Raw genomic sequence first — 67620 nt, 5'->3', positions numbered from 1 at the left:
ATTTGTGAGAGTGGATTCACGTATTTAATGTGTGATTAAAAAATAATAAATAAATAGAGATAGAACTTATAGTGGTTGGACCCAAAAAAAAATATCTTACATCCACTAAGTTGTTTTTATTGATGTATAAATTTGGAAGCTTTGATTATATTTGCAATTTAAAGCTCTAAGAGCACTCCCAATGGAAGATGTAAAATGTCTAATTTTTTATAAATAGAGAAAAAAATGTTAAATAGTCTTCCAATGAGTGATGTAAAATTATATTTTTTTACCTACATGAATAGTATTTCTTTATATGTAGTGAAACAGTATTCATCAACGTATAAATATTTTATTATTTTTTTATAAACTTTTGTATATATATATATGAGTGTGATACTATTATATTTAATTATTTTATTTCTTAAAATGAATAAAATATTTTTTAAAAATATAATATTTAAATGATGTAGAGAAAAAATAGAGAAGTTGATATATGGTATAATGTAAAAGTTTGAGGTAAATTATAAAAAAAAAAATGTTTTGGTACTGTATTTTGTAATACATTTTCTCTATAATATTTAGCTAAAACTCACAAAAACATATTCCATCAGCTCTTTTATACATATATTTATAATAGTTATGCCCAAACTCCAATTAATCCATATCTACATTTACATAATATTTACATATCTTTTATATAATATTTTAATATTATTATTTTTCTTTATAAGCTTTCTCTCTCCCATTTAGTATATATACTAGATACAAGCAACGTGCAATATGCACGTTTGCTTAGTTTTATTTATAGAATATGTTAATTATTTTTATATTAAATTTATATTAATGTTATATAAATTTCAAATAAATATCATATTTTAATTAAATAATTTATTTATTTTTGTTTAATTTAATATTTGTTCTAGTTTTTTAATTTGGGAGTGACAACAAGAGATTATATATTATATGTTTTATGTAATATTAAATATTATACTTAGATTTTAAATTTAAGTTTCTTGCTAGTTTTAAAAAAAAAAAGTAATTTGTTGCTAATTCACAGTAGATTATACTATATGTTTAATATGATATTATTCTAATAAGTGAGTTTAAGTTTAATTAAATTTTATTTAAGTTATAAAACGTATGATTTTATTATTTTTTAATAATTATCATTGTAAAATATCTCAAAAATATCATATTTTAATTTGTTTAATTATTTATTATTTTAAATAATTATCATTGTAAAATATCTAAAAAATATCCTATTTTAATTTTTAAAATTTTTTATTTTATTTTATTTTATTTTAAGTGTTTACAAACTATAGTTAAATATAAAAATATTCTGTTAAAGTTAACATTAAAAAAATAAAAAACCGTTAAAACCAAGAATTTATGTTATCTACACACTTATTATATAGAAGAGATATTTATTATTTCTTTTTTATTTTTCAATTATTTTATTTTATTTTAATTAATAAAATATGTTTAAAGATATAATATTTAAATGATGTAGAGAAATATATAGAGAATCTGATGTATGGTATAATGTAAAACTTAGAAGTAAAATAGATAAATGTGTATTTTTTGGAGGTATTTTAAATGATGGAGTAGAGCAAATTTTTAGCTACAAAAGTTTTAGCTACCAAATATTTTTGGTAGCAGTTAATTACCATTTGTTACTAAATTTTGGTAGCAAAATGATTTAGTAGTAAATTCTAATCATACAATACCAAATATTACTGCTACCAAATATTTTGGTAGCATATTTATATTTTCAGCTACCAATGTTCTTTGGTAGCTAATATTGTTGGCACCAATGAATAAATTTGCTACTAAATTTTGGTAGCAAAATGATTTAGTGACAAATTATAATTAAATGATACTAAATACGTCTGCTACCAAAACATTTGGTAGCACATTTATATTGTCAGCTACCAATATTTTTTGGTAGCTAAAATTAAATATTAGCACCAAATATAAAATTGATGCATTTTATATGATTTTATCTTTGTTTTTTTCCCATTTAGTGATCAATTATTTGGTAGTAGAAATAAATTTATTGCTACTAAACTATATCATATTTTGGCACTAGTAAATAAAAAATTTCTAGTAGTAGTATTTTTGCTACAAAAGTATTGGTAGAGAAAGTACACAATAAAAATTATAATGTAAAAAATATATAAGAATACCAAACATAAAGTAATTAAATTTAGATTTGTGTTATGGACTCTCAACAAATTAATAATATTTTAATTCGTAAAATAATTTTATTTTTTAAAAAATAAGATCAAGGTAAAAAAAACTAACTAAATGTATATGGACAAAATCAAAAGATAAAATTAAAAATATCATAAGTAGAATAACAAACTCGAAGGAAAATAAAAGTAATAAACAACATAAGTCATGTATAAGGATCATTTCCTAAAACAAAGATATTGCATTGAACCTATGGCAAGCCTCAGTTAAAAAACGCAAAATGGAAAATCCAATGGGAAAAAGCCTCTTGGGGGAACAAAGAGCATAGTGACTATAAAACTATTCAAAATAAATAAAAAACTAGAACCACAAAACTCTTTGGATACAACTTTTGAAAATGAAACAATTGGAGAATGAACTATAGTATTGCTCATTGGAATCAGTCAACCAATTCTATGAATTCATCAGCCCACTCCACTCGAATTTGATCAATATTTTATTTTGTGTAACATTTCATCTTCTCACTGCACTGTAATAAATAAATGTAAGTAATAATGAATATTAGTCAATTGTATAATATAATAACAAAATATTCTATTTCAATAGTATTTATATACATCTTACATGAGTAATTAACCACTTGATAGGTCTAGAATCCATGCAAAAGTCACGCATATATCTCATTACATAATATCCACACTCAATATTCGATGGTTGTTGAGGACACTGCACAAATTCATAAAATGTAAATGACAAGATAAAAAGACATTGATAATTTAAATTTTCAATACAATATTATATTGTAATATTTTAAAGTAACTATCAAATGTAATATATATTATGTGATATTATTTAATAACTTACCTTTATAGATTTCCATGTAATACCAGACTCTTTTGGTTGCCTATTTGTAGAGGTATTGTAGAAATCAAAAGCCCTAATAAACAAATAAAATATTTAATAATAAATTTAAAGTAAAAATTAAATAAGACTAATCCATATCACTATTTAACTTACATTGCCATTAGACTTTTAAGTTCGTTACGTGAGGGTAGTCTAATTGGATCAAGCCAATAACATGTATCACGCAATGGATCAATTATTACTAGCATCCAATGATATATGTTGACCATAAAATACGATATTGTATATAAATTAATATATTGATAATGTAATTAGTTAAATAAATAAATCTTACCCAATATGAATAGGAAGCAACCAAAATTATCCTGTTTCTGTATCTTCCAAGCGATTTGCCATTGATATTGCATTTTGTGTTTGACACGAATCCAAAGCCAAAGTTGGATGAAAGAAACGAAAATATTGTGCTCGATTTGCTTTTTCCAACTTTCGATGTAAGATCCTAAATATTACAATTGAATTTGTAAGACAAATAATGTTATTTTGTGCATGAGAATTATGTGAAAGGTATTTCTTTTTTACCTGATCCAAAATGTTATACAAGGAGCTCCAATCTCTGTCATGGTGCCAAGGTGAATCACATCTTCAGGTGAAATAAATAAGTATTGATCACTATCCAAAATTTCTAGGTCCATGGCAATACGAAATGTGTGTGAAGGTTCATAAAGTCGAACAGCTAGTAATACAACTTTTACACTCTTTGGAGCATCCTTGGGCATCTCAAATTGAATTGGAGATTTTTGCACTTCCTTTAAACTTGTGGAGGATGTACTAAGAATTTGTGAAGAAGAAGGTTGATCTTTTTCTTTACATGGCTCCAGTTGCGATGAAATACTATGTTGTTTATTCTGAAACAAAATATAAAATTAATAATTGATTAGAAAAAAATATCATAAATTATATGTAATATTTGATTTAAAATTTAAAATTTAATGAAACCATTGATGGAGGAGGTGTGATTTGTGACTCTAATGCTCTTTGTTCTAATAATCGACTTTGTTGTGATTCGTAGAACTTCTCCATATTCTCTTGAACAATTATTGCAATGTTGTTATTTTGTTCGTTTTTAAGATCTTCAACGATTTTCTCTAATTTCTTCAAACGTTCATCTTCAATCTCTTCACGTTTGGATGATAACTAGGTTGACATCTTCTTTCGGGGTATAGGACCAAAACCTCGTAACCAACCATATTTTTCTTCGCCTAAAACTTGCATGTATATAGCAGCCTCATCCACTACTAGTAACAATCCATCTTCAAATTGAATGAGTTTCTCTTTTCATAACTCTACCATTTCCTTCTACAATAACAACAAAATAATAGTGTAATAATTTTACAAAATTTAGAAGGTAAAAATTCATAATTTTTAAAAGTCGAACATACATATTTGTCCTCGGCTATTCTGTGGGTCCACTCATTCTTAATTGTACAATGGGTTTTTCGAAACATTTCAATCTCTCAAAACTTCATTGTTTCTTGTTGTACTTTGTCATCCATTATTTGTTTTGATTTCTATAATGCATTTAAATAATTAATAACATTAAATATAATAAAATTACAAAGATATTATGCCAAAAATACGTTTACCTCCTCATGTAAATATTGAATAAATGACTTTGTTTCACCAGAATGCATAAAAGAAACACTTGATCTATTTTTTGACCCTGCAATTGACTTTTTCTACAAAATACTTTTCATGTGAGTTTTAAGAATTAAAAATTATGAAATGTGTACAAATAATTCAAGAAATGTAGGATACCTTCCATTCCTCATTAGATAAACATTTATTGCACATCCATTGCCAATCTTCATCTCTTAGCACCAATTTCACAAGCCGATTTTCTAATGGATTCTTACCTTCTTTGATGATATTCTTGTACTCTCTTTGACAATTATTACGATAATCTTTATAGCGCTTTGAACAATAGTGATTGCAAATAGTTTCAAGATATGGATCTTTTTTAAAATCCATCTTGAATACATCCTGCAAAAAGAATTTCAAAAAATAAATTGTCATGCAAAAAATATTATAAAACAAGTATGGTAACATAAATATACCATGATACGAGCATATATGACTTTCTTATCTTCTGGAGGAACTTTAGCCCAGCCACTATACTGAAGTGAAGCATGATGGCGTACATTTACATCAACAATGTTCGCAAATGCAGTGGCATGCGTCCCATGAACTCGAAGTTCACATTTTTTATAGGAAATCTTTAACTTACTTACATCATCCTTTAATAAGTGTCTGACACCATCCCCATGAGTAGGGCCACAAGTTCTCTTCCTTGATTCTGTCAAATGATTGTTATATTACTTATAATCATAACTATTTTCATAAATTTTTAATATATATATATATATTATCATAAGTTGTACATAAACCATTTATACCTTCTAAGGACTTGTGTGTTTCATCATTTAATGGTGTTATTGAATCATCATTGGAAGAACATGGCAAACGAGGAGGAGATTGTGTAGATGATGAAGAGTTAATATACGTCCTCTTACGGCCAAACAACCTTCTAGTAGTTATTGGTGGATCGAGAGACTTCTCATTTGTCATGATTAAAAATCTAAAAAATATAAAAATTTTATTAGCATATAATAAATTTGCATATTCAAAACTTTACAAAAAATAAAAATAATAACACACTATATACTTAATCAATTTCATCACTCAAAGTTATATCTTCAGAATCATCGAGTAAAGCTTCTTCATCGGTATCGTCACTGTTTATATCACTTTGAACTTGATCATCATGATTTATTTGAAGTTCATTGAACAATTGATGATTATCACATTCTATATCTTCAATATCATCCCGAATAAGATTAGTATCATTTGTCGTTGAATCAAAATTCACGCCAATGTCATTCGAAGATTCTGCTTGATATGCTTCAGAACTGTTGATAGTTGGATCTTCATCATCAACTTCACCATCCATTGACTTTAATGGTATATCCCAGATGTGACGATGATTTACTTTTTGTAACACTTTCCAATCTTTATTATCTTTACTTTTTTTAATGTCATCCAAATAAAAAACCAAACTTACTTGATTGGCAAGAACAAATGGTTCACCTTCAAACCATTCTGAGTTGATGTTGATACTAGTAAAGTTATATTCAGAGTACATTCTATCACTTCCATTGGTATTGTACCAAGAGCATTTGAACAATATAACTTTGTTCAAATAGAGGTAATGTACTTCCCAAATTTCATTGATGACACCATAAAAATCACATATATTTCCATCATATTCTGCTTCAACGTGAACACCATAGTTTTGAGTTAAAAGTCTTTCATCTCGACTTTTTGTATGGTATCGAACTCCATTAACCATACAACCAGCATATGTACAAACCAAAAAACTTGGTTGCATTGCAATTGCATACAAATCTTCCTGTGCTTTACCAGATATTGTTTCATTTATTTTTTTATCTGTGATGGCAGATAAAATTATAAATGTAAGATCAAGACAAATAAAAAATTTAGAATATCAAACATTGATATTTAAACTTACTTTATTTTCAAACCATGTTGAAAATTCATTTTTTTGCACTTGATTGATATCCAGGATTCCTTGAGATTGTAAGAATAATCTATGTTCTCTGTGTTCACAATAAGTCCTATGGAAGATTATTTTTATGCTAAAACATAAATGTTGTTAGAATTTGAAAAATAAAATTATAAACTTGCGTTAAATATGGTTCCAACTCAGGACAATTATTCAAAATGTACCATTGAACTTGGTTTCGTTGATCTTGAGTTAATGTGATAGATGATTGTCTTCCAAATGGTCTTGTAGGCATGTTGAATATTGACAGTGTCAATTGTTTTCTAATTCCAAGGTAATCAGGATTGCGCTCAGGACGATTAACGCGTGTTTCCATTCCATGAAGATACATTGAACAAAAGTTTAGTGCCTCAGTAATAATGTATCCTTCAGCAATAGAACCTTCAGGTCAGACTTTGTTTTTCACATATTTTTTCAAATGACCTAATTCCCTTAAATTAATTATGTTTTCAATATATAGTAATAAAGACTTGTATTCAATGATTATTTAATCTTTTTAACTTAAGTTATAAATTTTGTTACCTTTCGATTGAATACATCCATCGCATTTGTACTGGACCACCTAACTTAGCTTCCAATGGCAAGTGAACCACAAGATGAATCATCACATCAAAGAAGGCAGGAGGAAAGATACCTTCTAATTTACAAAGCGTGAGCACAATGCCCTTTTCCAATTCCTCTAAGTCTTTCACATATAATGTCATCGCACATAGCTTTTTGATAACGACAACTCAGCAATAGCATCCATTACTTTCTTTTTCAAATATGGCCTTAAATCAATAGGTAACAACCTCTGTAATAAAATATGACAATCATGACTTTTCAACCCAAATAATTTTCCATATTTCATGTTAACATTCCGAGAAATATTTGCAGCATATCCATCAGGAAATTTTACAGACTTTATGAACGTACAAAATTCTTGTCGTTCCTTCGCTGATAATGTATAGCATGCTACTGGTTTGAACCATTTGTTCCCCTTCTTTTTCATGCGTAGCTGCTTACGAATATTTAAATCTTGTAAATCAAGTCTTGCCTTTTCAGTATCTTTAGACTTCCCATGAATACTAAATATTGTACCAACTACACTATCACATATATTTTTCTCAATATGCATCACATCCAAATTATGTCTTAGTTTTAATTTAGGCCAATATTCTAACTCCCAAAAAATACTTTTTCGCCTCTAGTTCGTGTTATTTTCATAACATGCATCCTTCATTTGTTGCTTATCGTCCTTAATGATCTTATCATTTTTACCTGCCCTGCATTTCCATACACCTTTTAATTTACCTAAGATTTCATCTCCTGTTAAAATTCTTGGAGGTGAACGCCTTTCGATTGTACCATCATACTCCATATCATTGCGCCATTGGTGGTTCGAACACAAATATCGACGATGACCCATGAAACATGTTTTTCCTCTTATTCGAAATGAAGATGTGTCATCTTCACAAACAGGACAAGCTTTATAACCTTGAGTGCTATACCCAGATACAGTACCATATGCTGGAAAATCATGGATCGTCCACAATATTGTCGCACGCATTGTAAAATATTCTTTATCAATAATATCAAAAGTACGTATACCATTTCCCCATCGTTCTTTCAGCTCATCGATCAGAGGTTGTAAATAGACATCTATGTCTTTTCCTGGAGCACGACGTCCCGGAATCAATAATGCCATCATTAAGAATTCTCGTTTCATGCATCTCCATGGTGGCATGTTATATGGCATTAGTAACATTGGCCACATACTTTACGAGTTTGATAAATCACCGAATGGATTGAACCCATCTGTTGCAAATCCAAACCTTACATTTCTAGATTCTTTTGCAAAATCTGGATATTGTCTATCAAAATCCTTCCAAACCTCTGGATCTGCCGGGTGTCTAAGTACACCTTCTGTATCAACACGTTCTTCCTTATGTATAACGTCCCTAAGGTAGGGTACGTCTGCCACATACTCGTAATTCTAGGGTTTACGAGTATGTAAGGCACTTGACCAAAAGGATTAAATAAAATGATACGAAGAAATACAGAAAAATTTAAAACTTTTATATAAACTTATTAGAAGAAATTATTACATGTATGAATACTTTAAATTTAAGGCAGCCATATGAAAACTCTAAACCATTATTGCATTGCTACTGAGTCCGTGCTCCACAAGTTGCTCAACAGCTAAAGCCACACCTGGAAAAATGTTGGAAAATAACATAATGAGCTAACGCTCAGTAAGAAAATCTCATGCATACACATACGCATGAATGTCGTGAGTTTGTAGTGCACATATACTAATATGCTGACTTATATACTTATGCATTTCATTTATTGCTCATGCACTTTCCAACTTTACTTTATGCTCTTTCTTTTAGTTTCACATTTTTATGGGCCCAATATCACTTGTGCACACTGTTTGATTCGGCCAATGCCTGCAGGGCTTGTTACACATATCATATAGAATCTCATGGGTTCTCCTCCGGCTAGCCATCATCTCAGCTAGGCTCATCATAACACTCATTTCATCGTCGCCATAGCTGCCATACTTATTACACATATGGAGGAGAAAGACGGGAACATGGCAAGCATGTCTGAATGGTCAACTCTGACCTAGCCCATACTAGTGGGCAGCCACTATTAGTCTTATAGACCTCCGTCTTCTTTGCTGAACTTACTTAATTGCTTCATCAAAACAGTGGCACCCTTTTTAAACATATTATTATCACTTTGCTTAAGTCTTGTGTCATTAAAATGTTAAATTTTACATAAGACTTTTCAAGGCATTTCATAACTTTTCTCATATTCATATGCATGGTCTTATATCACATAATAATGTATCACATAGCTGTACATGCCATGCATACATGCTAATGCTGAAATGCCAATGTTCATGTTCATGATTCATGTTGATGGTATTCAATCAAGGCATTGTATCACATCTCATATAACTCAAAACACCTTTAGTCATAATACATGAAGCTTTGGGTTGGTGGCGTTGTTATACCTTAACGTAGAGCTATGGCTCAGGTCTAAGGTTTCCAGCCTAAAAACTTAAACGCTTCATATATCATAACATATAACAAATCATGAACATAAAGTAATCCACATATCCATCAACATAAGAACACATACTTGCACATAATTCATATCATTCTTAACCAAGTAAGACATCTTTCACATATCACAGAATTCATCAATTACATATCACACAACACCCTTATGGTGTTCATATAACCATTCTTCACATACTTATCATATGCATCATCATCATACCATACTTAACTCATCAGATGTACACAATCAATGTAGTCATGCATCTTACACTTAAGCACAAAATGTGAGATTTACTTACCTTAGGTCCTTAGCTTATTTTAAAATTGCTCAGCAAGAGTCAATCAATCAAATCCATACAAATCCTATTCAAGGCACATCATTTATTAAATTCTATCAAAATCGTAAATATACACTATTGATAGTGTATATTAACAATACCATAAACTATATGAATGATAATAATAATTATTATCAACTTAATACAAATAACTTTTCATATAAAACCATGCTTTAAACCTTGCTCATAAGATAATGTACTCTTATGATAATAATAACAAGAATAATAATTATCGTCTATAAATAAACTTACTTCAATATTAATAACAAAAATACTTCAATAACAATACATATATGAATGTATATATTCAAATAGTCATTTTATAAAAGAAATCATATTTTTAACATAAAGTTGTAATAATCGATATAATGATAATAATATAAATATAAATATTTATATTATTATTAATTAGTCATAATATCAATTCCAGTGATATAATAAATATACTTTATCCAAAATTTACTGGTCTTACAAATATCAATAACTGTAAGAAACTAATACTGATATTATTTTGATATTCAAATATTAACAAAATATTAATATATAATAATAATTGTTAAATAATAGGTTTACTATAAATCACACTTTTCATATATATATATATATATATGAAACTATATTCTTGATTTACTTAACAAAATAATAACAATAATAATTAAAATTACTTAATCATAAAAATTTCCATATTAATATAAAATCAATTAAATATGTATTTTTATACTTTATTTAATATCTAATATTTTCTAGAAAATTGGACAGCACAACGGCTATAAAGTGGACAATCCCAAAATCAAAACCTGTATAAAAAATACATATAATCCCAGACAGCCAGTAAATTACAGAAAATATTCCATATATCAATAATATATAATTATATACTATAAATACACATAATAACAATTACTCTAATCAATCACAATTAAACCACAATATAGGTCAAAGAAATTATACCACAATGATCGGGTTCCACAACAAGTCAAACGGTGATTTTCTGAAACTCAAAACGTATTTCGGAACCTCGAACACTAAGTTTCGACCGTCGATCTACGGTGGATCGTGGTGGGCCCACCACCCAACTATGGTAGATGTAGGAACAAGTTATTGGGTTTTGAAGCCCACAACACGAGGAGCACGATGGTGGTGACGGATCGGCAAACGGATGCCCGAGGTGGCCGAATCGCAACTTTGAAGTTGCGGGGTGGCCGAACTTAAATCGAGTGGTTGAGGCGTTTAATCGGTGAGTGAGCTCTAGATTCTCGCGTGGGACGATAGTTCGGAGGCCTCTGAATCCAACGGTCCGGCGCGTGGCTAAAAGTGGTGGACGGAAAGTACTCCTGCGTCGTCGGCAACAGTAGCACGCAGAGAGAGAGAGAGAGAGAGAGAGAGAGAGAGAGAGAGAGAGAGAGAGAGAGAGAGAGAGAGAGAGAGAGAGAGAGAGTTTCTGAGGAGAGAGAGAGAGGGGCTCGGGTAAAAAGAAAGGTTGAAGCCTTTTCTTTTCTTTTCTTTTCTTTTTTTTTTAAATTACACTTGGACCCAAAATACTAAAATTCTTTTCAAATAAGCCCTTTAGCAAAACTTTCTTAATTTTATAAAAATTCCCAATTAAAATTATATGACATTTGGGTCCAATACTTGACTACTCAAGTTTCTCTCTCTTTAATCTCATTAAAAATATAAAATTATATTTTAAACACTATTTTTCCATTACTATTTCTTAAATTTGTAAACTTGTACATTTTATGTATTAAAACTCTGATTTATAATAAAAATGTATAATGAAAATGTTGGATATTACATTATGCCACCTCATATCAGATGATGTATGGCGTGACATAAAAAGTCTCTGTAGTCGTGGAGTTATAGGAAAATATTGCATCTTTTTGTGTGGGATCTTCTTGCTTTTAGTTCCTTGGAATTTGTATCGTTCATGACCACATACAGGACATCTTTCAGCATTTTTATTCTCTTTCCAAAATAAAGCACAATCATACTCACATACATGAATAATTTCGTACCCTAAACCAAGATCACGCAACATTTTCTTAGCGTCATAATAAGATCGTGGAATTTTATTGTCTTTGGGAAATGCTTTCGAAAGTAAGTCGAGCAACAAATCAAATGATTTGTTGCTCCAACCACACATCACTTTAATGTGCATTAGATTAACAATAAATGTTAAGATTGAGAACGTTGTACATCCAAAGTATAACTCCTTTTCTGCTTCTGCAAATAAGTCAGGCAATGTATTCCTTTCATCATTGTGCTCATTTGAATCTCCAAGGTTCACAAAATCACTCTTCCAATGATATTGACTAGCTAAATCTTCTAATGCTAGTATCATATCGTCATTGTCTTCATCATCATCACTGTCATATGGTATGTCTTCTTCATTGTTTGATTCTACTTCTTCTTGATCTTCGTTTACTTCTGTGATATATTCCCCATGAAACTCCCACATAACATATTTGGTATAAAATCCTTTTACGAATATATGACGCTCAATTGTCTCTAAGTCATGATAATATAAGTTCATACATGAAACACATGGACGTCGAATCTTATTTTCACCATTTAAATGCAAAGTTGATAACTTAATAAAACTCTTAAGTCCATCAAAATACTCCACTGATAATCTATTCTTTTGGAAAATCCAACTTTTATCCATGATTTCTCTATTATTTTTTGAACAAGTAGACGATGTATTATACTACATTGAGAAAAATAAAATACTTAATTAGCCATTGAATTGTAGTTATAGGGTATGATAGAGTTATGGTACAAAAAACATGTATTTGATGCACGTATAGGGTAGGATATTAGTATAAGTGTTTCTTATCCTACTCGATTACATGCATATTTTTTTTTATAAATGTGTTGTATTTAAGTGCCAAAATAGACACATATGTGGAAGTCTTTAATCGGTACATGCCATTATTTTTTTTATGTTTTATTTAAAAAATCCATTCAATTATTAAAATATAATAAAAAAATTAAAAATCATTTAACAAAAATTTTAAAATTTTCTTTTTTAAGGAATAAATACAAAAATTATTATTCATGAAACAAATTTAATTACAAAAGTAAAATAAAAATAAAAAAACCAAAAAACAAATTTTTTAGGGTTAGAGTATCAATTGTAAAAGGATATTAAATTTTAGTGTATGCAAAAATGCGACCTAATAAATCTCTAAAGAACTTAAGTTTTGCAAGTTCTTATTCCTCAATACAATTAACTCGTGCACTAGGACTAATTAATAACCTAAATCCCGTACATATCATGTGTTTGATTTTTTTTATGCTTTATTGGTTTATTTGTAATTGACAAAAAAATCAGTCAACAAGTATTAAATCTATCTCAATCCCATAATGAGTGACTACTATCTCAGTTTTTGGATACGTGAGTAGTTTCAACGAAAAAAAACCTTGAATACTTAAACTAATAAAAAAATATTGCAATATTTTTCTTACAAAAACTAGAAGATTTCTTAAATTCCAACCTTAATTAAAAAAATGATCAAAAAGAAAGGAAAAATTAATAGAATGTCTCACAATAGTAAAGTTGATAAAGTTTGTACACAATATAAAATACTTTTTTAGAAAAATTAATAATAAAGAAGCTCATTCCACAATCGAAAAAACGTACCACCACATAATTAACTTTTAAATTTTATGAATTCAAACGGGATATTTCTATCAATGGAATATAAAGTGTGTTATGTTATTTGGGGCAAATAAGTAATTTTATTAAATTAATATTAAATCAGTAAGTGGCCATTTTCCTTTCTCTAAGTATTTTATTATTCTTTTTAATTTTATTTCTAAATTAAAATGAAGTAGAAGATAAAATCACTACTAACAATATTTTAAAATTATAATACATTTTTTTAAGCAATATTTTAAAATTTAAATAGTTTCAGTATTTTTCCTTAAATATTTAATTAATATTTTAATTTAATAAGTGTTGGGATTTTTGTTTGTTCTTCTCCGTACTTAATCCCTCTCTCTCTCACCCTTTATCACGGCTTCAATAGCCAATAAACCTGATCTGAAAAGCCCCATTTTATTTTCTTCTTCATATTCCACTATACACTCACAAATCCCTAGCTCCATCTCACTCTAATCTCTCTCTCTCTCTCTCTCTCAGTTGAAATCAAACCCCATACCCCACTATTCTTCCCCTCTCTCTCTTGTATTCTTGTCTCCCTCTCACTCTAGCTCTCTTTGTGTCTCTGATTCAAAGTTTTATTCTTCTCCGTAATCCCTCTCTCTTTCACCCTTTCGCACAGTTTCCATAGCCAATAAACCTGAAAAGAAAAGCCCAATTTCATTTTCTTCTTCATATTCCCCTATACACTCTCAAATCCCTAGCTCCCTATCACTCTAATCTTTTTCACTCAATTGAAATTAAACCCCAGATCCCATTATTCTTCCCCTCTCTCTCGTATTCCTGTCTCCCTCTAACTCTAGCTCTCTTTGTCTCTCTCATTCGAAGTTCACATACCCAGTTCTAACCGAAGGAACTCGAAATCATCCAGCTGAAAGGTAGTGATTCCAAGAAAGGTGGTGGTGGAGGTTCGCAAGATGGGAAGATTAGGTCCATGACTGATTTGATAATGGTGAAATAAAAAGGGTACTTTCAGGTTGTCGAATTTGATGAAGGCTGCGGCGGAGGTGCTTGGTAATGGCGAGTTAGGGTCAGCCTATAAGGTCGTCATGGTCATTTGGGTTGTCTGTGGCGTTCGACGTCGAGATGAGGCGGTTCGGTGGAGAGAGGAGAAACTGTTAGTCTCCGAGTGCATTCCTAAAGGCAGCTTTTATGCAAGGTAAGAGAAATCTCCACATACACACACACAAACACAAAATCATATTATTTCACATAGTCATTAATTTATTAATATACTCGTTCTAAACTAATCCAAGGAATCGCCAGGGGATTGGGATTCCTCTATATATAGTTCTCAAACTACGATGGGGAAATCTCAAGTCCAGCAATGTCCTCTTGAACCACAACCACGAACCAGTGCTCAGTGACTATGCTTTTCACCCTTTGATGAGCCCCAGCAATGCAGCTTCACGATGAGCCCCAGCGATCTTCACACAGGTAAAGCTTGGGTTTTTTTTCTTGTTTTGTTCTTGGATAGGCTTGAATTTGGTTTTAATTTTTTTTTCTGATCTGTTCTAATCACAGAGAACTAAGAAAGCCATAGAAGTGTCTCCACCTTTAAGACATATATGTTCATAGAGACTACATAGCAGTAATAATTGACATTTTATTATATATATATTTATAAACATATATGCTCTACACGAACATATTTAAGAAATGAAGTTTCAATGATTTTTGTATACTATTTTACTATAATTGTGATAATGTACTAGTGTATTGACTAGCTAGTGCACTATTAGTAATATTTGCAACTAACATATTCATGATGATAGAGTGAAATAAAATTATAAATATTTAACTCTTTTTTTTTAAATAAATTCAATTTAGAAAAATAGATATGTCTATGATGCTTGTTATTGAGTAATTGATTTCAATGGATATTGTTTTAGTAAAAAAATATAGTAGGGATTTCAAACCTGATATTGATATTTGGTACTAGTTCCTTCTATATTTGTTGTAATTGAAGCACCAAAAACTCTCTTTCTATCTCTATATCTTAGTTGAAGCACCTGAAATAGAAAGAAAGAAATAAATTTTAAATAAACAAGCATATCATATAAGATAAGTGAACTAGTTACTTGTTCTTTGTATTTTTTTTTTCTTTGATTATAGATTTCCATCAAAGAGTGTTTGATTTGTGTGATCAAAATGTCAGAAAACACCTAATGAATCTTCAAGAAAGTATAACAACATTCATAAGAAAAAAGAGATGTATATGTCTATGATCAATGTTTTTATTTCCAAGTTAATTTCAATGCATATTGTTTTAGTGAAATATGGTAGAGAGAATAAAAACATGTTTGTCAGTACCTTCTCCTTACATCCAGTTGAAGCACCTAAAGAATTTTTTTTAATTAAACAATCTAACCATTATAGCCATGATATTTAATCAGTATTTGACATACATACCTCAACAAAATGTCGATGAACTAGTGAAAAAAAGAGATACTTACTATATATATTAATTTTCTTAGATAGTATCCTCCTTGAAAAACAAAAATTTAAATTTCAAACTAGTTATTTGTAATTTTTTTAATTAATACTTTTATTTCCTATATTTGTGCTTGATTATATGTATATAGAGATATGTATATTTTATGAAATAAAATTTGAAAATATTAAATTGTTTTTTTAGAATTAATTTTTATTATTTCCTACTTTACACTATTATGAAAAATTAAAACTAAATTTACATTTTATAATTAATGGTTGTTGTTTCCTAAATATGTGGTTATAGTTAAGTAAAATATTTTTTAATTATTAAAAAATTGAATATGCATATATATAATAGATTAGTTTTTTAAATTATGTCAAAGATATTTGTATTATTGACCCATACATAGGAATCAGTTTTGTTGAGTCATCAAACCACTTCACACGTATACTTCTCTAATTCTCATTCACAGTAATACTTCAACTATAGTTCTAAACTTCAATTCTTCTTCTTCTTCTTTTCCCAATTGTCATCAACTTTTTTTCACTGAAGTGCAGGTATAGAATAGGATGATAAAAACTTGAGCATACTGTGTTATTCATAGATAGTAAGAGAGTTCATAAAATTGTGGAGAATGAATGAGCGTGTCCAGATTTTATGAATGTCAGTGTTACCGTTATCTTCAAAGTTAATTTGTTTTTAATTTTTACAGAAAATGAAAGGGCAAGAAGACTTGGATATGAAAATCCACATTGAGAAGCTGAGTCGATCATCAATGAGTGGACAAAAAAATATAGGGTAGGTATGTTTTCTCTGTTATGATATTATGCCTTCAATCAAATCATCTATCTATATAGAGAAATATCATCAATATAACTAATTTCATACAATGAACAAGAAGGTGGTATGGCTTTGGGTGATGGCATGAGTGGTCCTGTGTCTGTTCCAGATGAATCATCTCCCAAGGATTGTGAGGTTGTGATGTCATTCTCCTGAAAGTACACATTGAGACAATTTCTAAATCCATCATGTTATTTTTAATTGGCCTTTTGGTAAGCTAGTTTTGCCATTTCATATCTTAAGATTGTTGCCTTCTCGTTTTCAGCAAAGGAAATTAAATTATAGTATATATATGCCTTTTTTTATTCAAAAAATAAAAAATAAAAATCTATTGTAGCAGTCAATATTCCTGATTGGGCTTAGCAACAAAAGCTTATTTTTGGCCAAGACTCCTTACTTGAACACAAACAACGTCAAAACAAAAGAAAAAATAGATGATGCTAGCTATCCATGATTTTCATATTTAATAGTTTTTATGTTGGGGTAGATGAGGAATAAAATTTATCTGAGGTATAGGTTCTAAGTGATTTGCCAATTTGTTGCTTTGTAATAAAATTTTGAAGGGGAAAGTATTTGCATATTGTGTTTGGTCATAGGATTTGGTTTCCAAATCAGGTGGTCAGCTAATTCCAATGATGGTGCTTTAGAGTCTCTTGCGTATAAAGAAATTTATACAGTAGATGTTGATATTAATGCTTTCAGCTAATTCCACTAGTATTTTGTTGTCATTTTCATATTATTGTTGTTGGTGTAGAATAAAAACTACATGGTATAATAATGTCATTTAATTACTAACAATTTTCTTTACAGAGAGCTTTTTGTCACTAATGATGATATTAAATGTACTTTGTTACATCGTATTTGTCGCTCTGATAGAAATTGATCATAATGCACAGTTGATGTATGCATGTGTCTCATCATGCGCTTTTATGTTCAGAATTGTATTTTTGTAGTTTACTATCAACATTTGTCATGGAAGGTGTTGCAATTAACAGGTGGTGGACTCCTTCAAAATTTGACCTTCTTAAATCTCCAATACTTTTTAAGTTCTCAGCCTGTGATTCCTCCACAAATAGAATAATATCAAGGAGCAGGACAAACATAAGGATGCTATTCATGGGGTGGCATGATAATATACAAGAGGATGTACTAAGACAAGGGGAAATGAATGGACATTTCAAATAAGGGCCAAAGGAAAAAGGAGAAGAGGGTTCCAGGCTCTTGAACTGCAACATGAACTTTTGATGTAGTGTGTAGAATTGTATATGTGGTTAGCTTGTATAATGTATTAGATTTTGTATCATAAACACTTAAATTGTAATAATATTGTCCATTCATTTTATAAAATTAGTTTTGATATTTTAATCATATATATTTTTTAAATATAATAAACAAATAATTAGAAATCCTATAATAATAAATTAACAAATTTTTTTAAATAATAATACATTAGATTAAAAAGCATAATTTAATTTATATTAATTTTGCTACCAAGTTAGTAACAAAATTACTATATTTTTAAAGTATTTAGGCATTATTTGCTACTAGTTTAATAATTGTTTGCTACTAAAATTTGGTAGTCAAATCATTTTTGTTGGATTTTAAAATTTTAATGGCAATTTTTTTTGCTACCAATTTAAAAGAAATTTGCTACTAAATTGTAGTAGGAAAAAAATTTTAGTAGTCCCAAAAAGTAATTATTTTGTTACTAGATTTAACATTTTTTGCTACTAAAAATTTAGTAGCAAATAAGAACTATTAGCTACAAAAAAATTTGGTAGTAAAATACTTTTAGCGACGGGGTTTTAGCTACGAGGTCGCTACTAAAAAATTTGGTAGCTAAAAATGTATTAGCTACCAAATATAAATCATTTGCTACCAAATTTTTAGTAGCTAAAAATCTTTTTTCTTGTAGTGGCATCCATTGAGAGTGCTCTAAGAATGAAACTTTTAAGTGTTTGACACTAATGGGTGCCTTTATACATTTGGTTTTGAGTAGTATGAAAAGTCTCTCACTATTCCATTAAGTAAAAAGGATAAGTGAAAATGACGGTGAAAAGTTGTTTCCCAATCCAACCAATTCCCAAAAGTCTCGGAGATGCTTCAAGTTTTTTGTACCCACCAAATATGGCAATGAAGTTCTTTTGTGTTTATTTTTGCCAAGCGTGCCAAAAGTGGCAACCTAGTTGAAGCTTAGAGTTGGCAACTAGAGCTGTAAATGTGGGCCGGCCCACATTTTCGTGCCTCCGGTAAATTCGGGTCGGGCTAGCCCATTTTTAAAAGAGTAGGCCCAGCATGACCCATGGGCCCGGCCCATGTCGTGTTGTGCTCGTGCCGTGCGGGCCGACCCACTTTCCTTATTCGGGCCAGCCCACTTTCTATATTCGGGCCCACTTTATTTTTGCCAAAAAATGTAAGGATGGAGAATTGAACCTTCTACCTCCTCCTTATCCATCAATGGACTTACCACGAAACCAAATACATTTGTTTGTTTAAATTCTAATTTTAGATATTTTTATATAATTTTTAACAATATTTTACACAAAATTATATCAAAGATAATTATTAGAATTTTAATACCTACTAATAAATGCTAAATTTAACTCACAAATCTTAAAATAAATTAATATAATTATAAAAATATAAACATTGAGAAAAATAAGACTTCTATTATCATTTTAATTTATTAATAATTGACAAATAAAAATTTATTATGATTATTAATATCAAAATATCGAGTTTTTTATCGTGTCGTGCTTTCGGGCTAGTTTGTTCGTGCTTTCGTGTCGTGCCTTCGGGCTTGTTGTGCCGTGCCGTGCTCAGGCCCATGTCGTGTCGTGCCTGGCCCAGACCCATATTTTTTCGTGCCGTGTCGTGCTCGTGCCGGTTTCGTGTCGTGCTAGAAAGCCCGGCCCGTGTTTACAGCTCTATTGGCAACTGTCTTCATTTGATGAGTCTCAACCGAGGGAGAGATTATTAAGGACCTCATTGAGTGAGGTGAGTGAGCACCTTATCGAGTGAGATGGGTGAGGTCCTCGAATGAAACGAGCTTAGTCTATTTTGACTCATACTATGTGTTTTTTTGCCATGTCATTTGCCACGCCATTGCAAGAAATGTATATAACATATACTATCTAATTATTTACTTAAAATGGTTTATATGTATTTTAACAAATTATTATTTATATATTATAACAAAGTATTATTTATGAAAATCTTACAAATTAGTTTATTTAAACAAAACATCAAAAATTAAAAACATTAAAAAAAAATAAAAGCTAAATAATTAAAATGATTTCGAATAAATTTTTTATTTCAAAAGATTGAATTATATATATATATTTTAAAAATATTTTAAAGATTTTTATAATATATCATAAAACATAAATTATTCTAAATAATTAGAGAATATGTTATTATTTTATTAACATTAATTGAATAAAAATATACTAAAAAAAAATATATTCTATATTTTTTTTTGCAGTATAAATATTGTATATTTGATATAACACACAAGTACAATTTTATATATACTGTATATATTTTTGACAAAAGTCTGGTTTAATATTATTAAAACCACAAAATTTAGAGAATATTTAAATAAAGAAAAGCCAAAACTTTGTATATCCTCTCCTAAAAAAATTGTATATCGTAAAGCTTATTTTAGTGTGTGACTAGGTAAAAATAATGTGTAATGCAAATTTGTTTAGTTTTAAAGTTGTAAACATTATCTATAATTTTAATAAAAATGGTTCACTGCTTTTTTTTTATTTTGAAAAAAAAAAAATAATAAAATAAATTATAATTTTATAGTATATATAAATATTTATATCAATAATCTCTCTATATATGACATCTAAACATAACGTTGACATAACTATATATTTACATGCTACATGACATAAATATAAAATACAATAATAGACAATAATATGCATGCATCAACTATTTTTAGTTTCTAATGTATCTCATAATGTCTTTTGGTGAATTTGATAAAGAAAAAAACTACAATCACTTGATAAAAAACAAGGTATCACACAACTTTATAAGATAAAAAAAATAATGTATGCTATTATTATTATTAAATAAATATGATTTAATTATTTAAATTATCATAAAATATCTTAAAAATATCATTTTTAATTAATTAATTTATTTTTGTTTAAGTTTATATTTGTTATAGTTTTTTAATTTGGCAGTGACAATAAAAGATTATATATTATATGTTTAATATAATATTAAGTTTAAGTTTAATCAAATTTTATTTGTTATAAAATATATGATTTTATTAATTTTAAATAATTATTATTGTAAAATATCTCAAAAATATTATATTTTAATTTGTTTAATTATTTAATTTTACTTATGTTTACAATATGCAGTTAAATATAATAATATTTTGTTAAATATAATAATATTCCGTTAAAGTTAATAAAAAAAATAAAAAATTATTAAAATAAATTTTTTTCGTTATCATAAATTTGAAAAAAAAAGAATTAAAAAATAAGAAAATATAAAAAAAAAATGTTTTGAAATAATTTTAAAGTGTCACATTTCCTCTTTTCCTCCTAGATGTTCTATTCATATAAATATATAGATATAGATTAGTTAAATTGTATACAGAAATTTTGAACGAATAAATTATTTGGAGGTGTTAATTGCATTAATTACGGGGATATTAATATATTTAAAATTAAGAGGAAATAAAGGAAAATAAATACTACCAAATTGACCACGTGTTAGAATGGATGACAAAGTTTCAATAAAAGGAGGGAAGAGCCGAAGGCGGCAAAACTTTTCCATTCCAAAACTTTCGCTTCTTCTGAATAAAAATCTTTCCCTATCCCTAGCGATCTTATGGGTCTCATCTTTGTCAAGCTTCGAAGCACTCTCCAATGGCCTGCCTCCACACCGGTATTTTTCTCCATCTCTTCCCATTCTCGAACCCTAGCTTGGTGTATAAACTTCACGGTTCTGAAATCGCTTTTTTTACTTTCCGTTTTGAGCATTTTTTTCCGTAACCAATTCGAAAGTCGAATCGTTTCATTCCATTTATCGATTTGTTTGATTATGATATGGTTTATGTCGATCATAATAGTGAATCTTTTATATGTTTTTTAGTTTTTTTAAACATTATTTTAAATAGTGGTTTTTTTTTTTGGTAAGATTATCGTATTCATTTGGGACGAAAAAATGGATTGCTGTTGAGTTCCTACGAAATTTTAGATCGATAAGATATTCACAATGATTCTGGTTGTTGTTATTTTGTTGTAGTTACAATTACTAAGGCTGAGTACAATACACGTTCTTGCAAAAAGTTCATTTTGGATGAAGTTTGTTAAGGTGAAAATAATTTTTTTTTGCATCTCATTATAATACGTAAAGCTAATAATGTGCTGACTTTGATTTGCATTTATCTTGTTTTTGTGCGTGACTATATGTAAATATGTTTGTTTGCTTTTCTGGCTCGAAACAAAAGTTGTGATTTGCATGTATCTGTGTGACAATATGTGAATATGTTTATTTTTAACATCAAGTTCCTGGATTGAAATCAAGATTATATAAGTTTAGCAGGATGACTAGTTTAAGAGAAAAAAGATTGAGTTTGTGGTGAAATTAATTACCATGGGTTTATTGCTCCATCCAGTCTACCAGATTACTTGAGTTCAATTGTTTTGGTTGTAGAGTAAGGTTTTCATTTTATAAGATTTAGTGCAGCTTTTGCAATACTTTTTGTTCAAGTTTCTTACATTCGAAACTTGAAGAGTCGAGACTTTGTTTTCTCCGAGGATTGAAGTTTAGTTGACTGGTACTAAGTTACTACCAAAAACGCATTTTTGGAATCCGAGTTTTATGATTTTCTTCGACGAAGTTATTAGTTTATTGTCTTTCAAATAATATCGTAATCAAGGTGTGTCTCACGGAGATAACTATATATATTTTTTTCTCAATGCGAGAGATAATAAGCACGTATGATATTGCTACGCATTGTTATCTTTAACACACCGGCCATGTATTATGAACTCAATTCTGCTTATTCGTACATCATTTGATATTTTGTTTAGGATGAATCAAAACTACTCAATTATTTCCTCTCTTTGGGAAGTGACAATGGCTAGATAATGAAAATGTGCTTTGCTTAGCAAAGTTGAAACAATAACAATGTTTATCTAGTCTTATACAAATTACTTCCCACTTATTTTGGGCTATCAGCATGTTGAAAATGCTTTGTGCTCCCTGCTGGCCAAGATGTGGCAAATTCATTTCAGGTTAGAGGAAGAATGGTTGTTGATGTACAACAATCTGTTAGTTGACCTATTGTACCCTGTCAGTAGTCTTATCTGTTTTGTGCAACAGACGTTTATTTTATACAGGCTGCTGGTAACCATCTGTCGCTCAGTCTCTTTCATCTTTTGTCATCATTTTTTGTCTTGATCAACTTGCTTGCGGGGAAATGCAATCTGGCTATCAAAGGTCGAGGTGCCCTAGTTGTCAGGTCAAATCCTCTCACACAAACGAATCCTGCAAATGAATTTCCGAACATTTAACATGTGTTAATTAATTGACTGTTGATACTCCTTAAAATACTTTTCTGGTAGAACCATTGCAACCTAAACTTGCATTATATTGGGCTTTGCATGGCTCTAGGGATAGCAAAGTGATTGCTCATGTTATGGACAACAGGTAGTTGGTTGGGACTTGGGAGTGCATTGGGTAGAGCATACCACACTTAGGCAAGCTTTATGTGGGATCACAATCTTGTGGTATCTGATATGATATTGCACATAGGAGTCATTAATGTTAGCAGTCATTCCTTAAAAAGATTTAACTTTTTTTTTGATATAGTCAGCACATGTGGTGCTCTTAAGAAATAAATAAAGACATCCCAGACCTCCAAGTTTACTGCATCCTAGCTTCAATGGCTTGATGAGAAACTTAACGATAACAAGAATGTTTTAACTAGTGTGTTTTAAGGTTGTTACTTAATAGTTTAGATCTTCATCAAAATCCTATCGATACTTCATTCTTATACCTTCTTAGTATGCCAAGTTGCCCATCCATGCTCCAGTAACTATGATAACTTTCTAAATGTTACTAAAGAAAATAGTATAATGACCATAGTTGAGAGTAGTAATATGTACCTTTCCAGAAGCAGAACTGAATTCCTTCTGTTGATAGGCCTGATACATATTTTGTTTATTGTTTGTCAGTAACTTTTATCTTTTCATTTTGGAAAATTAAGCAATAATGTTTATAAACATGTAATACAATACCTTTGAAAATTGTTGATACGGAGGTTCCAAAGTATACCATCCTTCTTGGTAAATTCCATATCCATTCTCTAGGAACACTGATTGGATTTAGACTTGAATCATGATCTGCAAATACCTGCAAGATGATACAATTGGACAAAAAGATGAATGCTCGTTTGTCTCACAACTCACTAGGGTAAGCAAACAAATATGATTGTTCAATTAGCTGGGTAGAATGGGTGCAGGGCAGGTAACCTAGCCCCATCAAGTAAACATACATAAATCTAATATACCAAAATTATGCGTGCGACTCTTCTTTTGTGCTTAAGAAATATGTTTTTCTATATATATTCAATTCATACTAATGTATCTATACAATAGTGTGTAGCAAGCAGTTTTTTTTTTCTTTTTTTCTTTTGAGGGAGGTAAGAGTTAACATATTTTACTTGGACACTTACCTCATTAACTTGAAAGTATGTGCCATTAAGTGGGAAGCTTCCTCTCATTGCTGTTCTACAAGGTATCTGGAGCGAAGTCATTTAAAACATCAGTAAGCAATTGAAAGTAGTCTATTTGTGTTGCTTTTGGAATTGTATATGTATGTTATGAATAAGGTATTTTCTTACCAAAATTGTCCCTCTCACGGTTTGCGAATTTGTTTCTCTAATACTATTGCATGAAAAACATGTCTTCTCATCACATAATTTGTCTGGTTGTTGGGAACTGCAACTTCTTTCTGATGGTTGAATGCAATTTGCAGTCTCACCTATCAATGTGTGCCAAAATAAAAGCAGTATTAATTGCCAAAGTATATAAATATTATAAATATTTTCATAGATAACGGACAAAAGCTACGCTATCCACTTATCTGTAACTTGATTTTGGCTGTTGATATACTATGTCATGACTGTTGATTAGTCCAAGTGTTTTATTTATATATTTATTTTTTGGGGGTGGTGGGAGGAATTTTGGAGTTTTGAGTGGTCCAGGGTAAATCTTTCTTTTGTTCCCTTTTTTTTCGTCTAAATTTATTTGCAATATTAGGAATATTATACTTTGTACATACCTGGTGTCCATATAGCAAGAAGATAAGGGCTTGGGTCATCTGGTTCTCGTTTGTCAAGCTGTTAAAAACAATGTAAATGCTCAGTTGAAATGAGTAGCATGGTTGATATAGTTAAATTAATAATTCCAGAGATAGAAATTAACTAACCCGTTCCAATAAAGGGTGTGAATCTGGTAGTTCATACCTGCATTAGATCATTTTGTTGAGAATTTAAAATGTACACATTTTTTAAGAATCTCTGTAATTGTAACTTGATTGGCATCTGTAAGCTACGAACCATTTGAGTATGTTTTTATAGTAATGTACTTACACTTGGTGTTCCGTTCGAAGTCTACTGACATTCTTTAATTTAGGTATAGGGATGGAGGCGGCTTCTGGATTCAAGGCAACTAAAGCCTTGGACATGTCACCCTCTTGGAGCTCCATATTCTTTTGCAGGTAGTTTTGTAAGGTTTCTGTGAACTCTTCAATGTTGAGTTTTATGGTTGGAATCTCATCAGGGTCCTCATAAAAGGAGTCCTCAATGTCACTTTGTGACACCTCTATGCATTCTTGCTCTGGTGTTGCAGGCTCTTCAATGATTGGTTCACACTTCTCAGTTTTAGAGCCAACTTCTATGAGTGAATTGTTCTCTGGTGGAGGTAGTAGTGCAGGATTCATAACTACAGCAGGACTGTTAGCTTGTGTAGGAACATCGGAGGTCACAATTCTTTTCTCTTCTGGGCCTGGTAGGGCCAGTCTTGCACTGCATTAGACATAATTCATATTAGTCTTAATGTTAATGATTGATAGTCGTGCATATCACAAAATTCAACAATTTTGAGAAGAAAAAAGAATGGATTTTTTCTCCTTCTTAAAAATATAAATAAAATCTAATTTATTAGATGCTTTTCATTTATTCCATTTCCATATTCAATTTGGTTGGAGGTTTCAAATATTATTTGGGCCGCAGTTATTGCATGGCAAATACATTTCATTATGATACATGTAGATCTTTAAGCCCATGGTCTGTTAGGCTGTTCCTCATAGTTCCTGGAACTCTTGTGATAATGAAATATGAAATTTACTATAGATAGTACTAACCCCACCTATTTTCTTTCTATCTCTTACTATTTTATGTAACTAATGAACTTCCAGTAGTTCAAACATGCAAGTAGTATGTAGATAACCTGGATGTTGTTGTATATGCCTACTAGCTAAAACATATGAACTTCTGGTTCCAAATAGCTAGTTTGATATTTCTCTCGTTTACTTGTGTTGGTAGTGGAACTAAGATACATAATTGCAGTTTTATAAGGATGTATACCTTGCAAAAGCACTTGCGAAGTGTCTGCATTCTCCTCTCATAGGACATGCATTGCAGTTTGGTTTACTCTTTGTACAGAAGACCTGCGTATGTATATTCATTTAAGGATGAGACTATTTTCCTGGAATAATTCCAATTTAGCTTATGTAGGAATGATTGATAACTAACCTTTCCAAATGTAATCATCTGGTAGTGTAGCTCATATCTGTAGTTGGGGTAGTTTAATGGATTAATAACAACAGCATTTATGGACCAAACAAGATTTTATTCAATAGAGAAATGCATTTCTTAAGAAAAACTTGAATGGTTGAAGGAATTATGAAATTACAGTGTTCGTTGATCAAGTTTGCATAATCTTGGCCAAAGATACTTTTGAATTGTCTCCAGCACCGGATATCTACAGAAGATTCTGGTCAGAAATTCTTTATCTAATATGATACACCTTTTATTTGAAACATACACAATACTTACAGTTCTAGAAGGTGTAATTGAAGTGACTCTGGAAGTGGTTGGAGGGGTACCCAACCCAGTCGTACTGCTATTCTTCCTACATTTGTGTCAACCTTTACAAACATAGAAAATACATATACTAGGTTAGCCAAAAACAAAAGAAAGATACAGAAATCTGATATTATGGTCCTGAGTTAAAATTTCCCCTTCAGCTCTTATAATTTAACAAACACAGCCAAATAGACCTTACCGGGAAAGCAAGATGATGAAGTGTTAAAAGTCGCACACACTCCACACTTTTCAATCCCAGTCCTCGTATGCTTAGCAAGTAATCCCTGCAGCAGATGTTGTAGAGAAAATATACAAAATCAAATGTATGTTACAAATAACCTTGTCCCTGGTTTATGATTTTGACCTTGTCTTGTTATATTTATAAGCAAATTGATATATTTGGAATAACTTACTTTGCTTCATCTGGGGGAACATCTCTTAACCATTCAAGGTCAATGCTTCCATGATCTTTGACTATGCGGTTTAGGAATTCCTGCAACATTGTGAAACAATTTTTAAATTCAAGGATGCCTCAATCTTGAAATAAATTCTAGGGTTTAAAAAATTAATAAAAGCAAATTTTTGCATAAAGAAAAAACCAAAAGGATATATAGGTGTGTTGCAAACTTCTAATCAGTGATGTTTAGATCAATTCCTATTACTTTTGAACCCTAGAAGTTGTTCTAGTGTATGATTCTTTGATGCTGATATTCTTCACTTTATTTTATACAATTGGGATATAATTCTTATATTTACACATTACAATGAGTGGCAGTGTACAAGGGTAAGGAAAAACCTTGATTCGTTCTGCTAGCATGTTGTTCATTCCTCGTTCTTTGATGGCATCAGAAATATCTTTAACATTAGCTGTTCTAATCGCTTCATAGTCAATTGAATCCAGTGCATCTTTTCTTTTTTCTTTTTTGTCTCCACTGGTCTCTGCCTGCTGTCTTAAAATGTCCCAGTCAACTTCATTCTTGTTTTGACCTGTAGCATTGCCTCTTTTTGCTTTTGAAGTTTTTGTACGTGCACCATTTTGAGTATGGTCTGAACTTGGCTCCGCCAACTTATTCTCTTTCTCTATCTGGATACTTACTGCAGAAATACTATCCCCAGCTTCAAAAGCTTTACCTGTGAGTTTATTGACATGTGGGACAGTCCCCTCAGTTGTGTCAGAAAATTTTACAGGGTTTGTAAGTGAAGTGCTTTCTGCTTGAAACATGTCATTCTTCAAATGCTGATAATTGTTGCAAGAAGACCGACTGTATTCAATGTTTGATTGAAGTGCTTCTTGGGCTGTTAATTGTGAGCATAATAATGCACAAGGGTCAGCTGATGGTGCTTTTTGAGACTTCCAAACTTGATTCTGTTGCTCAGAGTTGTCACCGAGACGTTCAGCTTGTTCTTTACACCTTGGGGTTTTGGAAACTGTATCTGGCCCCTTTACAGATCTGGAACCAGTTGAATGCCAAGATGACGTGCTTTCTTCACTGAAGCTTTCAAAGCAACATACTTCTGGTGCTCTTGGGTCAGTTGTCATAAACAACTCATCATTTCCAGAATGGGGAGCTGGTTGCATGTACAGATAGTCTGCATTGTTTGTATAAGGGAAATCAGGATGTTTCATTGAATAAGAGCTCTTGTATTTCTCAAATACTGTACATCCATTTACACGATCATAAACTTCCTGGACTGTGGCACTTTTTTCCGCCAATAGATAATCTGTTAAGGATGAAACTTGGGTGTTGCTAGGCTTCCATCCAGTACAAGGATCTTCTGCCTCTGAATTTGAGCCTGAACAGGATCTGATTCCTCCAGCGACTTGAGTGATTGAGGAATCAAATGAATTTTGGGACAATATGATTTCTTCTTCTGAACTTTGGCTTTGTGCGTCTGTCAAGTTTTTTTTGGTTATTGCTATATTATCTCTCCATTGACCCTCAGCAGATTGATTGGGTGCCCTGTTTTGGCCATTGATTTGTTCTCTTGAGTCTTCGTGCCATTTGATGGTGTCATTTAGATTCGGTATGGGGATTGTTGCTTCTTTACTTATTATTACTGTGTTGACCTTATCCTGTGTGTTATAGCCTGTCGACTTAAGAGGAAATCGTGCAGCCAGAGACATAAAGGCAGAGCTGCGGTAAAGGATACAAATTGCTTTTATTGAACATTTTATGCCATTTGGTTAAAAAATAATTATATGTTATTGAGTCTACCTTGAAAGATGGTCTGAAACATTTTGAGTAAGGAAGACTCCGATGACTGAATCTACAACTGATCCTTTCCACCGAGAGAAACGTCTATCTCCTGCAAAGAGACATACTTGGTTAGTTGCTGAAATCTATACTGTTTTATAGCTGCATATAAGGCTTTGTGGAAAAAAATGGTAACTTGGTTATGTATCCATCAATTACAAACATGCATAGCTATTGAAACAACAATTTGCCTTTTTTTTTGAAATGAAGCTGATCAAATTACTATAAAATCTACAGTATAGTGTGAGGTCCGGTTCAATTTAACTTCATTGTACTTCATAAGATTTGTAGTATGCAAATGATCATAATGATGAATTTTTGGTGCTTTCTAGAATTCTTTCTGAACTAGGAGAGTACTTTAAACATTATTACATATATATTTTTTATTGGACTTTTTAAAAAAAAAAAAAAACATTAAGGGTTCCTTTTTATTATTATTAAATATAGAAAAAAATGTAAGAAAGTGTACCTTGAACTAGATGCATCCGAGCAATGAAAGAATCAACTCTCCCACTGAACACTTTCCTTTCCTCTTCCCACCACTTCTCCTTTTTTGTATCTGTTCCTTCCAGGTCTTCACTTCCTTCCTTGCCCATCAAAAGATTCCAAATCCTGTTTGTTTCTGGATCAAGGTCTACTTTAGGTCGTGGTTTACGTTTCTTGATAAACTCAAAACCCCCATAAGGAACAACTGCACCATTTCCTTGGTACAAGACAAGTGCATTTTGGTCTGGATTTTGTAATCCACTGCTGCTTCCATTGAGGTTAAGGCTCTGAAATTTGTATATGACTTCGTCTATTGCTGTGAGTTGTACTTGTTTCTTCTTTGGACCTACATAAAAAACTTGATAGAATTTTAGGGTTCTTAAGTGAGCATATTCAAATCACCATTTAAGTATATTGTTAAACAAGAGCCATACCTCTTTTTTTGGGCAAGGGTTCCTGTATTGTACTCAATACTGACAAAGTTGAATTTATTAGAGGGGCTTTTAAAGTGATTTCGTCTATTTCTGTGAGTTGTACTTGTTTCTTCTTTGGACCTACATAAAAAATTGATAGAATTCTAGGGTTCTCAAGTGAACGTGTTCAAATCACCATTTAAGTATATTGTTAACCAAGAGATATACCTCTTTTTTTGGGCAAGGGTTCCTGCATTGTACTCAATACTGACAAAGCTGAATTTATTAGAGGGGCTTTTACATTGACTTCGTCTATTGCTGTGGGATGTACTTGTTTCTTCTTTGGACCTACATAAAAAATTGATAGAATTTTAGGGTTCTTATAGTAACATATTAAAATCACCATTTTAAGTATTGTTAAACAAGAAATATACCTCTTTTTTTGGGCAAGGGTTTCTGCACTGTACTCAATACTGACAAAGCTGATTGTATTAGAGGGCCTTTTTTAGTCTGCTTAATCTCTGACATGCTAGCATAACAAGTTTGAAATACTTGGGCATTTCCAAGTGTGGTGGACGTTTTAGGAAGGGATGAGAGATGTTTACTCTCTTCAACTGTGGCTCCAGTGGAAAGGCTGTTAGCATGATACTGGGCCCTTGCAGAACCTGTCTGTCCTGTTTGTGAATGTTGCCTGGATAAAATTTGGAGATATGGTATGTTATGCTCTGAAGGGGTAGAGTGATCATAGCTGTTAATGTTGACCATGCTGATTTCATTAGTTTCTCTCTCTGCAGTTCTGCTGAATTGAGTATCCAATAATGTGCAATTCTCTTTTGATTTCAGTCCACTTGCATTGACATTGTGCGCTCTTGTTGTTTCAACATTTCCCAAACCCTCAGCTGCTTTGACATTAGAAGGCGTGTCTCTGCAGTCATCCCCAATTTTCTTTTTCTTAGGAGTTTGTGAAATTCCTGAGCAGATCTCATATATTCCTCGGTACAACAATGTACTGGCATCCATATGATTTGTAGTTGAGAGATGTGCATGTTCAGTGGTGTGGCAATGATCTCTTTTTGACCCCCTTGCTTCATTGGAGGAGGGAGTCTTTGGAATTGGCTGAGGCATAGCATGCTTTGTTGGTTCTGTAATCTTCTGAAGGTTTTCACAATTATCGCTTCTTTGAACTCTATCTCGGACTATTGCTTCTGCACATGTTTGTTGCTGTTTCAGAATGTATTCATCTTCCTTTCTCTTTAGCTGTTGATCAACATTTCTGTTTATTTCATGTCTTCCAGCTTCATTGAAATTTTTCACATGCATATCTTTTGTTGAATCAAACAGAGCAACAGTTGCTTGACTGTCAAATGGACGGACATTGCCATTTGGCATTTGATTCATGAAATGGTTTTCTACCATCTGTTCAACAGGTATGCCACTTTGCATGGATGGAGTTGTATCCCTTGCATGATTAATTCCATTACATAGCTCTGTTGCTTGATAGTCCAGGGTAACACTTGGAGCTTTTCCATTCATGTTGTGCATCTCCTGCTGCGTCACTATATTGCCCAGATTTGCATCTCCAATCTTTTCCAAATCAAAATTTAATACTTTCTTGCTACTTTTTTTGGGCAATGCAGTGTTAGGATTTCTAGTCTCTTCCAACATATCCACCGTTTGAGATGTTGACTCCTTTGGAACATTTTTGCGTACATATTTCCTCTTTGGTTGCTTAGGTTCTGTATTTTTTGGAACTGAAGGCTTTCGGCCCCTTTTTGGTTTGCCTTCTACAATTACCTTGGGCCTGTGTTTTCTACGTTTTGGTGGTTTCTGTTGTGGTGTCTCATTCAGATCAATGCCCAGGTCAGTTATATAGTCTTTATTTTCCTTGTATGGTGTAGAAATGGCAGTGGACGATGAGTCGACAATCTTTTGTAAGAGTTCATCACCATGTAGTTGAATTGCTTCGTCTTCTCTGCATTCAATTAGATTCTTTGTTGTGTCTCTTTCCTGACTTGGGGTTTCATCTATGGCGGACTTTAGTAATGCAGACCGCTGGTTCTCCGATGTAACATGATTTGGTGTTACTGGTGTGAAATGAGGCGAGTTGACAACATTTGTGAGAGCATTGGAGTTACGTGGTGAGTAATTCAAATCATAGCCTGGCTTGCACGGTGTGGAGAGGTCATCTGCAGAGATAGTTTTGTTCATCAATATGGTTATACATATTTACCGAGTATATATATTTGAACTCAGTTATGGGGATACTTTATGCCATCTTATAGAAATGCTATAATTTATCTAGGTTTTCATAACATCAACATTGGTATATTGTTAATCTATAGCTCATTATATCAATGTTTAGCATCTAAACAAGAAATCTTGAAAAGATCATAGATAGGAGTGCTCATGTTATTAATTTGTATCTACTTTTCTAGTCATTTCATATGGGTTCATTAATTTGACTATTTTGATAGTTTTAATTGCACGAGGGAATGATAATCACTAGAGACAACTGAATACAGGAGCTTGATTTCATTCAAATTAAAAGGGAATTCCTTACATAATTCAATGCGTTGAAATGAATTTTTTTTTTTGTTGAGAAAAGTGCCTCGATAATTTTCAAATGGAAGTTAAACAATTAGGCACTCAACAATAACAAAAATACTTACAGCTGAGTGTCTGGGGTAAGCTGCCACCATAATTCAGTGGGTTGGAACTTGAACATTCACTCTGTTCTCTGATTAACAGATTAGCAGTGTTGGAATCAGTCCAACTTTTCCCCACTTGCCAATGTGAATTGCCAATTTCAGTTCCCTCTGCTATGCTGCTGATGAACCCGGCACCAATATTGAAACCACCTGAGCCATAATCCTGTTGGATGTTGATCATTTGATGTGGTGGTTGTGGCAACACAGGTCTTTCTGCTGCCATTTCTACAAGTCTTAAAAGCGAGGTGTTTGACGATGGGACTTCAGCTCCCCCATGTTGTAACAGTTGCATGAACGATAAATTATTATTCAAGCCTACAAAATCCTCAGGTAAAGACTGTTGATGAGAACCATCTCTGCCATTAGTCCTCAGGTTATTCTCTGTTGGATGTCCATCTGAATGTCGAAAATACCCCATATTTTGGCTCACTTGTGAATTTGCATTGAAAATTTGAGCCAAACAATCAAAATTTGATGCATGTCTTCCTGTAATTGATGCCAATTCTAGTGAATTTACTGGGTCCTGATGTCTTCCTTGTTGGATATCTGAGATTGCAATAGATCCCAAAATAGGGGGCTTCTCTGGAGTTGCTGGCACCCAAGAGCTTTCAAACTGAAACTCTTCTGCTCCTAGATACGGAAACCCCTCTCCAAAATTCAAATTCATCTTTGAATTTCTTGTTTCAGACAAAAAAAGAACCTGACTTGATTGGTTTACGGTTGGAAATCTGTGTTTTAAAAAAAAAGAAAAAAGAAAAAAGAAGCGTACAGCAGCTCAGAATTTTGGAGTTAGTAATTTTTATATATTTTATCACAATTTATAATGTATACCAACCGCAACCAGTAAATTGTTCTCACTAATTTTTATTCAGCAGAATAAAAGAGATTTATCAATATTTTGCAATATATCAATGTAAGGAGCATGCTCAACTAGTTCCCAGCAAGCAAATTACTAGCAATATATAACAAATTCATTTAACGGGTGCTCTCAACATATTGTTTTACAAACCAGAGAAAAAAGGGAAAAAAAAAGATGAGCACTTGAACAACAATCAGACGGTGAAGGAGCTGCAAGGAAAACTGATTTTAGCCCCAAATCAAAACACAAGTCTACAATTATTGTTCATGAAACATTGAGAAGGCAAGAAGGTAAACCTTTCCCACCATGAATGTTCAAGACTTGTAAAAGAGCAGCAACATCGAGGCACTAGCCAGTGGCCGGCGGAAGAGCGGCGGCCGGGGAGTAGGTGGCAGTGGTCAATTGGGAGAACGGTGGCTGGTAGGAAGAATGTGATTGGCTGGAGGAAGAAAACGACGATGATTTGTTGTATATAGATTTGGATTCTTCTTTCACTTTGTTGGGTTCATCGCAATCTTCTTCCACGAGCTAAACTTTTGAAGATAAATAGCAAAATTGAAAATTTTACAGCTTACCCTTCTCTTCTTTAAGCCCATTGCTGGAACCTGTAAAGCCAAATTAAAGAAAACCCATTTCTCAATTACAGAAGATCATGAAGAAGAATAAGAAGCCCCCTACTAATGCTCCCAGATTTTTCTCAACAGCTAACACACAGCTAAATGACCTTTTCTTGCTCAATGGAAAGAAAAAAAAAAACGTGGAAAGCATGAAACGGCAATAGAAAAACTTCTAATTATTGATTCTTTGATTTGAACATGTGAAAAGAAAAACAGGAAAGCCCCTGAGTCTGATTCCCATTCAGATTGAGTAATAATATAACAATAAATCTGATTTGAATGGTAAGATTTGGCAGGAAATTTATACTTTAAAAACAGCATCCAGTTTTGGTAAAAACTCATGAATTGAATCAAATTTTGGAGAAATGCAATTTCAGGGTTTAGCTTAGCTTACCGATCTGGCTCTGAGTCAAGAGGACCCAGATGGGTATCTCAGAAGCTATCAGTCAATGGCGGAATTTTATTTTGTTACAGTCCTTATGGGGAAACAGACTAAGAGAGAGAAAAGGGAGGAGATAGACAATGAGAAAAATAAAAATAAAAACAAAAATAAAAATAAAATAAAAAGAACCAAACCAGATTAGGCTTTTAGATTTTATAAATACATTAAACTGCTGGTCTATCTATCAAAACATTCACCGTTCTAATTGTAATCTCTTTTTGTTTCGGTCAAACTCAATTTCATTTTGCATGAGAGTGCGTGATAGAAGTATTCTTGTCCTACGTTGTTTAAGGATTTCTTCCGTCATATTTGTATATTATTATTCTTTTAAAAATATTATAAACAAATGCGAATTTCACGTGTTTTGAGGGACCTACTTTATGACCCGTGGAGATGACCATCACATCATGAATTCCACATTTTCACTAGCAAACCTATTGATGACTAGTGGGAGGCTGCTGCTTCCACAGATTTTACACTTAATAAATTAATTTTGTTATATTTTTCTTTCGTCATATTTGTATATTATTTATTTAATTTTTTTAAAAGGTATTATAAATATATGTGAATTCCACGTGATTGAGGGACCTACTTTGTGACTCGTGGAGACAATTATCCTGACATGAATTCCACGTTTTCAACTATTGTATGACTAGTGAAAAGTAGCCTCTCCCACAGATTTAATATTTAATAAATTTTTAATTCTTTATGTTTTGCTTTCGTCATATTTGTATATTATTATTTATTTATTTTTATTAAAAAGTATTATAAATAAATGTGAATTCTACCCATTTTATGACCCGTGGAGACGACCTTCCCAACATGAATTCCATGTTTTCACTAGCAAACTCATTGTATGACTAATGAGAGACAGGTGCTCCCACAGATTTTATATTTAATAAATTTCTAATTCTTTATGTTTTACTTTCGTCATATTTGTATATTAGTATTTATTTATTTTTATTAAAAGGTATTAAAAACAAATGTGAATTCCACGTGACTAATGGACTCACTTTATGACTCGTGAAGACAATTATTCCAATATGAATTCCACGTTTTCAACCATTGTATGACTAGTGAAAAGTAGCCGCTCCCACAAATTTTATATTTAATAAATTTTTAATTCTTTATGTTTTGCTTTCGCCATATTTGTATATTATTATTTATTTATTTTTATTAAAAAGTATTATAAATAAATGTGAATTCTACGCTATTGAGGGACCCACTTTATGACCCGTGAAGACGACCTTGCCAACATGAAGTCCACGTTTTCACTAGAAAACCCATTGTATGACTAATGGGAAACAGTTGCTCCCACATATTTTATATTTAATAAATTTCTAATTCTTTATATTTTAATTTCGTCATATTTGTATATTATTGTTTATTAAGATGTATTATAAACAAATGTGAATTCCACGTGACTAATGGACTCACTTTATGACTCGTGGAGATGACTATCCCAATATGAATTTCACGCTTTTACTAGCGAACTCATTATATGACTAGTGAAAGGCACTCGCTAATTTTGTATGTTTTACTTCCATTGTATTTGTATATTATTATTTATTCGTTAAAATGTATTATAAATAAATATGAATTCTACGCGACTGAGAGACCCATTTTATAACCTGTGAAGACGACCATCACAACATAAATTTCACATTTTTACTAGCGAACTCATTGTATGTTTAGTGAAAGGTAGTCGCTCTACTAATTTAACATTTAGTAAATTTTTACATCATATTTTTTTTGTTTGATGTATTATTTAACATTTTTATTATTATCTCCTACCAACTTTTTTTTATTATTATTATAAATATATATATATATATTTTGTATTCGCGTTTATGATGAAATAAAGTTTTAGGTTCAAAATTTAATTATTGTATAACTTGACTAAAGGTTGATACCGATTATAAAGTAATATATTGTCAAGTGATTTTATTTTAATTTAAATTAAAGTTTGGATTGTATTATGATTTTTTTTCTAGTTTTAAATGTTATCAGTGTAGTGAATTGTGATCGGTATATATTATGAAATATATCATCTTACCACCATGCACACATAAAATATTTTGGTATATGTAGCCATATTTCACATCTCAACATATTCTTGTTGTAGTTATGTTTGTTGCTCTTTTTTTTTGGTCGCCAAAATTTCATTTTGCATGAGAGTGCGTGAAAGTATGACTTTAGTATTAGTTTTTTTTATAAATTTCGTCGTATTTGTATATTATTATTTATATTAATAAATATAATATTTTACAATAAAGAAATACTATAAACAAATGCTTGCGTCCATTAATAATTTACTAGATAAAGTGGGCTCTACATGATTCCCGTTATATTTAAAGACTAAAGTGATTATTTAAAGCAATATTTTTTTTCTTTATTAATAAATGCCCAAATATCTCAAGTGATCTATTTTATTATATTACTTTTGAATGCATTATGATATTTTTGGTCTGAATTTAAATGCATTGCTATTAGTGGATGATTGATATATCCTATGAGATTTATCATCTTACCGTGTAAAGAAAATATATTTTGCTGTCTCCACATTCCACATATATACATTATAACTGAATCATAACCATTTTATCAATTGTGAAATAATGCCTTACTTATTTTGTTATTATTATTATTATTATTATTATACCTTATTATAAAACGAATTTGTATGTTAATTTTTTAAGAGTTGTATGGTGTCATATTTAATTATACCATATCTTTTTTTTAATATATATATTTAGTGTGAGAATATTTTCCGTTATAGAATTTGATGTGGTAATATGTCTTCAATGTTTTGGGGTTGGAAAACAATGTAATATTAGTTGTTTCATAAATTTGGATCCAGTACTAAATATTCTCTTTCTTTTACTATCTGTTTTCATTAAGTAATATTTTTATTTTTAAAATCAATAAAGGATTTAAAGAGCTCCATATATATAACTTCACATTTACTAATTAATGGTCTTGTCAGCAAGTAACATTTCTTGTCGCTGTCTCTAGCTCTTTGCCAATAAAGAAGTGTACGTTTAAAATAACTACAATAAATTTCAGTATTGATATTTTCACTGCTTATATATATATACATTATATAAATAGAGAAGTAAGTAATTGTGTGTATTAGTCTTCTTCAATGAATAAAATATAAATAAAGTAAATACCAGGAGGAAACGGTCGGTGTGAAATGAAATAAGTTGGATTTAATAATAATAATACATAAATATTTGACCTTTTTAAGTAGTGAATTAATTAGTTAATTAGTTTATTTAATTAGGTATTATTGTAAAATGGTTCTATGGTATCCCAAAGTCTTGGACGTTGTGTTTACGCTTTTTTTCCCGTGGAACACGATTTTGGGTCGTTTCTTATCGAGTTGATTATGCACGTGACCTCACTGACCAAATAATTGTATCGTCTGAGCTTTTACCAGAACAAGGCCAATATTTTACGAAAGATTCGACCCAAATTAAATAATATTTCTATATTTAAAAAATTAATTATTGACAAGATCTCTTTCGCAGAAACTGTTTTCTTTTAGACTCGAATTGTAAGCTGTATTTAATGCCATTGACTAGCTTGATCGTTAGTTACTTCTGACTACTAATTAAGGTTGTTAAAAGGTGGTAAATTTTCACGGTCGTCTATTAATATAATATATATAATATTAATTGTAAAAATATACAAGTTAATCGAATTAATTTGTACAATTATTATATCGTTAAAAAAAAGGTGTAAAAACAATATTTTCAAACAATATATATTACGGAAGAGTACTACATTTTAGGACCCATTATTGGTAGAGTATGATATATGCTACCACACTCAAATTACATTTTAATTATGAATATTTTTAAGCTGGGATACGCAATATTTAATTATATGATTGAGATTAATTATATGATATAAATTCAGAGTACATTTATTATTACTTGACGGAACTTGTATCAAATTTTAGGAGGGGCCAAATAATGATTTTGGACTATAAAAGTATTTATATGCACCATACACTTTGCGCCGGTAAAAGTTCTTTGGGATTGTGTCGGTAAAAGGCCACGATGTACTCCCGTCGATAATGACACTTTTGCTGACACAAAACATAATGCGTCGGCAATTGTATCTTTTGGCGACGAAAAAATGCACCGGGAAAAATAAGGATGCGTTGGGAAAAAAATTTGTCAAGTTATTTTGGAAAACACTTTTAGCAGCGCAAAATCACGCTGGCAAAAGATGTGTTTTTTAGTGGCACATTTTTGCGCAGGAAAATGTGGATATATGTAGTGACGCATTTTTGCGCCGGTAAATGTTGAGACTTTTGTCGCCGTAATTTTGCGTTAGTAAAAATATTTTTTAAATAAATTTTTTATTAATATTACTAATTTTATTTTTAATATATTAATATTAATTAATAAATTTCAATTTTAATATATTAATAATTATTTAATTTTTTAGTAATATTATTTAATTAGAAATAAAAATAAAATTAAAATTTTACAAATAAATAAAAAAAATATAACTATTAATATTTATTGTCTCCACCAAACATGAAAATATAAAAGTAGTTTAGTAAATGAAATCTCTAATAAATTAAACTTTAAATAAATAAATAAAAAAGTTAAAGAAATGTGTACTGCCCTCCTCATCATCCCTGCCCCCGTGAGCATCATCGTCATCGTCTGGATCCTGTTCTGGTAAGTCGACAGTAAAACCACACTACAAAAAAAAGGTTCAATACCGAGAACATTATACCGACAACATGTCCTCGGTATAGACATTTCATATGCGCGGGACATTTTCGCGGTTCTGAATAGGTTTAGTTGCTATACCGAGGACCTATACCGAGAACATGTTCTCGGTATAGGGTTTATAAATATCACACTCAGCCGCGAAGCCCCTTCTCCTTCCTCTCTGGTTTCTCTGGGTTTTCTCCGAAACCTCCGCCTCCCTCCGCCGATTATAGTCGTTTTCCTCCATAAAAGCTCGGTTTTAAGCCCCAAAATTGCCAAGGGTGAAGGAATTTCTGTGTATTTGTTGAAGGTATGGTTTATTTATTCATTTTATATATATATATATTTATGAAATTGTATAATGATATTTTCTAATTTTTGTTTGAAGGTTGGGTATTCGGTTTTTGTTGGATTATAGGGATTGCTAGCAAGATATTGAAGGCATTGGTAAGTTTTTTTTAATTTTTCTGTATTTTTTTAATTTTTTTTTCAATTTTTGAATAATTTATGTTTTTTTATATAAATAATATAATATTAATTTTAATAAAAATCTGAAATAATTATATTAGATAGAATGTATTTATTTTTAGGTTTTCAAAATAAGTATTAGTAAAAATGATATTAGGAATTAGAAAATTGTTAAATGATTAATTAGTATTTTTTTTAAATAAATTCTATGTTGTGTTTGGTGAATTTTATGTGTATTAAACATATTAGTAAACATATTAAATATTTGAGTGTTAATTTGAAAATTTTGGTGGTAATGTTAGTATGTTGTTGTTGTCAATTTTAATTTTTTTGCTTATGTTAGTAGTAAAAATTCAGATTTTATGAATATTGATGATTAATTTGTTGTTGTTAATTTTTAGTAGAATTTTAATATTTTGGTTAGAAAATTGAATAATTAATAAAATTTAGACTAATAATTATAAATTATATAGTTATTTAAAATGAATTTGTAATGCTCTCTGCATGATCTGGGTCTGGATATTTTTTATGTGTTATTTGCAGGATTTTAAATTTTGGGATAGATGAAAATATAGTCGTTATGCTGCCGAATTTTTTATAGAATTGTAAAATTTAGAGATATTGTGAATATTAGTAGAAGTACTCAATAAAATTTCTAATTTAATAAATAGTGAATTGATAAGTAAAATCATTTATTTTAAAATTAAGATTAAAAAAATTAACATTAACATTATGCAACTAAATTTTAATAAAAATAAACATTAATTAAATAATTTAAGTAATAATTAAATCCTAAAGTAGTTAAATAAATTTTAAACAAATCTTAGAATTTTTTTTTAAATTAATCAAACTATTCAATAAAGCATAAGTAAAATATGTAATTTAATAAATACTAAATTAATATGTAAAAAAATAATATGTGTTAGTTCTGATTAAATAAAATTAACAAATATATTATTAGAAAACCATTATTAAAATTAAAATTAAAATTAAAAAAATTAAATTTAATATTTGTTAGTTTTAATCATTATTAAAATTAAAATTAAAAAAATATGTTTTTAATATTATTTGTTAGTTGTTTTTAATTTTTCTGTATTTTTTTTAATATTTTTTTTCAATTTTTGAATAATTTATGTTTTTTATATAAATAATATATTTTAAAATTAAGAATAAAAAAAATTAACATTAACATTATGCAACTAAATTTTAATAAAAATAAAAATTAATCCTAAAGTAGTTAAATAAATTTTAAACAAATTTTAGAAATTTTGTTTAAATTAATCAAACTATTCAATAAAGCATAAGTAAAATATGTAATTTAATAAATACTAAATTAATATGTCAAATTTAAATAAGTTTAATAATATTTACACTGAAATATATTATAGTTAGATATCATAAAACAACATAATTAACTTCAAAAAGCATAAGACATTAAAAAAACATATTTAATTATATTTGCTTTTTTCTTTGGTAATAAGAAATTATTACCAAAGATATAATAGTATTATTATCACATAGTGATAATATTATATTTTTTTAGTGTTCATCACAAGAAGCCTTAGACCCGTTTAGAGAGGGTGAGTCATTGAAGACTCTTACATTTGCCTCTCTCTGAATTAGGACACACACAAATTGATTGTAAGTTTGATGATTAGTGTTCCGTGCAGTGCTACATTCATACAATGTCGATCGACAAGAGTTGGATTAATTTGACAGATCGATTATCCGATGAGTATGAGGCTGGTGTGATGGATTTTCTCCAGAGAGCCCGGCAGTGCGTTGACTCAAGGGGATTGGTGAAATGTCCGTGTAGGAGGTGTGTCAACGTTGAATTTCAGACAATTGATGTATTAGAAAATCATCTTTTTGTAAATGGTTTTCTACGGAAATATACCAATTGGCATTGGCATGGAGAGGATGAAATAATACCAATGAGAGCTCGGATAGATCAAAATGATGAAGATGAGATGATGGATGTTCTCACTGATCTTATGCAAAATGACAATGACGAACAAGCGGAGAATGAGCGCGGTCAAGAGATACCTACAACTGACTACAGGAGTGGGCAACATTATAACGATTTGTTTGCTGAGATCGAGGCTCCATTATTCCCCGGGTGTCAAAATTACACTTCATTGAATTTCCTAGTGAAGTTAATGCATTTCAAAGTGTTGGGAAAAATTCCCAACAAAATATTTGATGGAATGCTGGAGTTGTTACATGATGCATTTCCAGCCCCAAATAAGCTTCCAAAATCGCACTATGCAGCGAAAAGGTTGTTGCGGAAACTTGGATTGGGCTACGAGTCAATCCATGTCTGCAAGCATGATTGCGCACTGTTTTGGAAAGAACATGCTGGAAAAAGCAAATGTCCTGTTTGTGGAGAGGATCGATGGGTGGACAAGAACACCAAGGGAAAGAAAGTGCCTCATAAAGTGATGCGTTATTTTCCTTTAACCCCTAGGTTAATGCGAAAATATGCATCGAGGCACATTGCTCAACATATGAGATGGCATCACGAGCAACGTATAAAAGAAGATGGTGTATTGCGTCATCCTGCTGATGGGAAAGCTTGGAAGGACTTTGACCGAAATAATCCAACATTTGCAATGGAACCCAGGAATGTGCGGCTTGGATTGGCTGCAGATGGATTCAATCCCTTTGGTAATATGAGTCTGTCTTATAGTATGTGGCCAGTAGTGTTGACGACATATAACTTGCCACCATGGTTGTGCATGAGAGAAACTAATTTCATGTTGAGTTTATTAATTCCGGGACCTCATTCGCCAGGAAAAGATTTTGATGTTTTCTTAAGACCATTGATTGATGAGTTAAAAGAATTATGGGTGACTGGTGTACAGACTCGAGATGCAGTCGATGGCAGTTTCTTCACTCTTCGGGCAGCTTTGATGTGGACTATAAACGATTACCCAGCAAGGAGTAGCCTTTCTGGATGGACTGCTCAAGGTTATCATGCTTGCTCTACTTGCAATGTGGCAACACCATCTATTCGTTTACAAAAGAAGGTTGCTTTTTATGGTCATAGACATTTTTTACCAATCAGACATGTCATTAGAAGGGACAAGAAGACATATGGTGTCGTTGAAAAGAGATTACCACCACAGCCATTAACCATGCAAGAAATGTTCACACAAATGAGTTTTATACCTGATTCTCTTCCTGGTAAGCATGTCAGTTATGGCGGCCAAAAAAGAAAGCGTACAAAAGAGCAAGTTGGTTGGCGGAAAAAAAGTATATTTTTTGAGCTCCCATATTGGGCCAACATAATGCTGCGACACAATCTAGATGTTATGCATGTTGAGAAAAATGTGTGTGACAGTTTAGTAGGCACAATAGTTGGGCTGGAGAATAAGACCAAAGACACAGTTAGTGCCAGAGTAGACTTGGAGAAGATGAAGATGAGACCAGAGTTACAGCTGAGGAAGTTGAATGGTCGGATACAAAAGCCTGCGGCCAAATTCACTTTCACTGTTGAAGATCGCCAAAAGTTTTGTCGATTTCTTAAATCAGTGAAGTTTCCAGATGGTTTTGGATCTAACCTAAGGAAAAATGTGATTGACAATGACAATAAGATAACTGGTTTGAAATCGCATGATTGTCACATCATTATGCAACGCCTTTTGCCAGTTGGTGTGCATGCATTCCTAGAGAAATCAATGAGTACAACTATTATTGAGTTATGCACTTTCTTCAAGCTCATTTGTGCGAGAACTCTAAAAGTCTCAGATTTAGAAAAAGTCCAAACTTCAATTGTTGAGATTGTTTGCAAGTTAGAGAATATTTTCCCACCTGCTTTTTTCGATATCATGGTCCATCTACTAATGTTGCAATTGAGGAGGAGAGGGAGGAGGAAATGGAAGAAGAAGAGGAGGAGGAGGAAGAGGAAGTGGAGGAGGAGGAGGAGGAGGTTGAATATGAAGATGATGAAGAGGAAGATGAACACATAGAAACCGATGATGATAGTGAAGATTATTATAGTGATAATTAAGTGGTAATTTTATAATATGTTGAAGTAATTATTTTTAACAATAAATAATTTTATATTGTCATTTTTAACTGATAAATGTAATTTTAATATCGATTAATTTGACAGATATGGCTGATGTTATTGCTCAATCTCACGGGGGTGATGGTGGAGGATGCGATCCTCCACGTGGACCGGCAGATATCCCAGCTGATTGTGAACGAGGTAATATTTTACACATTGATATACTCCTTAAAATTTAACAATTAATCCATATTAATTTTAAAATATTGAATTTGCATACAATAGCGCCTCCAAGTAAACGTGGACGCCATAAGGGATTGAACACGCGGGAAAAGAGGGAACAGTTGGGGCGTCCTCTCCCTCTCGAGTGGGATGTGCGGGGGAGAACATATAAAGAGATCGGAGAGTACAGCTCAAATTTCTCAAGAGAGCTCGGATTACTTGTTCGACAGTACACAGATCCGGACTGTCCTCAATGGTCAAAAGTACCAAATGCCTCGAAAGAAAGAATACTTGCACATTTGGAAGTAAGTAGTTTATGTATTTTTATCTTAATTCTTATTTTATGTTATATATGATATTTACTAATAAATGTTTGTAAATTAGGATGATTTGTTTGATATTGGGCGTACTAGATATGGAGAAGGGCATATGCCTGGGATCTTGAGAGGCATTGATACTTCGTGTGCTAAAAAGTATTCTGACTGGAAGTACGATATTAAAGAGCACTTAACGATTAATGGGCCACAAAATCGTTATGGTGGTTGCACGGATACGCAGTGGCAAAAAGCAATTGATTTTTTCCGTCGCCCAGAAATTACGGTATTAATTTCTTGCTAAACTTAACTATCTTAATTAAATATATTACTAACGATAACTTTTTGCAGAAACGTTCTGTGGTCAACAAGGAAAATAGAAAGAAATTGAAAGAGCTTAGCTATGGAGGTTCTCAGTCAATCCCAGCCTTACGCTATAAAAAGGTTAGTTAATTAATTATTTTTTAGTTTATTTTTCTTATTTACGTTTAATTATTAATTTTATAAAAATATATGTACGTGACAGCGCAATTTAGAGACTGGGCAACTTGAGTCCATCCCGGATAGCTGGATGGATACTCACCATAAATCAGGCACAGGGTGGGTGACAGAGACAGCAAAAAATACTTGGGTACGTTAAGTTTTTTTAAACATTTTTCAAATTTTTAATTGTTTCAAAATTTTAATTACATTATACATTGTATCACAGGAGGAATTGCGTGCATACCGCGACACACAGCAGACACAGGCAACTGATACTGAGAGTTCCACACCAGTTTCGAGTGCGCCTGAAGATGAAGACATATCTTTGGTACAAAATGTCTTCGGAAAACGACGGGGCCACCAGAAAGGATATGGACGTATCCTTAACATAAGGGACCGAACTCCATTTGATTTTCGTCCTTCACAAACTAGAGATGAAGAGTTGTCTGAGATGAGAGAGCGTCTTCGACAGTTAGAGGAGCATGTCCGGACTCATTGTATCACCCCGGGATCTCAATCTGCCCCACCACCACCACCCGATGATCCTGATGTTGGAGCACCGACTCAGTAGGACTTATGTATGAATTTTATTACAATTGACTATTACATTATCATGTTTAAGACAAGTCTTTATTTTAATTCAACGAATACACTCTTATGTTTTTTTTTATATCTTTAATATAAGTGTTTTAATTTTATTCTATTTTCTTATATTTAATTCAAAATAAATAAATAAATAAGGGAATAACAAATATAAAAAAAAATTGGGGACAAGTCTATACCGAGGACATTGTCCTCGGTATATACCACCAAGATGTCGGTATGTACCAGTACGATGAGAAATTGAGGTTTGTTGTACCGAGGACATTTGTCACTTTCTACCGAGGACATTATCCTCGGTAAAACGTATACCGAGAACATTTTGAATGTCGTCGGTAGACGTTTTGTTTTTACCGACGCGGCTGTACCGACAACTTTATACCGACGACATTGTCTCGGTATAAGATATACCGAGGACATTTCGGCTTATACCGAGGACATTTGTTCTCGGTATAGGCCCTGATTTTTGTAGTGCCATGAGCCAATACACCATCCTGCTTCAACAAAGCACTGAGCATGACATCTTGACGTCGTTAACGACTCTCAAGTTTAGTCGTATACTTCTTTAGGTTATGATTTTCTAGCATAATGTCTTGAGTTTGCTGCAAAATAGTGTCCACTTCAGGTGACAATTGCCCAGACATTTGAGAAGTTGACGAAGATGCTGCCCTCTTTGCGCCAATTGCCTTCAACCTAGGCAACCCCCAAACCTTTTCTTATAACGCGAGCGGGGTCCAAGGACATCCGTGACAATATCCATATCAGGCGGGAACTGACCGTCGACATTATCGCCGACACAAGAAGCAGCAGATGATACAGGGGCCGTACTCTGCGATGCTCAACGTTCGGTCATCTTAGTCTGCACAATAAAAATCATGTATCTCGAATTCTAATATAACATTATTTGAAAACCTAACTTATAAATTTTTAATATAACAACATATAAAATATAACTTTATTATCTATCTATCAACATCCTTTCATTAATGACCGCAGACCAATGATTGAAAAAGAATGTAATTAATTTTGTTCTTGTATAAGGGAGCAAGTGGGCTAAAGTTAATTTGGTCATGAGAATCCATATCTAAATAAAAAACATGAAGATATTGTTGATATATACAGTAAGAGCAGTTAATTCCATTAATGGGGAATCTACGTCTCTAAACATATACATCAACTATATTTGTATATTTGTGATTTAGATATGGATTTTCATGAACAAACTAACTTAGCCCACAAGCTCCCTTATACGGGGACAACATTAGTTACATTCTTTTTTTATCTTAGTCCACAATCATTAATCATAAAAATATTGGCGCATAGATTATAAAGATTTAATTAATAATTAATAAATAATTACTGTTTACCCTAAAAACGGCTGCAGATGACGTGACAGGGATTTCTCACACGTGGTTGACACGTGGCACAAGTGCTGCTCGACTATCGACCAAAGGCACATCATTTCGCCAGAGGTTAACTTTTAGATACGACCAGGCTGGTCGTATAACCTGACTTATTTCCTTCTTAAACTGTAATCTTATAACAATTGCGTGGAATATTTCTTCTTATTATCTTGATATGCGATTATTAAGGAAAAATAAGGTACGTTGGCATATGTAATCCTCATTGAGCCTATAAATATACATGAAATAGCGCAAGGAAGGGACTTTTGATTCCTGAATCTTCTTGCTAAGATAGAGAAAAAGAGAGAGCTATAGTGCAATTATCCACCGTTTTATTGTATTTCTTCCAAGGTTGGTGAAACTCAAGAATCCTGGTTCTTTGATCACTGCTTTGAGATTCAATCTTAATAATAGCACTAAGTGGATGTAGGTCATTACCATCTTTTGGGGCCGAACCACTATAAATCCTTGGTGTTTTCTTCTCTGCCATTAGATCATCTTTCTTACTTGCCGTTTTATCTTTTGTCGTATATTTGACTCCGTGTCGTTGGTCAAATCGTGGGTCAACAATCTAGTGCTTTCATTGAGAGTTTGACAAAAAACTGTGAAAAATTCTAATGGCGAAAACATCCAAGAAGACTGGACAGGCTGCTGGCACTACACCATCCCAACCTCCTCCCCCAAATGTGGTTGAGAATGAACCACATTTGGAGTTCGATGAGGAGGAATTAGATTCCGAAACACTGAGGGAAACGATAGGAGTGTTGCAAGATGACTTGGCTAATCTGAGGGCCAATCAGGAGAATGCTGCGAAGCGATGGCGCTGTAGCAAAGGGAAATAGAACTCCAGCACCAAGAGTTGAGTGAGCGGTAGGTGGAAATGGATCGTCGGCAGAGGGATGCCATGGCCGCCCTTGAAGCAGCCATTCAACTGGCTAGGAGTCAAGCTGTACCAGCCTCCCAGCCAGATCAACCACCAAATGTACCACCTCAAAGAGGTCCCAATCCAAGCCCTCTACTCCAGCCAGCAAGCCTTAAAAGGCCAGAGCAGCCGCCTATGGCTCAGGATGAGGTCCTGCCTAGGGATCCTGAGCAGCAGTCTCCAACCCAGGCTGGTCGAGGCAATCCCCAGCGCCCGAGGCAGAATAGGGCAGGGCACCCGCCTTGTAGCCCTAGATGCCCAGGGGACGAAGAGCCAAATCCATCTAGCAGGGGGCAACGTCCTTCTGCCAACAGGAAGAACATCGAGTCAGGCTCTGTGGTCAGGGGCCCCCCACGGCATAACAATGCATGGGGACCCAACGACCAGCGCAGGCCTCCCCCTGACGCTCGGGGAAATGCCAGCCCGAGGAGGAAATAGCGTGAACAGCCGGTCACGCCGTAGTCAGCCACAATTCGGAGATGACCATGACTATAATGAAGCTGATTCCGGCAGAGGAAATGCTGGCCAGAGAAATGAAGAAAGAGGTGGAGCCAGAAGCCCCCCACCTAGAGAAAATAGGCCAGCTAGCCACAACGCTGGGGGGCAACCCAGGCAGCCGAACGTCTTTAGTCGGCAAGGAGCTAGCGAGCAGAGATGAAGAGATGATGATCTGAGGGACGTACTCAACGACCGCCGTGAGAAGCACGACGAGTACGCTCCCCCGGCACCGGTGGCCCCAACAGTCCCAGAAGCTGTTCAGGCTCAGATTGATGCCTTAAACCAGGCGGTACAACAGCTGGTTGAGGGACGAACGTCCCATATCGAGTACGATAGGAGGAGGGGAACCCCCTTTATGCAGAGGATTGCCGCGGCTGAAACCCCCAGTAAGTTCAAGATGCCTACATTACCGAACTTCGACGGGTATGGAGACCTAGTATCTCACGTTAATAAGTTTGAGATACAAATGGACATACAAAAAGTGTCGGAAGATGTCCGCTGCCGGATCTTCCGTGCGACATTGTCTGACACTGCTCAGGAGTGATTCTTCAAGTTCCCTTTTGCTAGTATAGTATCTTGGGAAATGTTCGTGAATGAATTTTACAGACAGTTCTACGCGGGTTGTGTACATCCTTGAGAGGCCAACCAACTGGTCGAGATACGCCAGAAAGGGGGAGAGCCCTTGAAAGAATATGTCTAACGTTTCATGCGAGCAGCAACTAGAGCCAATAGAGTGGGCGATGAAGGTAAGATGATGGCCCTAACTGCTGGGGTGAGGCGTCATTCGCCCCTCTGGAGTAGCCTCAGAAAGCTTGGGGTTAGAAGTACCCAAAAGTTCTTGGATTAGGCTGATCGATATATCAAGCTCGAAGATGCGATTGCCAACGAAGGGAAATCATCAACAAAAAACAAGGGTCCCAAGGAAGAACCCGCCAACGGGTCAGAAAAGCCCAATGACAACGGTAAAGGCAACGAGAATGGCAGTGGTAGGAATGGTGGAAAATGGGCAAACAATGAGCCTTCAACTTCTGAGAGTAAACGCCCCAAAGGCAATCGATACGAGCCAAGATTCACCAACTACACGACCCTTGTTAAAAGCCGAGCTGAAGTCTACCAGGCGGCCAGCTCAAGCGTGCCTTACAAACGACCCGAAGCTATAAGGAAAGATATCTCCAAGAGAGATACGGCAAAGTTCTATCGTTTTCACAATGACTGCGGGCACGATACCAATGAATGTAACCAGTTGAAAGACGAGATTGAGTTCCTGATCAGGCAGGGACATTTGAGAAGATATGTGCGAGCCGCAGGAGGGTCTCAGCGAGAGGCTCAAGGTGGCAATGAGCAGGCGCCTGCATGCCAACATTCACCACCTCTATAGCCAGCTCCTGTGGCAGGCACTTTACTCACCATCTGCGGAGGCCCACATCTTGCAAGAGACAGTGGGAAGGCAAGGGAACAATACACTCGAACCCTACATCACGACCAGGACATCGAGATGATGAGTGTGGAGGATCGAGTACCAAAAAAGGCTCAAACAGAGGAGGAATTGATAACCTTCTCTGAAGATGATGCCCAACACGTGCGATTCCCACACTCCGATCCACTGGTCATAGACGTACAAATTACCAACATGATGGTAAAGAGGGTGTTGGTCGACACAGGAAGTTCAGTTAACATCTTGTACAAGTCTTCGTTGGAAAGAATGAAGCTGTCCGTCAAAGACTTGGAGCCATGAAACCAAACCATTTATGGTTTTTCCGGCGAAGGGCTCGCCCCAATAGGGTCAATTAGGCTTCCAGTTACAGCAAGTACTACACCTGCTAATAGGAAATTACTCACTACTTTCATAGTAGTTGATTATCCATCAGTATACAATGCTGTGATTGGGAGACCAATTTTGGTCGACCTACGGGCCGTCACTTAGATATGGCACCTCGCCATGAAATTCCCAACAGACGCAGGGGTAGGATGCATTTTGGGAAATCAACGGGAAGCAAGGGAGTGTTACAATGCCTCGATCACCAAGGCGAAGAAGGGCGTATCGAGAGATGTTCTCGGAAAAGAGTTGCAAGTGGCAACTAATACTCAGGCCCACTCGGGTGATAATGTCACCAAATAGGGCGTTGCCCAAAGGGAGGATAGGGATTTGGATCCTCGCTTTGGGGATTTTGAGGAAGAAATTGGACCCATTGAGGACCTTGAAGAGGTCCAACTCGATGAAGAAAATCCGACCAGGGTTGTGAAATTCGGTAAAAACTTAGAGACAACAACAAAACAAGCACTGGTGGAGTTTTTAAGGAGGAACCAGGAAGTCTTTGCCTAGTCGCACAAAGACATGGTCGGGATAGACCCTGCAGTCATCAGCCATGTCCTGAACATCGACAAGAGTTTTCCACCAGTGCAACAAAAAATAAGGCTGCTCGACAAAGATAGATCAAAAGCCTTAAAAGAAGAAGTCGAAAAGCTGAAGGAGAATGGGTTCATCAGGGTGGCATTTTATCCATCATGGGTCTCTAATCCCGTGCTAGTTCCCAAGCCGAATGGCAAGTGGCGCACGTGCGTGGATTTCACAGATCTTAATAAAGCCTGCCCCAAAGACTGTTTCCCACTCCCAAGAATCGACCAGCTGGTCGATGCCATTGCAGGACATGAGATTCTCTCATTCATAAATGTATACTCCGGGTATAATCAGATTAGTATGCATCCCCCTGATGAGGATCACACTAGCTTTCGGACTAATACAGGGCTTTAATGTTACAAAGTAATGCCTTTTGGTTTGAAAAACGCTGGTGCGACTTACCAGTGACTAGTCAACCACATGTTTAAGGAACTGATCGACACAAACATGGAGGTCTACGTCGACGACATGCTGGTCAATTCGAAGAAAGCATAAGGGCATATAAAGGATTTGCAGGAGTGCTTCAATGTCTTGAACAAATTTTAGATGAAGTTGAATCCCCTTAAATGCTCTTTCAGAGTAGGATCAGGGAAGTTCTTGGGATTTATTGTTAACTCGAGAGGAATTGAAGCCAATCCTAAGAAAATTAAAGCCCTGGTCAATATGAAATCGCCAGCGAAGATTAAGAATGTTCAAAGTTTAACCGGAAGAATTGCTGCTCTTAGTAGATTCATTTCAAAGTTAACAGATAAGTGCGTTCCATTTTTTAATCTACTTAGAGGCAACAAAAATTTTGAGTGGACGGAGTAATGCGAGCAGGCCTTTCAAGCATTAAAAAATCATATGGCGCAACCACCCATCCTATCAAAGCCGATCGATAAAGAAACTTTGTTCATCTACTTGGCGATCATGGAATATGCTGCTAGTGCCGCTTTAGTAAGGGGGAAGAAGGCGTGCAGAAGGCTGTTTACTATGTAAGCAAAATGCTAATTGGAGTAGAACAATGGTACCCGCCCATCGAGAAGCTAGCCTATTGCCTAATTTTGGCCTCCAGGAAGCTGCGGCCTTACTATCAAGCTCACCCAATCACGGTTTTGACCGACCAGCCTCTACGACAAGTCCTGCAAAAACCAGAGGCTGCGGGTAGATTGTTAAAATGGGCAGTCGAACTTGGTCAGTTCGATATATCTTACTTGCCGTGAGCAACGGTAAAAGGGCAAGCCCTGTCCGACTTCATTGAAGAGTTCACTGAACTTACAGATAGCGAGCATATTGAAGAGCCTAATGAGCCTGAGTGTCAAAACCAAGCTCCTTCGTGGAAATTATTTACAGATGGTTCTTCTCACGAGTGCCACGCTGGAGTAGAGGTGATATTGATAACGCCGGAAGGACATCAATTTCACTGCGCAATCAGGTTTGACTTCACTGCTTCTAACAACGAGGCTGAGTATGAAGCATTACTCGTTAGATTGTGTTTAGCCAGGGACATGAATATAAAGGTGCTTGATATCTACAGTGATTCTCAATTGGTGGTGAATCAAGTCATGAGAGAATACCAGGCGCGAGGTTTAAAGATGGTTGTCAATCTAAACAAAACAAGAGACCTATTGGCTCAGTTTGACAAATACAACCTCCAGCAAGTACCTCACGACTAGAATTCCAATGTTGATGCTTTGGCCAAATTAGCAAGTGCAAATGATACAGATACTCTGAATATAGTTCCAGTTGAGCGACTATCTATGCCAAGCATCCGAGCAGAGGAGACCGCTACGGTGATCTAGATGGCGGATACATGGATGACACCGTATATAGAGTATCTGACGCAAGGCGTATTACCAACGGATAGAAACATAGCCAGGACCCTTCAGCGACAGGCTGCTAGGTATATCTTGGTCGATGGAATCTTGTACCGAAGGGGATACTCAATGTCACTCCTCAAATGTATTTTGAAAGAGAAGGCCAAAGAATTGATGAAAGAGGTACACGAAGGCTTTTGTGGAGACCACGCTGGGGGGCAGAGCTTGTCAAAAAAGATCCTAAGGCAAGAATACTTCTGGCCCACAATGAATGAAGACTCAATGGAGTTTGTGCGGAGGTGTGACAAGTGCCAGAGGTTCTCCAAAATCCCACGAACAACCCCTAATGAACTTAAACAGATGCAAAGTTTGTGGCCATTTGCAGTTTGGGGCATAGATCTAATTGGATCTTTGCCCAGAGAGAAGGGCGGCGTCAAGTATGCTATGGTTGCTGTCGACTACTTCACTAAATGAGTCGAAACCGAGCCACTCACAACCATAATGATCAAGAAGGTATTGGATTTTGTGATAAAAAACATTGTTTGTCGCTATGGATTGCCAAGGAAGATCGTCTCGGATAACGGCACCCAGTTCAACAGTGATTTGTTCACGGATTTTTGCGGACGACATGGCATTATCAAGAGCTTTTCTTCAGTTGCTCATCCCCAAGCAAATGGACAAGTCAAAGTAGTCAACAAAACGCTAAAGGATACACGGAAGAAAAGACTAGAAGAAGCTAAGGGGGCGTGGCCAGAACAATTGCCTGAAGTCCTTTGGTTGTACAGAACTTCCCATCAAACAACAACAAGCCATACTCCATTCTCTTTAGCTTATGGATATGAGGCTATGTTGCCTGTTGAATTAGATCCACCTTTGCATCACAGAATAGCGTACGATCAAGACTCGAACAGCCAACTATTGATGGAATCCCTAGACTTGGTCGATGAGAAGCGTGAGCAAGCCCAACTCCGAGTAGCTGCATACCAGAAAAAAGTCGCTCAGTATTTCAATTCTAAAGTGCGAGAAAGGAAATTCAATGTTGGAGATCTGGTACTTCGAAGAGTTTTCCTGAGCACCCGCGACCAAGTTGCTGGAGTACTCAGACCTAATTGGGAAGGGCCATACCAGATTGAAGAAGTCCTTCACCCAAGCACCTATAAACTTGCTCGCTTAAACGGAGATCTCGTTCCTCGCTATTGGAATGAAGAACACCTACGCAAGTACTATCAATGAACAATCCTTCTTAAAGGATTGGCTTGTATTAATTTCACTTTTTACAAGTTATGAAAAAGGGTTGGTCATTTTATGTGACTAATCGCTTATAAGTGTAAGATCTTTTTGATCACTTGTGCATACACGTTTTGTCCATTTATTACGAGAAATATAAGGGACTGTGCACAGCCAATCATTCTTGCCAATTATTGTATTTTACACAAGTATTTGCTCATTACGTGTGTTGTTTTGCTGTATTACAATTTTAATTATTTTGCTACGAGCAGTATTGTTCAAACAGGTTTTAGTGAAGGCAAATGACCAAGGACCTAAAGCTCCTCGATCACTTGGGGGGCATATAAGGTATCTAGTAAGCAAAGCATATCGAAAGGTATGTAAACACATGAGCAAAATAAGTGAAAGCATGCTAGGGTACTTAGAGTATTTTTCAAAATTTTGTATTTTGATAAATCAACCAAAGTACAATGCTAAGTTCGGTCATGTGAACAGATGTTATAATAAAATGCAAATATATTATAATATCAAAATGTATCCTTTTACACCGCGAGTAGTCACTGCCCGGATGTAATCTTCAAGTAAAAGTAAAAGCAAAAGCTGCCCATGCAGCAATAAATAGTAAACTGGACAATAAGGGTCTTTACATCATGACCTGTAGGTCGTGTACTTGAAAAATTAAAAACAAAAAAAATTGCAAACTAAGAGGCTGGAGGATCTTGAGCGGTGTCCTGTATGATGACATTTGTAGCTTCATTGTCTGCCCCGTCCAAGCCAGTTGCCAAGGGGATTTCAGGCGAAGCAGGTATCCTGACTCTCTCTTTTTCTGCCAATTGAGCAATGCAGCGGGCTATCTCAGCATGCCTAGCGCGCTTGGGAAGGTAGCTAAAGTCAGCCCCTTGGTTGTGTTTCCAGAAGTCATAGAAACACTTAACCGTGTTGTTCTTGTACCTTTCCAAATTGCTGGCATTGGCTTGTTCAAGCTTCTCGATACGACCCTCCAAGGTTGTAGTCTATTGTCTACTCGCAATCAATTCTTGCTCGAGCTTTTTAGCCTTGTGGTAGTTGATGCGGTTAGACTCCTTGAACTGGTCTCTTTGCTCGATGGCCTTATCCAGAGCAGTCTGCTTTTTCATTAGCTCCTCATCTAGTTTATTCTTCTCCTCGAGCATCGCCTCAAGTTGTTCAGCGTATTGTTCCTCGGCAGCTTTGAATTCGTCAGCGTGCCGTTGCTCCAAGGACTTGGAATGCTCGATAATAACACCCGATCGGAGCCGGCCGGCAGTAAGGGTCAACATTTCCTGCGACCAGAGCAAAGGTTAGACTAACTATAAAATGTAAAAGGGTTGTCTCCACAAAAAAAGATAACTTACACTGGCAAACTCATTCAATGCGCAATTTAAGATTTGGTCGACATCCATCATCTCCGTCCCAGCCATTGCCTCTCGGCATCGTTCATGCTTCAAAATCTTAGCCACCTTGTCTTTGACCAATCTTAAGGCACGACTCGATATGTCGCCCCTCGTGGAAGTAGGAGCAGCCTGCTGAGTCTGGTCGGTTGGGGCCAGTGGAGACGGTGTCGACCCAACAGGAGCAGGAGGAGTTTGTTGCTTGTGAGGAGAAGGAGGTGGTGTTACATTGGCTGAGGATCCGTCTACCGGGGGGCTTGCAGTGCGGGCTTTCTTGGCCTGAGGCGTTTTACTTCTTTCCTCGGGATGCCTCTTGCTTGTTTTCTTCTTACTCGAGGGAGCTTCAGGACCCTCGGGGGCACTGTATATATCGAACATGTTCTCGAAGTCCATGTCTGTAAGAGAAGCCAATACACGAACAATGAGATAGTATAAACGATTGAGTATGTTATGTTAGGAAAAGAAACAAAGAAAATTGTAAGTGAAATACCCGAGCTATCATTACTGGTCGCTACATTATATACTCTACTAGTGTTACACTCGCTCTCTGGCATGAAGAAGTCTGAATCTAAAGTGGGAGTGTACTTAAAATTGTCATCCCCATCAAATAAGTGACAGGGAATTGACAAACTATCTAAGAGCGAGAGATCAGTACCGTTCTCGTCTGACGATTCGTCAAGGGGCTCGAGAGGGACAGTGGCTTTCTTTTTTCCCTTTCCCTGAGGGGCAGGGGGAGCAGTAGCTTGCAGAATGTTGGAGGGTTCCCTGATTGTCACTCTGGTTGTCCTCCTTTGAGGTTGTGACACGTCCAGGTGCTGCTCGGGAATCTCCTCGCCAGTGGCACTTCCCGCTGTTGACTCCCTCACGTCTTGGTGGGGTGCTAAAAGCCCGACCAGCCTCAAGTTGGCCTCTGTGACCAGCTGTTTGACGCTTTTCTCTATGTCAGTCATGCTGGCCAGGAGGGCTGATCGGAACTCCATGTTTAGAGTTGGGTCTGGTCACAACCATGGGCCTGAAATGCACTAATTTTCTAAGGGAAATGCAGCAAAAAATTGAAGAAAGATAAATGACTAGTGGTACAAAGACACTACCTCCTTGAGTGAAGGCCAAGTTGTTCGCGACCATGTCAGTCGTCAGGAAATACTCCTGATGGTACTTCCCCACGTTCGAGATATGAGTGGTGTCAGTTAGGAAAGTGCGACCTGTCTCCTGGTGACAAAAGTGGAAAAACCCCGTGCTATCTTGGTTGGGGTTAGATTTTAGGTCGAACAGATAGTTGACCTCGTGTGGTGTGGGGGCAGGCCATTTTTTGTGGCTATAGAGGATATAGAGTGCAGCAAGCATTCTATATCCGTTGGGAGTTATTTGAAAAGGGGAGACCCCAAAGTAATTGGCCGCCCACTGGAAAAAAGGATGAAGAGGCAAAGTAGCTCTTGCCTCGATGTGTTACCTTGACTAGGCGCTGATGCACTCAGTAGGAAAAGTTATAGAAGTTTAGCAGCTTTAGACGGAATAGAAAAGCCACTACAACAGGATCTTATCAGTGTCGGAATAGAAGTAGTTGTCGGCAAACTGGCTAACTTGTCTATCTAGTCCAATCTGCTAGAAGATATTCGAATTAGGCAAGGGCATGACGATACACTAGTGGCACACATGGATTCAGTCAGAGAAGGAAAGGCCATAGATTTCTCAATATCAAGTCAAGGATTATTGAGATATAAGGATCGGGTATGCGTGCCAGATAATCAAGGGATTAAGAGGACGATTCTAGAAGAAGCACATAGTACCCCATACTTAGTTCACCCAGGGTCGACCAAGATGACGCATGATATCAAGGCAATCTATTGGTGGCCAGGGATGAAGAAGGTTATAGCAGAATTTGTGTCTAAGTGTCTAGTATGCCAGCAAGTGAAAGCAGAGCATCAGCGGCCTGCAGGCTTATTGCAACCACTTAGCATACAGGAATGGAAGTGGGACGATATAGTTATGGACTTCGTGACAGGTTTGCCACGAGCAAACAAGCAGCATGATTCAACTTGTGTAGTGATAGATAGACTAACCAAGTTGGCTCATTTCCTGCCTGTTAAGACGTCTTACATGGTAGACCAATATGCAGACATCATGTCCAAGAGCTAGTACGGTTGCATGGAATCCCGAAGACAATAGTGTCAGATAGAGGATTGGTGTTTACATCAAGATTTTGGGGAAGTTTACAGCAAGCCATGGGTACGAAATTAAGTCTTAGTACAACTTTTCATCCTCAGACAAACGGGCAGTCCGAGCATACGATTCAGATCTTAGAGGATATGCTACACGCTTGTGTACTTGATTTCAGAGGATCATGGAATAAGTACTTGCCGCTGATAGAGTCTCCTACAATAATAGCTACCAGTCAACGATCAGCATGGCACCTTATGAGTTGCTTTATGGGAGAAGGTGCCGATCACCGTTACACTGGGACGAGGTAGGAGAAAGGCAGCTTCTTGGTCCCGAAGCTGTTAGAAAAGCTCAAGAAGCAGTAGTGCTTATTAGACAGTGTATGCTTGCTGCTCAAAGTCATCAGAAAAGCTACGCGGATGCCAGACGACGCGATGTGGAATTCAAAGTTGGAGATCAAGTCTTCCTGAAGATATCTCCTATGAAAGGTGTAAAGCGGTTTGGAAAGAAAGGCAAACTTAGTCCCCGATTTATAAGTCCTTTTGAGATATTGGAAAAAGTGGGAGCAGTTGCATTTAGACTAGCCCTACTACCAGCCCTAGCAGATAGCCACAATGTGTTCCATATCTCGATGCTACACAAGTATGTGTCAGACCCATCTCACGTCCTCAAGTACGATACGATAGCACTCCAGAAAGACTTGAGTTACGAGGAACGACCGGTTAGCATCCTAGATAGAGGGATGAAGCAGTTACGGTCCAAGAGTTTTCCAATAGTCAAAGTCCTATGGTGTAATAGTTCTGAACGAAAGGCAACGTGGGAGTTGGAGGAAGACATGCAAGGTCGGTATCCGGAATTATTTGGTAAGTAAATTTCGAGGACAAAATTCTTTTTAGTAAGGGAGAATTGTAGAGTCCAAGAACTTTAATTAGCTAGTTAGATAGTAGTAGTAATCGTAATAGATAGTAATAGTTGTAGTATTTTTATGACCGTGGATTTTAGGTTCAAGTTGGGACTTAATTGGACACTCGTAGTAACACTTGTAGATTTTCTAAGTTTAACCTATAATTTAAGAGTATTAATTATAACCTAAGGTTTGATTAATATGACTGATTATGAATGTGATATTTATTATACTATAAGGTTTAGATAGACCCAATAAGATGTTAACACTTGTCATATGTGTGTTTAATGAGAATTAAGTATTTTTGAGGAATAAGTTTATTTAGAGTAATATTTGAACATCCTAGGGTCTGCCAGTAGCTTTGAAATCGTTAAAGGACTTAGTCTAGGCTGTTTACTCAATTCAAATTAGGCTGAAAAAGTGTAATTACGTGTATAATATTTCAACGTATGTCGATATATCGCAGCTCTAGGGGGCGATATATCGCCATACGGGGATACGAAAACACGTAGTTTTGCACGACCATCTTGACGAGCCTCGGGCATATGAAGCCAGGCGATATATCGCCTATAGTGGGCGATATATTGGCCCTAGGGCATAAAATTTGAATGATTTTGAAACCGAGCTCATTTTAATCCTTAACCTCTTGATAAGTCCAGAATCTTTCTAACCGAGTCTTCAGCCTCTGCTAAACGATTATTCAAATGTTTTTCAATTAAAAAGCCATTATTTTTTTCAAGTTAAATGAAGATCTTTTCATTCTTGAACTCTATAAATAGGACCTAGTACCAAGCCATTTCTTCATTCATCAAGCTGAGTTCAGAGTCTACAAGCTGCTAGGATTACTTTAGAGTGTTAAACACTTGGGTTGGGGTTATAAGCTTAATAAATACTTGGGAAGTAAGGTTTATAGTATATTTTGGTTCGAGGTGTAGTTTGGTCATAGAAGCATTCAAGGTATTCCTTATTCTAGTTCCTTTATGTATTATTCTTATAGTTTTTCTACTCAAATCCTAACTCATATTCTCTATTCTTGGTTAGGCATCTAAGATCTTGAACGTAAGATTCTTGTTGGTAAGTATCATTTTGATGGTGTAGTTATTCTTTTCATCTCTATTCCTTAGTGTACTCACCTCTCTATTATGGTTTTTAGGAGGGTTCCAAAGTCCCGATCTTGTCCTCACATCCCGGTATATTGGTAAGGAAAATAGGATAGTCTTATATGCTTATATGCTATGTTGATATGTTATGATAAGTTATGCTATAATATGATGTTATGTTTTCTTATGTTTCAAGGTTATGATTTACCCTACCTCAGTTATTAGACAGGCGACCTAGATGGGTTATCATAAACCTACCATGTGATCTAACCTATCTCAGATATTAGAAAGGGGAAGTAGATGGTTTATCACAAGTTTTAATGACCATTAATAGTATAGTCTTCTATGATGTACCTCTTTATAGATATATGTTTATAGTTTGTAGTTTATGTGTATGATTATGTGTCATGCTTGTAGTAGATTTTCCTTGCTGGGCATTGGGCTCATTCATTTATGTTTTATATGTGCAAGCATATAGCTATGGCGGCGGGAAGGTTCTTGGTAGCTTGGGAATGTGTATTGAGGGAGAATGACATCGGTGGACTGCGTGAACGATTCGAGGATGAAGTTGCTTTTTTAGTCTTTTAATTATGATTTCTATGTATTTCCGCATCTAATTTTGTAACCCATTTATTTAAAGTTATGTTATGTTTTTATTTTAAAAACAATGAGATCCCATATCCTACTTTAAATTTTATGTAGTTTAACATTTGTTTTACAAGTTTTAATGAAGTTATGATTATTTCACTTGTGAGTTTTCAGTAGTTTCTAATGGTCCAAGTTTAGAATAGTTAGGTCGTTACAGATGTATCGTTCAACATCTGGTTGAACAACGTTTCGGGGCTAAGCACGAGTTTGAATGTTTGGGTCAGGAATATTTCCTTCCCGACCACTAGTCGAGGGAATTCCAACCTAAGGAGCAGGCTGGTTAGAAGGGTAAGAAGCTTTCTTTTTCTGGACCGTGGATTTTACTCTACCCATGACTGGAAGGTTTGGCTGAGGTCTATTGGGTGGGGTTCGAGAAAAAGGAATTTCTAGTATAAGCAATGACGGTTGCTCTTCGTCTTCAAGCAATTGGGCAAGCAAATTGTCGTCGATAGGCCTTTCACCTCCCCACGGATCTTGCATGAAAAGCTGCGAATAGAGAAAGGGGGAGGTGAGAACGTAAAGCCTAAAAATCTATGTTGAGAGTTAGAATAACGTTGCTCGCGTATAAAAGTTAAGCTTTTATATGACCAACAACATTCTAGCAAAAACACTAAGTTTTATACGAGCGGTTTGAAAAATAGATTGAAAAGCGGAAGTAAAAAGTTTTTCGGGAAAAAGCCTTTTCGACTTCAAAGGGGCGGGAAAAACCCAGTTTTTCAACTAGCCTAAAAATCAAATTTTTACTTCGATTTTACGCCCTAAGACTACAATCTCGACTTCCAAACTAGTTCTTAACTCCTACAAGACGTTATTTCATCATCCTTTCAAGCATCGGTTAACATTCCCAATTTCCCCAAAATAGTTTCAGTCAAGAACAGTAAAAACCTCCAAGAACTCATAAATAAGAAATATAGATAAAGAAGTATTGCATGGTGTATTAACGACTGAAAGGTTTGAAGAAACGTACTTGTATGAAGAATGGAGTAAAGTTCTGGGGCGCTAAGTTGTTTTGGCTGGGCGAGAGCTTCATGATCCGTCTGAGTTTCTGGGTTCCTGTGGATGTAGCTTCTGGTTCTTCAGTTTCTTGAAGATAAAGTTAAAGTGTAAAAAGTAAAAATTTGATTCTGAAGGGTTATATATGTTAGCCGAGGAGCGGTTACCAAGACAATCATAAAGGGTAACTTTCCAAGGCATGAAGAAGTGTGATAGCCGTCAGACAAGTTATTGGGAAATCGAAGAGACTTGATTGGACATGATTGATCACCTTTTTTCGAGAAAGCATAGGCGGCTCTAGCAGATTTCATGGGGTATTCGAAGAGTTAGTTTTCTAAGTTTACTTATTGTTGGTCGCAATAAATAAACTTGGGGGGCAAATTTTTACCCTAAAAATGGCTGCAGATGACGTGGCAGGGATTTCTCACACTTGGTTGACATGTGGCACAAGTGCTGTTCGACTATCGACCAGAGGCACATCGTTTTGCCAGGGGTTAACTTTTAGTACAACCAGGCTGGTCGTATAACCTGACTTATTTTCTTCTTAAACTGTAGTCTTATAACAATTGCGTGGAATATTTCTTCATTATTATCTAGGTACGCGATTATGAAGGAAAGATAAGGCACGTTGGCATATGTAACCCTCCTTGAGCCTATAAATATACATGAAATAGTTCAAGGAAGGGACTTTTGATTCCTGAATCTTCTTGTAAGATAGAGAAAAAGAGAGAGCTATAGTGCAATTATCCACCGTTTTATTGTATTTCTTCCAAGGTTAGTGAAACTCAAGAACCCTGGTTCTTTGATCACTGCTTTGAGATTCAATCTTAATAATAGCACTAAGTGGACGTAGGTCATTACCATCTTTTGGGGTCGAACCACTATAAATCCTTAGTGTTTTCTTCTCTTCCATTAGATCATCTTTTTTACTTGCCGTTTTATCATTTGTCGTATATTTGACTTCGTGTCGTTGGCCAAATCATGGGTCAACAATTACTAATTGACATAAACCAATTAATAATTAATATTTATTAATTATTTACTAAACTTTTTTTAAAGTTAAATGATAATAAATTAGTTAAGGTTATGCAACTTACATGTTTTGTTGCCAATACTTCACTAATCCACTTATCCTTCTTCTTGTGGAGGTGCTCGAATGTGTCGATCATGCTCGGAAGCTCGCCAGTAGACGGGTCCATCTAAAAAAGCAAATTATTTAAACATTGTTACCTTTATAATATTTTCGTAAATGTAAGGGTATGAGTTATTATAATTTGCGTGATCATAAACATGACAACGATGGATTTGGAACCGTGTCCTCCTGGTATGGTCATTTTTGCTCGAACTTCTTTATTTCTCTTCAATATACGCTTCAAACAGAAAATAGTACTCATTAATCTAGATTGTAATTTTATAATTAAACATTAATGTAAAATCTACGGCATACCTACTGAGAAGCAGAAGCCTAAAAATTGCATAGAATTGCCCAATCAGAAGAAGTAATCGACCCAAAAGGTTTTGACTTCGCTCTCTCGTTGTCCACCTCTCCTCCAACCTTTACTCAGTGTTTCTTCATCGTGTGACGCCAATCAGTCAGATGCTTTTGCATTTGTCTTACCATGGCATCGTTGATTACTGGATTGTCTTGTGGATAAATGAATTTTTCCTAAAATCACAATTAAATTTGGAATTTGTTAAAATATTATGAAGATAGACAAAATTTTTAATAGTGAGTTATTAAAGATTTAAAAAATGCTTACAGATAGCCTCTGCCGAATAACTTGGATATCAGCTGGTTTTACTTGTTCCTAAGCTATTGTAGTTGGGAGTACGGTGTCACGCAAATAACGAGCCATAGAATTGTTGAACCACTTTCCGTACGTTTGAATAACTTTTCCAGTTTGTGCATCAAACTCTACTTTCAGATGGCTAACTTTTTTGGTGGCCAGCTCCTTCTCAATATTGGCACCGTAATAAGCTCCCCTGCCCCTCTTGTAGCCACCACCGGTGTCATTACTTGGTTCGGCCATTCTACATTAAAATATTCATTAATCAACTAATTCAAATTATGTATGTCTGTTTTTTTGTTTGTTTTAAAATTAACATTTTATTACTTATGGTCTTTCCCAACCTACCCTATTCCAACCTAGTGGATCCCTTGGAGATAGTAAGCAGTCATGTATTTTTCCCCATTTTTTCAAGATGTTTAATCCACTAGGTGCATGCCTATTACTTTATATATATATATATATAAAATTAACATTTTATTACTTATGGTATTTCCAAACCTACCCTATTTCGACCTAATGGATCCCTTAGAGATAGTAAGCAGTCATGTAGTTCTCCACATTTTTAAAATGAGGAGCAGTACATGAATACATTGGCTATCCCCAAGGCATCCACTAGGTGCATGTCTATTGTGTTTTGTTATAAAATTAACATTTTATTACTTATGGTCTTTCCAAATCTACCCTATTCCGACCTAGTGGATGCCTTGGAGATAGTAAGCAATCATGTACTAATTCTCATTTTTTCAAGATATTTCATCAAATATCTTGAAAAAATGAGGACCAGTACATGAATACATTGATTATCCCCAATGCATCCACTAGGTGCATGTGTACCTATATCTGATACTATCATTAATTAATGATAATAAATAAAGTTTTCATTGAATTAAATAAAAAGTTACATATACTTGTTTAAATTACATATCACTGTCCTCATCATCACTAACTACTACATCATTACAAACACCACTATCACTATCGACTAGAACATTGTCGTCATCCTCATCGTCTTCATACTAGGCCAACGTGTCGTCTTCAATTCAACTTCATCATCGACAACAAATTCATCTGAACCTTCACCAACCAAATCATCGACGTTGTATACTTCAGTGGGATTGACATCAACCCGATCATACTGAAGATTATCAAAAATTGGTAGTTCTACCCACAACTGAAATAAAGAAGAATTAACTTCTTGCAATATTGGTATATCATTTGTGGTCTCAGTATCATCAACATCGGAATTTGAGAAATCCCATACATTCCTCGGAATGTATTCATTAACGAGCCTCCAATCATCCCCATTTTTCACATCTCGAAGATAATACACAAACTTCACTTGAGATGCGAGAACGAAATGATCATCTTTATAACATTCTTCCTTCACATATACACTCGTAAAATTGGATTCCACTTTAATTGTACTTGTATTGAACCATCTACACTTGAATAGGAGAACACTGTAACCCATCAAGTAGGACAATTCAATTACTTCTTCCAGAACTCCATAGTAGTTCACTCCTTCCTCACTTGGCACCATTACACCGCAATTTTGTGTTTTAAGCTTCATATCACGACCATGAATCATAAATTTCACACCATTCACTATCATCCCTGGATATGAGAACATGGTGTTGCTTGATTTGTTTGCGAGAGCATACAATTCATTATTCACATCAGTAGGTGTTGACTCATGCAAACTGTTCACCTATCAACATTAACATTGAAAATTAGTTTTGGATTGATTAAGTGGGGTTTTGGAAAAGAATTGACTAATATACATACTCTTTCTTTGAACCACTGAGGAAAATCAGCTTCTTGTTGAACTTCAAGATTCGAGCCCCTCTGTCTTCTTAATTCATCCATATGCTCACTACAAACGGACAACAATGTTATGAGTTTTGTCTTTACTCGGTATATAAACCAAACAAATTTATTGAAAAAGACTAGAAAAAACACACCTAAGGTACTCCTTAATTTTGATACAATTGTTCAAGAAATACCACTCAGCCTTTTACTTTAATTGCGGATTGAGAAGCATACTTGATTTCTTACCAAATGGACGACCAACAACCTTATAAATAGAATATTCCCAATTTGGTTGGGATTCAACGCGATCGTCATTCCTCTCAGGTCGATTGAATCGAGTCTCAACCCCCCGGAGGTACATTGAGCAAAAGGTTAAGGCCTCGTTGACCACGTAAGCTTCTGCGATTGAACCTTCTGTTATATTATTTTATAATATAATGTAATATTATATTATTTTATAATATAATGTTTTAGATTAAATAAATGTGACATAGAGTGTCACATATTGTAACATATAATAGAGAGTTACATTATTTGGATATATGTGAAATATCCAAACATGTAACATATTTGGTGTTACAAATTCATCACAAATTTGTAACTCCTAAATATCACCCATTATTGTGTAGATTTGTTGTTACACAATATTGAGATGAATTTCTTAAAGCCATATGAGAAATGGCTGATAGAGATGTGATTTTAACTCCCATATTGTGTATGGAAGTTACAAAATCAAGTGGGAATAAATTGGAACGTTTTGAAAAAAACTGAAAAATGTGTTGCTGAAATTGACTGAGGGCCGCGGCGCCTGGAACTAGCGCCGCGGCCCTAATGCCTGACAGCTTCTATAATTTCAGTTTTTTATCCAACTTTGAACGATTCCAACAGCTTAGTAACTCCCAATTCTCTATTTTAATTCCATAAAACACCCAATTAATCATTGGTAACAGCCATGGGGGTTGGTGGAATTTGAAATTCAAAGGGTGTCTCTAAACTCTATAAATAGGAGCCTAATGCTCACTTGTAAGACACACCATTTCTATCCACTAGAGCACTTGGCTAGAAACACCTTGAGGCTTGATTATTCCAGAAAGCATTTCCAAAATCTGAGAGAGATCCCTTAGTGCTTGAGTTAGGGGGAAATAAGCTTTTGGACAAAGGATTTAAACCTTGTTCAAGTTGGTGATCCCCAATCCTCTTCACTTAGGTTGTGTAAGTGAGAGTTTGTTTGTGGTTTATGTTCTTCCTTTTATTCTATTGTTCTTCTTCTTATTCTCTTGTTTTATTTACTTGTATATTTTGTTTAAGAGTTGTAATCTCTTCATTTGGTCCAAACACTTTATTTTACTTGTAACTTTTGTTTTGAGTTGTACTTTACTATTCTCTTCTTCTTCTTCATCATCTTCTTCATTTCCTTTGTTTTATTTGTATTTTCAGTTATAGAGTTGTAACACTTTATTTAATCAATCTTGTCCATTGTAATATTTTGCATAGAGTTGTAACATTATCTTACCATTTCCATTGAGGCAATATTATTTTTCCTAACACCTTCTGGACGTGCAAAATTTCTTACATACTGTTTATAAACCACCATTGAATTTTCAATGAGATACATCCACCTAAAGTTCACGGGACCGCCAAGAATTTCCTCTTTCGAAAGATGCAAAACCAAATGCACCATAATGTCGAAAAATGCTGGAGGAAATATCATTTCGAACTTGCATAAAATGGTGATAATGTCTATCTCTATCTTCTCAAGGTCTTTCACATTCAAAGTCTGCGAACAAAGTTTTTTGAAAAAACCGCACAACTCAATAATTGGCTTCCGAACTTCAGGAACAAAAAATGATCTAATTGCGGCGGGCAACAACTGCTGAAACCATACGTGGCAATCGTGTGATTTCAGCCCAGTTATCTTGCAATCATTGACATTCTTCAAAAGGTTTGCAGCAAAATCGTCCAGGAATTCAACTGACTTCACAAATTCACAGAAAACTTGATGCTCCGGGACACTGAGGGTGTAACTGGCGTGCAGTTTCTTCCACTTGTTTCCCTCTTTGCGGAGGTGGAGTTTTTCCTTAATTTTCATGTCTGCTAGATCAAGTCTTGCCTTGTCAGTGTCTTTAGATTTAATACAAAAAAATTATTAAATACATATTTACAAACATATCACATTTAATATAAACAATTAAAAAATATAAACATACATTATTAATTTTATTTTTTTTAAGTTCATACTTTAATTGAAATACATATATCACAAAATACAATATAATAAATATTAACAAGCAAAAATAAACAAATACATATAAAGCATTAAAATAAAAAAATACATATTCAAATCTTTTTTTTTTAATTTTACAAAAAAAAAAAATTAATAAATACAAAAACATATATTATATAAGTAACTTCAAAATATTTTTTATTAAGAGAAAAAAATACATATAAAACATTAAAATAAAAATTAATGTTAATGGCTATATTTTTTGTAATTAATGTTAATTTTCCTAAGACTAACAAAATTTGGACAGTATAACAGCTATATTTTAAACTATCCCAAAATTTTATAAAACCAGCAAAATACACACAAAAATATACATAAGATTACTAGAGCAATATACAGAATATTCCCAGAGCATGTACAACATAAACGCATATTTACTTAAAATTTCTAAAATATTTTAAAATTTGATTTTTAATTGCTAAAATATTTAACACTAATTATTTTTGCAAAAAACTAACACTAATTAAATCCAATTGAACCTACAATCTGATTTTTACTATTGTGGCCAAAAAAAAAAAACTTAATTTACA

At 34.1% G+C, this 67620-nt stretch overlaps 3 protein-coding genes across 7 annotated transcripts; 1 reads left to right on the top strand and 2 right to left on the bottom strand.

Moving 5' to 3' along the window:
• Window positions 1-23011: 23011 nt before the first annotated feature.
• LOC133797814 (transcriptional activator DEMETER) lies at window positions 23012-35107 on the bottom strand. 4 transcript variants are annotated; one of them, XM_062235877.1, is made up of 23 exons: window positions 34870-35107; window positions 34155-34463; window positions 32961-33727; window positions 30726-32477; window positions 30520-30639; window positions 30313-30432; window positions 29862-30236; window positions 29354-29444; window positions 27934-29272; window positions 27551-27630; window positions 27337-27421; window positions 27108-27199; window positions 26965-27033; window positions 26805-26841; window positions 26637-26719; window positions 25641-26075; window positions 25478-25514; window positions 25331-25388; window positions 24891-25030; window positions 24723-24788; window positions 24286-24400; window positions 24154-24192; window positions 23012-23533 (listed from the first exon to the last, which is right to left on the bottom strand). In XM_062235877.1, the coding sequence occupies exons 3-23, from the start codon at window positions 33664-33666 to the stop codon at window positions 23418-23420; spliced, it is 5955 nt and encodes a 1984-aa protein (XP_062091861.1). In that variant the 5' UTR covers window positions 33667-33727; window positions 34155-34463; window positions 34870-35107; the 3' UTR covers window positions 23012-23417. The 4 variants fall into 4 exon arrangements, with proteins under 4 accessions (XP_062091861.1, XP_062091862.1, XP_062091863.1 ...); XM_062235878.1 differs by having other exon boundaries at window positions 34164-34463; XM_062235879.1 differs by having other exon boundaries at window positions 29862-30224; window positions 34870-35106.
• Window positions 35108-39642: 4535 nt separating this feature from the next.
• On the top strand, window positions 39643-45850 carry LOC133797813 (uncharacterized). Of its 2 annotated transcripts, XM_062235875.1 has the most exons (8): window positions 39643-39963; window positions 40042-40100; window positions 41792-43091; window positions 44419-44660; window positions 44740-44955; window positions 45021-45113; window positions 45196-45300; window positions 45379-45850. In XM_062235875.1, the coding sequence occupies exons 3-8, from the start codon at window positions 41807-41809 to the stop codon at window positions 45721-45723; spliced, it is 2286 nt and encodes a 761-aa protein (XP_062091859.1). In that variant the 5' UTR covers window positions 39643-39963; window positions 40042-40100; window positions 41792-41806; the 3' UTR covers window positions 45724-45850. The 2 variants fall into 2 exon arrangements, with proteins under 2 accessions (XP_062091859.1, XP_062091860.1); XM_062235876.1 differs by lacking the exons at window positions 44419-44660; window positions 44740-44955; window positions 45021-45113; window positions 45196-45300; window positions 45379-45850 and adding an exon at window positions 44239-44393 and having other exon boundaries at window positions 41792-44136.
• Window positions 45851-55009: 9159 nt separating this feature from the next.
• On the bottom strand, window positions 55010-55798 carry LOC133795637 (uncharacterized). The gene is made up of 2 exons (XM_062233091.1): window positions 55370-55798; window positions 55010-55297 (listed from the first exon to the last, which is right to left on the bottom strand). The coding sequence occupies exons 1-2, from the start codon at window positions 55796-55798 to the stop codon at window positions 55010-55012; spliced, it is 717 nt and encodes a 238-aa protein (XP_062089075.1).
• Window positions 55799-67620: the final 11822 nt, after the last annotated feature.

Source organism: Humulus lupulus, chromosome 8, assembly GCF_963169125.1.
Source record: "Humulus lupulus chromosome 8, drHumLupu1.1, whole genome shotgun sequence".
NCBI lineage: Eukaryota > Viridiplantae > Streptophyta > Magnoliopsida > Rosales > Cannabaceae > Humulus > Humulus lupulus.
The sequence above is the reverse complement of the archived record's forward strand: the minus strand, read 5'-3'. Positions and strand labels throughout refer to the sequence as shown.

Bases quoted from the DNA above. Each gene is read 5' to 3' on its own strand.
- LOC133797813 (XM_062235875.1), top strand. From the start codon at position 41,807: ATGTCGATCGACAAGAGTTGGATTAATTTGACAGATCGATTATCCGAT. The intron at 43,092-44,418 runs GTTATCATGCTT...TGCATACAATAG, and splicing joins TTCTGGATGGACTGCTCAAG to CGCCTCCAAGTAAACGTGGA. The intron at 44,956-45,020 runs GTATTAATTTCT...AACTTTTTGCAG, and splicing joins TCCGTCGCCCAGAAATTACG to AAACGTTCTGTGGTCAACAA.
- LOC133795637 (XM_062233091.1), bottom strand. From the start codon at position 55,798: ATGGACTTCGAGAACATGTTCGATATATACAGTGCCCCCGAGGGTCCT. The intron at 55,298-55,369 runs GTAAGTTATCTT...CTCTGGTCGCAG, and splicing joins CATTGAATGAGTTTGCCAGT to GAAATGTTGACCCTTACTGC.
- LOC133797814 (XM_062235877.1), bottom strand. From the start codon at position 33,666: ATGAATTTGAATTTTGGAGAGGGGTTTCCGTATCTAGGAGCAGAAGAG. The intron at 27,422-27,550 runs GTAAGTTATTCC...CATCTGCTGCAG, and splicing joins GTTCCCCCAGATGAAGCAAA to GGATTACTTGCTAAGCATAC. The intron at 26,842-26,964 runs GTAATTTCATAA...CCCCAACTACAG, and splicing joins AAACTTGATCAACGAACACT to ATATGAGCTACACTACCAGA.